Genomic DNA, 72,089 nt, shown 5'->3' with positions numbered 1-72,089 from the left:
ACCGCAGCACGAAATTAAAGTTTTCCCGGATGGTGTTTTTTCGGTTAAAAAAGCGCCTTTCGTGGCTGCAATGGAGCTGATTGAATTACCAAAAGCTATTTATTTCAAATCAAAGTAACCTATATTTGGTCTTTATGCCCTCTTTAAACATTATCTGGTGGCCTCTTTTGCAAAGATGGGCCTACAGAATTAACGTGGTGTGTTTTGAACGTAGAAGCGCTGAAATCTGTTCACTTCCACGCAGAATTGAAGACCTACACCCAGATATTTTACCAGAACATCCATCCCGGAGGAACATTTTTTTTAATTTGTCAGAAATGTTTATCACAGTGTAAGGGGGTATATAAGATTAAGTTGTAACATTTTAGTAGATTTAGAAACATGATTTATACATAGCCCTGATAAAAGTCATGTTTCCAATGCAGCCATTGCGATGGTGAGTAACGGCTGCTCGCAAATAAACGCTTTGTTCAGCCTTGCAAATTTTGTATTGCGACAGCCAACACGCGGCAAATACTGCAGCGGCATTCCTCCTAATGTAGAATCCCTCGACGAAGGGACTGCAGGAGGCTCCTCTGCAACTCGAAAGTATACCTGTCACCGTTTTCCAAACATTTCCGCTCAACAGACCAAAGTATGTGCTTCTTCGCCAGAAACATTACGCCAGCAAGTGTAGTTGGTGTACTCCCGTACAACGACAAAGTTTACTATCGATCCAGTGAATTTAAATGAGTGCGTTATCATTAACCCGGTTGGGGCCTGATGACGGCGCATTAGCGCGGCGAGTGGTTGATGGCAGGCAAGGAGCGAAACACAACCCCTCTAGATCTCTTTGGCTTGTCGGTGACCTGGTGTGGGGACGGAAAGAAAAGCGAACGTCGTGAAAGGGGAATTCGGGAAATAACGAAACGCGAGGAAGCGTAGGGGGCTTAATTAAAATCGACTAAAGCGTCGATTAAAACCGCTTAGTGTACACTCGAGGATACGCGAGACAATGGCGCGTCCTCTTAGTGTAAAAAGGGGTCTATCACCATCGACGAGAACAAGCTGCACAGCTAAGGCGCCTATAGGTAGAGCGCAAGCGTAAGCTACTTTGCTCACTCATTTATGTACTTGGGGCAAAAAGTAGCAACAGGGAACGAAGGATTCGAAGTGGATGCAGGCGTGATGAGCCTCGAATTTGATAGACGTGAGTACTTCTCGTGTATTAACGCGCGCTGGGCCTTGTGTACAGTCTCTGTTTGTTGACTTGCAGCCCTTGATGAAGTGCAGCGCTATGGGCCAAGCAGATGCTGATAAGACCGGGTGGCCATGGAAAGCTCGGCGATCTTGGGAGCAATCAACCACACGCTTCACGGATGAGAGATGGGTAGGTCCCCTATTATAGGAAGAACAGTGTTTTGGGAACCACAATTACGGCACTTTACATGATACACCTAGAAAATGTGACTTTTTTCGAAGCTTCCAGTACAGGCTTAAATTATAATCACAGGGATAAGAAAAAGTGATTGTGTGAACTTGGATTATTTAGGACATTCGTGGGCAGCGATTATCCTTTCACTTTGGTCTACCTGAGAACAGCTATATTCAACTAAACATGAAACCATGTTCACGAGACTTCAACAACTACGTAAAAGTTTACGAAGCTTCATTTTGAGCGCGGAGTAAAACGTAGCGATCAGATGCCCCTCAGCTTTATTCTTTCGCAGTATTCGCCTTTTTCGGAGAGTGCATCATCGTCTAGTCATGTCTATGTAATTCTTGACGCGCATTTGCCGTAAGCCGCTAGGTGCAATCTCAGTAGGAACGAACGACTGACCACAGTGCTAAGATCTTTATAGGCCATGAGAACAGTTTTATGACACAGGATAGCCTTACTGGGCGACCGTACTATCCGGCCTGGCAACTGGAAGCAAGAAGTTTGCTGTTAAAAATATAGGCTTGAAAGTGGCCATAAACAAAAAGTACAAGTCTGTTTTATTAAAAAGATTTGGTGTTTTACAGTGCCCTCAGCGCTTGTCTTAGGGAAAAAGGTGCTATATTCACGGAGAAATTAAAAAAAAAATTAAGCCGAAAGTTTCCTTCTACTGCTGCATTTTTCATGACGTCAGCGTTGGCGATTTGCGGGTACGTAAATAAAAAATAGTTAGTGTGCTGACTGAGTCTGCCGCTTTCTGCAAAATGCGTTTTTTGTTACCTTGGTTACTGTCCGCCTGCATAGGTGGCGCAGTGATGCCACTCAAGAACCGCTGTCCGCGAAAGGTTTGCTTCTGAACGGATTTGTAGCTAAAGTAGTTTTGTACGGTTGATAGTAATTGCTTCTTCAAACATTGGGCACGACTTGACAAACGGAGTCACATAAAGGGCAGTGTCGCTTACACCAGTTTGGCCAGTGTCGTGTGAGACGAGCCCGACGTGCCCGACGCCTGTACAGTGTCTGCCGGCATAGTGCGCGCCGTATACGCAGTGCTTCTATTTACGTGTTCGTTCGTAGGTTACATTGTTTGCCCTACCATTCTAGCTTCTATAAAATAAATATGCACTATAGCAGCGTTTTTGGGACTCCGAAAATTCGGACTCGCTGGATATTCCGGACTTTCTTGGGGAACCGCTAGTTGTCCCATAGGATTAATGCACTATATGAACAACGGATATTTCGGACAAAATAAAGAAAGCCAAAAGTTCCATTCTTTGGACAAGCGTTCTCGCGACAGAGCCACGGTGCGACACCAGGACGACGCCATTTTGAATCTTACCCACCTGGCTAGCTTCGGATTGGATGGGAATTGGCTTGACTCCCACCGGGGTAGCCAACTTTGATCTTTCGCGACATTTCGAGAGTTTGCTGCAGTGGACAGCAGCCTAGTGTCCTGCGCGGAGCTAACGGAGGACGATATCGCGCGTAAGGCGACCGCGCTGCCGCAAAGCGATTTTGACTTCTGAATACACTCCAGAGCGCCCGCAACCGTCAACGTAAGGCATTGCCAACGCTTTGGTCCATTGTTTACGAAGAAAACGTGGTGCTTGCAGAGATGTAAACAGATGTTCTCAGACAAAGGAGGAATTTAGGGGCAAGGGACCATTCTAGAGCTGTTAAGTGCTATTTAAATGAAATAAATTTCGTTTTTGCGAGTCGCGGGTTTTTCTAACTGCTGTTTTATTCGGACTATATTTTTGTTCCCCTCCAGGTCCGAAAAATTGATCGGCTACTGTAAATTCAAGCCCAAATAGCTCGTTCTGCAAGCTTATAATCCCTGTTTATTTGCGTTGGAATTTGTCGGCCCCAGGCAACCATAACAAGCGGCCCAGATTACGTCATAAGTTTACTCCGGCCGACTAGCGGATCAGTCGCATTCCTCTTTCCTGTTTTCTCGTTATATCGCTTTTTTGAGTGACGTTTACGCTAACAGTGTTATTCTAATTGAGGCAACCTTTTGAATTAACTAAACTTACATTTTGTCGTCATAAACACTTTAGTATATACAGTAATACCTCGTTAACTCGAACTCGCATATCTCGAAAAATCGGCTAAGTAGAAATTTGCCGCGGCACCGAAACATTTCATATACGCCCCATGTATTTGTTGCCCTTTATTTCGAAGTATTTTTGAGCCAAACTGCGGATATCTCGAAATCTTGACTGAGAGTAGAACGAAAATTTCGCCGCCGCGCACCGTTTCACAAGATTCACGCGGTGCTGCCGCGCCGAAGTCCCTGAATTTTTTTCTCGTTTAGCCACGCCTTCTACAAAGCCGATTTTTTCCCCGAACTTGATGTCTGAGCCTAGAGGCATATCAACATCGTGGCACGTTTTGTGACGGTAGAGACATGCCCAGAGGTACAGTGTACTAGAAGATAGAGGTGTGTCGTGCGGGGAAAAACCCAATGGAGAGCGCGGGTCCCTTTTGCGATGAAAAAATTTGCATGGAGCGCAGGCGAAATAAGGTTGAATGCAGCAGCGGTGAAGATCGGCTCATGCAATGCGTCAAGCAGATAGAGGACTCCTTAGGCGCGAGTGCGACCGCAAAGCAGACCAGCCTTACGTAGTTCTATTCTGATAAGTAAAATTGCAGTGCCACAAAGCCCAATCGGTGAACGTCTCTTGTATGTCTTTTTATGTTTCAAACCTTTCTGAAAAAGCAAGATTTGAAGCTGCTGTTGAAGACCTGGTAAGTAGTAGCGCAATTGTTGCAAAAAACTCGATATTTCATGGAATTCGCGCAAATTTTCTTATCTCGAAAATCCGCTTATCTCGAAATATTTCGTGGTTTTTACTACTTCGAGTTAACGAGGTATTACTGTACTTCATGCTGTAGACAGTGATACATGAGCTTCGAATTCAACCCCATATCTGCAGCATCTGCTGTGAGGGCAAGTATTTTACGTAAACTGTGAACGCATGCCCCCAACTCTGTTATGATTAATCCAAACTGAGCATTGAACAGGGTATTTAAAAACATGACCTGGCAGAAACTAGGAAGGTTAGCGGCAGGCGTCGTATGAAGGTAAGCCTGGATTTAAACTCAGAAGTTGTGAAACGACAAAAAAAGTAACAGGTTAAAGATAAAATACGCAGTAGGAAATAAAGCATCGCATGGTGTCGTTCCAAAGGGGAATTCTTCCGGTAAATGTTGGCAGTAAAGACGAAAAAGCGATGGCGAAAATCCCCAGAGCGACAAAGAAGAACCATAAATTGACGGTATCGGAGCGTCCACCTTAGGTTTCCACGCGCAACCTTGTTTATGGCGGCCCTGCACGCAAACCTCGGAGCCGTGGGCGCTCAATGGGGACCACAGCAGCCACGAAGGCTCCTGTTACTTCTCGCGGTGCGCGCTTCCGGGTGGGAATTACCACGCCACCGCCAAGTATATGCACCATATGAAAATTAAGCGTGCCGAGCAGTTGGGAAAGATAACATAGGTATATTAGTACATCTTCGCTTCATACTCAAGTATTGAATTAGACACGACCCTCGAATGTTCTGAACCCCAAGTTTTCTTCGTATATTCTCCTTTAGGCAAGATTATTATTGCGAGGTTACGCCTTTTCAATGCTTGTTTCCGTCACAGTACTGCATATTATTAGAAGCCAGCTTCATCGGTTTCAAGTATACCCTGTGAGGTTCCTCCTGACGTCTCGGGCATCTTTATCGCTTCTTTTACCTTGGAGACTTTGATGCTATTAGACGTTAACGTCGTCGATTTCAAGTCACCCGTCAGCGGTAGCTAATCACTGGCAACAATCTTCAGAAAGAAAGTGTGTCAAAAAAGGTACACGATTAGAAATGTGGGCACCTTCCTCGTGCTCGGTTGTCGATATCGAGACGTGAGCAGCGAAAGTCGCAAGTTAGGGCGCCAAAAGCAGTAGGTTTTTATGCCCGGCTCTGCTGCTCAAGCGTATCAGTTTAAGAATTCCGAGAATACTTCGTCTCTTTCTTTAAGTACTGATTACTGTTACCTTCAGTTTTGGTTTGAATTAACTTGAACCAGAGAGGGCTTCTAGGAAGAATATAAAATTCATTGGGGACGATAAGTGCCCTGCATAATGATTATCAGCTTGTAGCATTCGCTGAGCGCAAAATAGTCTAAACTGGCAACTATATACTTAAGGGACGGTTTAGTACCATATACTGCACGTACAAGCTCTGCATTCGATCCTTGCTCCCAAGTTCCGATGAGAAGCGCCTCCCCGGCAGTTGCCGCACTGCCTTTTTCGACGCTGCAAACACGTAAAAACCGAAGAATTGCTAAGATAAGGTTTCTGGGCCTACTTCCGTAAAACTACCGGAAAATAATTTCTAGGGTCAATGTCCACGTAACTGGGCAAACTTGCCAGGGGGTAATTCGTACACGCGTCGTATCAGGTAGGAAGGCGCCTCGTAACCCGCAAGCAGTCGCACCAGGTATTAGCTATGCGTACGAGTAACATATCGACAAAAGCGGGATGCAAAATGCGCGAACAGGCACACTGAAATGGGTGCAACGACATAGCGCAACGCTCCTATAACGCCAGGCCATTCGATAACCGCCACCGATCCCTCCCTTTCACCGCGTAATCGAAACAGCAAAAGTCAGAGTAGTAGAAAAGGGCCGAACATCGACCCAATTTGCGCTCAATCTGTACGCTCGACCGAGACCTCGACCCTCGGGCCTAAATGAGCAGCGATGGCTAACGAGGAGCAAGATCACATTCTGGGCCTGACCAGGTTGTGTTAGGGAGAAGGGGAAGGCGGGTGAGAGAAGCGGACAAACAACCAATCACGCCGGGCTTGGTCTAACCAAGCCACAAATACCGGGTTCACCTAAGTTAACGGCGTACCTATCGGGTCGACGGACCAGTGCGATGGCGAAAGCCGGCATGCATTCTCTCTGTAATGTGTACGTGCAAGGCAGTGGCAAAACCGCCTAAATAACAGCCACACGCCTGCACAAACGCACTGCCTGCGCTGTATTTTGATGAAAAACTCGATAAGCAGCAACCGGCATAAGATCAGTATCCGCCAACCTATGCGTGGATCACCTTCACTTCGACACAAATACCTCGACTATGAATTGCTGCACCTGCGACGTAGTAACACTACACATAGTTAGTCCCAGTAGTCCCAGTAGTAACACTACAACGAGCAACGGACGTGCTTTGACGGGGTTGTCGCCGCATGGTGCTATCTATTAAATTAGAAAGTGCGCTATGCTTAACTTTAGAGCGCATTTACTTGATCGTGCATCCCTTATACCTTTACTACCTTGTTTTAAAACGAAGGTTTTAGCCTCTTACTGATGCCGTCTGTAGCCCACTCAAAGCGCACTGCAAAAAAGCGAACTTTCTTTGACGGTGGCGGTGATGGCGGGTGAAGTGAAGAAAAAAAATGTGGTTGATCCCTCTTCCATAGGAACCGGTAAAACACGAAAGTGAAATGTGCCTTCACATGAGCAGTCGAATGTTTATTGTGCATCGATATGACCTTCCACGTGGCTATTTATATTTTCTCGGTATGGCACCGTTAGACGCATCAACCTTAGCCACTGCATTGCACGCGTCCGAGCATTGCGTTAACTGCCGGCGCTCATTAGCGTCATGATGCACTACTGGCTTCGCCTCTTTTAGATGGCGGCACCACCTGAAAGGAAGGCTATAAGGGGCGTTTGTCGTCCTATTCACGCGTCGGTTCATAGCGCTGTCGGGAGCGCGTTTCGTACCTCCCGTTGCGGCGAAAGAGTTCATGGCTCGAATCCCGGCGCCGCCGAGTGCGCCGCGTCAATTGAAGTTTTTCTGGCGATGTCATTTCCGTGACGGATATGACGTCAGTTAGATCTTAGTGGACCCTGGCATAAAACCCTTTCATGTTAAAATACAAGGGCTTCTAGTGGTTGGAACCGAACCTGGGTCTCTCGCGTTATAAAGCCGATGTCTATTCGATTGCGCCACTCCGGCACGGTCGAAGCAGTTTGGATTTGGAAAGGGGTGCATTGATGTGAAAAAGTGTACAGAAAAAAAAAATGGCATCATCGCCACTCCGTGAATGATGGCGAGGGTGTGGAGTACGGGGACTCGAAATGACATCTAAGTTGCGCCCCGACCGTCATTCGGTTTGAGCTGAGTTGCACCTTGATTATTCCATAAAACTGCAACTCATGGCTCAAATCGAATTTCGCTTGATTTTTTCTTGGTGGTGGTGTGCGCACGGATGAACGAGGACGGACATTGGGAGGTCCTAATGTACTCCGCACCGTTACAGGCGAGGGAGTAAGCCGTTGAACTCTCCGCTACTAGCTCACGATCGTAGCCCAATGGGTAAGACGACCAACACTAACTCTGTCTGGTCTACCAGATAGGCTCGAATCCTGCCGGCGCCTGTGTGATTTTATGCGATTGTAAATGCTATGCGCACGGACGCGGACGGACATTGTGCGGTCCTAAGGTGCTCCGCACCTAAAATCTTCCACCCCTCGGTCTAACGAGAACGACGGTTAAACGCTAGGAAAGCCATAGAATGCCTGTATTAGTAATGAGCGGACCCACATCTCACCACGTTAGCATACAAATGAGATGGGGATTGCGTTACGACCATAATAATCATCATAAATAAATATGGTCCGCTCGCTTCTGGGTTGGCTAGTTTGGTGTTGGACTTGATTTTGGAAAGCTTCGCGTCCCGCTGTAGTTGTCGTTTCTACAGAGGGTTAGTTGATTTTAGCCTAGAAGCATATATTTGCAGCAAGAGCAACAAATGCTTTTGATAGTTTCATCTTGGCTCATAGTTTTACTTTGTGACAATATTAGTCGACCCTCTCATCCACGTGCAACAAAACCACAGTGTTCTACAACGTGGACTTAATCAAAAGCCGTACATGACCGACGCATCGAGAAAACGAAGCTTGCGGGACGCTCCGCTATCAAGCCTTCATCCTTTACTAAGTTTGGACCCGCACAGAACAGGAAGAAACGGGCGAACTTTAACGGCGAAGCGACGTTGACGACCACGTGCAGGCCTTAGCGAAAAACACAGGGTTTAAACTAATAGGGCTAACAACACAACAGGACGAGTAATTGCGAACTTCGCAAGGACACACAGGCAAAAAGGGCCGGTAATGTCCGTTCACTGAGTACAAGAACGGAAAATCAAAGACGTAGCTTCTGTAGCGCAACATGCACAAAGGTGTGCAGTCCGTTTTTTTAAATAAATCGGCGCTTTCAGCCTCTTACTGATGTCGTCTGTAGTCTACCCAAAACGCACTGCATAAAAGCCAACATTTTATGCATTTTATGACGATGACAACTATTTTGGGTTACAGACAGACAGACAATGAACTTTATTGAAGGTCGGGAGGAGCACCGCCGCCGTTCAGGGGGCAGCGCTGCGGGCCGCTCCCACGTGGGGACGGGGAGGCCGAGCCTCACCGCCGCGTCGTGGGCCCTCTGGACGGCCCTTAGCTGGTGTAGTAGATCGGGGCTCTCCAAGTCGGAACGCCACTCTTCCTCGGCTATGCGTTAACGGCCCCGAAGGGAGGGACACCGCCAGAGCATATGATCAAAATTGCTACGTTCGCCACAATCTGGGCAGTCCGGTTCAAAAGTATCCGTGTAGAAGCTGAGAGTGGATAGACTAGGATAAGACCTGGTCTGCAACATTCTGAGCGTGGCTGCCTGCGGCCTGGAGAGTTTCTTGTGCGGAAGAGGAAATCTTCGCCTGCCCAGCTTATAGTGCTGAATAATCTCGTTGAACGTGAATAAAGTGTCTCTGAAGACCTCCCAACCAATCCCCGAGGAATCGCCTCCGTCCGACCCGGCGCGGTGGGTTATTATGCGCGCGCGGGTGTGGGCTACCTCAGTGAGGTTAGTTAAACAGGACAAGTGTGACCCTAGGTGAGCGGGAAACCAGGTGATAGTGTGTGAGGAAATGACCTTATTTCCTAGGATGCGAGCTACCTCGGCCGAAACGGTACCTGATGCAAAGGCCCTAACGGCTGCGGGGGAATCGGTGTAAATTCGATGCCGGCTGTCGTCAAGTAAAGCAAGAGCCACCGCGGATTGCTCGGCTCTAGCCGGGGTCGTGTTCCTGAAAGACGCAGAATTGAGAACTGTGCCACTGTGATCTACCATAACTGCCGAGAAGTTTGCCGATCGGCCGTACTGCGCGGCGTCCATAAAGCACACGGAGTGCGGGTCGTCGCGAACTTGTTTTAGTAGGGCCTCGCCTCTGGCCCTTCGCCTGCCTGCATTGTGCTGCGGGTGCACGTTGCGGGGAAACGGGGAGATAGTTATAGCAGCTCTCTGCTCCTTAGTAAGGCCAACCTTGCGCTCCTCCTCTAGGGATGGATTACAGCCCAGAACCGCCAGAATCTCCCTGCCAGCGGGTGAAGGCGACAACCTGGCAGTCTGAGCCATGTGCTGCGCTTCGATGATTTCCTCTAAAGTATTGTGCACTCCGAGCTGCATGAGCATCTCTGTGCTGGCATTCATCGGGATACCCAGCACGCGCTTGATGCTTTTACGAATTAGTAAATTGAGCTTAGCCTTTTCGTGATTCTGTCAGCAGTGCATAACCGCCACGTACGTGATGTGGCTCATCAAGAATGCATGAAAGAGCCTCAAGAGATTGCCCTCCTTGATACCTCCTTGACTCTTGTAAACCCGAGTAATTAACCGTATCATGATATCAGTCTTAGCGGTGATTTTGGCGATGGTGTGCCTGTTACAACCGTTCGACTCGATGAGCATGCCGAGAATCTGGATAACCTCAACTCTGGGAATTGGGTGTCCCTCGCTCGTGCGGAGCGCAAGGTTCACCTCTGACAGTGGGACCCAGCCCTTGGGCTTAACCCCTTTCCTACTAGGTCTGTACAGTAGAAGCTGCGACTTGCTCGAGGAGAGTCGAAGCCCCGTCCCTGCAAGGAAAGCCTCTGTGCGATGTAGCGCTTCCGGAAGTGCCTCCTCTACCCTACCCTCGCAGCCTCCGACGCCCCATACGGTAATGTCGACAGCGTAGAGTGTGTGGTTGATGCCCTTGACCTCCGAGAGTCTCGGAGACAATTTACACATGCCAACGGTAAACAGGAGCGGGGATAGCACCGAACCCTGCGGCGTCCCCCTCGTGCCCAGCTCGATGAGCTCTGACGTGAGATCCCCAATCTTTAGAGTGGCCTTTCTATGTCTAAGAAACGAGCTGATAAACGCGTGAAAGTTCTGGCCAAGGCCCAGCTACGAGATGTAATCGAGTATGTGCGCGTGCGAGACGGTATCGAATGCTTTCTCTAGATCTAAGCCTAGGATGGCTCTAACGTCTCTCGTGTCCCTATCAATGATCTGATACTTGATCAGCTTCATGGCGTCCTGAGTCAAAAGGGACGGTCGAAGGCCGATCATGTTATACAGAAAGAGACCAAGGTCTTCGATGTGCTTGGAGATGCGGTTGTTAATAACATGCTCCGCCACTTTGCCTATGCACGATTTGAGCGAGATCGGTCTGAGATTAGTCATGTCTGGAGCGTGCCCCGGCTTCGGGATCAGGACGACCGACGCCAGCTGCCACTACTCCGGAACCGCGCCCCGTTCCCAGATGCGATTTATCTCCTCGGTAAGGAATGTAATCAACTCGTCATCAAGTTGCGAAGAAGTCTGTTTGAAATTCCGTCCGGACCCGGAGCAGAACGTCCGTTGAGAGCCGCGAGGGCCTCCCTTACCGCGGGGACGGTAAAGGGCTCATCCAGAGCGGCCATTGGAGGACCTTTGTAAGGTGGGTAGTCCGCATCATCCGAAGTGTCTATAGGTAGATATCTCTTGGCTAGCGACTCTAGTATTTCCGAATCGGAATTGGCCTGGCGGGCTGCGTGTAGTATGTTATCAATAGCGCGCCTCTGATTAGACCGGGAATTGGATTCACTTGGCAACTGCTTGAGCAGGTTTCATTTTCCACCTGATCACATCTGCCCGTCAACCGAATTACACACCTCGTCCCATTGCTGCTTGGAGAGTGTCTGACAGTGTAGCTCTATTGTGCGATTTAGTTCCTTTCGATTTAATCCTTTTTCGGAGTTTGCGGTTCAGCCGCTGGCCCTTCCATCTATCGGCGAGGGCTCTTTTCGCCACCAAAAGGTTTGCCAATCGGCTGTCCATCCTATCCACATTTAGGTCGGTGACAACGGACTTGGTGGCGGACGCTACATCCTCCTTAAGCTGCGCTACCCAACTATCTAGGGACGTAGGGGTTTCGGTTTCCCTCTCTTGCCTGATTTTACGAAAAAGATCCCAATCCGTCATCCTAAACTCCTTCGGTGGCCTCCTGCGTACCACTAACGACGTGGCCAGAACACAGTGAACGCTGCCAAAGTCCTTATTGAGATTGCACCACACAGTGGTCCCAACGTTCGCCACGAACGTAAGGTCCGGCGTGGTGTCCCTGGAGCACGAGTTTCCCGTCCTAGTTGGAAAGGACGGGTCAGTAATCAGGGTGAGACCGTAGTCGGACGGCGCCGGCCAGAGGTCCGGCCCCTTGGCAGTGACGCGGTGATATCCCCACGCGTGATGCGGAGCGTTGAAGTCTCCAGCAACTACAAGCGGAGATCCTGCCGCCTTTCTAACCGCCTTGGAAAGGAGAGAAGTAAAACGCTGCCTCATGTCTCGCGGAGAGCTGTAAATGGTAAGTATGAAAAGGCTATCCCTGAGCTGGCCACTCGGAATGATCTCGATTAGAGAGTGCTCCGTTTTACTGTGATCTATGAAAAGATTGCGAATGATGAAAGTGAACTTTTTCGAGACGAGAGTACAAATGCCTCTCTTGCCTTCTCCGTATACCGTATAAGATTCAAATTCAGAAAGTGAGACCGACTGAGCCAATCTCTCTTGGAGTAAAATGACGTGCGGCTTATTAGGATGGGATCTGACGAACTGCTGTAGGACTGTCCTTTTACGTTGGGAGCCGCAACAGTTCCGCTGCCAAATGACTATCTCGCTATCGTGTCCCGCCATGGTTGGGATCCTCGATTACCCTGTCGTGCGAAATCCTGCACGCAGGCCGCCCTGATCGTGATCATGACCGGCCGTCGTGCAGGGCCGCCATGACTGTAGAGCTACCTGTCGATGGAGGTGCGTCTGGCACGAAGGAACGATGCAGGTTAGCTGCTATCCTCACATCAGATTCGACCGATTCGACTCTCGCGTTCAGGGCAGAGACCGCTTCACTGAGGGCTTCGAGCGTGGTCCTCAATTCGGACTGGAATTCTCTTAAATCGGCTCTAAGCTCGTCTAAACCATCGTCTCGTATGGGTTTAGACATCTTTTTGGCGGGTTTCCCGATAACGGGCGCCTCGGGTTCCATTGGCGTTGCCACCTCCTCGGTTTCGGGTGGTAAAGGCCGTTGAGCCGGTATGGCCTTTCCTGCCCTTTTCATCTCGGCTATTTCAGCCTTCAGTTGCTCGAAAGCGTTCCTCAGCAAAGCGTTCTCGCGTTCTAGCTGTACAATCCTAGTCACGCTATGCTCTGCCAGTGTTGACGAAACCCCCATTACCATTGGTGTAAGTCCCTTGACTCGATCTACCCACGTGGTCTGTTCAGCCTCGGGTGGCTCCTGGATGCGCACGGCTGGTGGCCCCTTGGATCGGGAACGTCTTCTGGATCGCGAACGTTCCGTGGAGCGGGAGTGTCCGGTTTTGGAGCAAGAACGTGGCGCCTCTAAGCGTCCCCTAGAGGGTGACCTGCTCCGGTCACGTTTTCTGTCTGGCGACAGAGGCGACTTGGCTCGCTGGCGCTCCCTTCTTCTTCTACGAACGACGTACGGCAGTTGAAACCGCTGCTTACACTGCTTCTCCGCCGTGGGATGACGGCCCCCACATAGGGCGCATGTTGGCGTACAAACGTGGTCCTCGGGCGGGGATGCGATGCCACACCCCCTGGAGGTCGTCTTTTCGGGCGTCGGACAAACGTCGGGCCGGTGCCCCAACCTGCCACAGGCGTATCAAACGTCCGTTTGTCTGCGGTAGAGCGTGCAGCGAAGCATGGTTTGTCCACACATGACGTAATTTGGTACCTTTAGGCCATCAAAAAGGACGACGACCGTAGTGGTGTCTTTGATACGCTTGACTTCCAGGGCCCTGGGATTCTTAGGCTGCACAATCATATCTTTGAGCTGTCCTGCGTCGAAGTCCAGGTCGATGCCCCTGACGACCCCCTTGCACGTGTTGTCCGGCGCTGCCAAGTAGGAGCTGACCTCGTAGTTTGCCACTCCAACCGTGATTGACTCCACTCTTGAGTATGCCCGTGCGTTCTTCTGCGTCGGCGTACTCGCGACAAAAATGTTTTGCATGACGTTGGAACAGACGATATCGTCAGCGATCTCGGCAGGAGCGAGCTGCGCCGCTAACGCGAGAGCTTGGGCCACCTTGATTTGACTCACGTTCTTGACGTTTAAGCCTCCCCTGGGCCTAACGATGATTCTGTAGTCTTCCCTCGACAGGTGGGGGAGCCTCGACGCTGCGACGATACGCTTCTTGACTTCGGCGGGAGTGCGGGCCCCGCCGGTGCCTCTGCCACGTTGTGCTGAACTTGTCTTCCCACCCGGCGCGGGCGACCCTTGCATCTTGCGCTATGAAAACGCCGTATTCCACCCGGACTCCAGGCACTCTTCGGAAGTGATATCCTCCCCCTCCATGGTCACTTGCATGGGCATCTTGAGAATAACAGACACACTAGCGCGGGGAGACGCTCGCCCGCCGCGCCTTCGACGTAGAAGTAGGCCTAGCCGGTTAGGCCTGGCGGTCCAGCGTCATGGTCCGGTCGAGAAGTCTTGAAAAATCAACTAAGGAGCCACTCACCGACGAATATTTGGTATCGGCGTGGTATCGGGTTAAGCGAAAAAAAATTAAAACGCTTTCCTGCGACGCTTCGCGACAGCTACGTTAGGCCCCTTCCGCTAAAGGTCGATGTGCCGCAGAGGAGGAGGTGACACAGGTGTGCTTCAGCGCGACGTAAGTAGGCCTAACGTCATGTCCTGAGGTGAGCGTCGACAGCCGTTACCCACAGCTCGACGTGCGATGAGAATGACGTTGCTCTGCATGCGGTAAGGCTGTTGGCCGCAGAACATTAGGCCTCAAGTCGCCTTTTCAGGTGTAGGAGGACGTTAGATCTAACGTCACATTTTGAGGTTTGACACCTTGACCGGCACCGGCTCGAAAAAGTGTTCACTGTACAAGAAGCAGCAGGTACCGATTCATGTCGTAGACCCCACACCCACGCGTTACGCTTACGGAGTGAATACGCGGTAGGTTCATCTAAAAAGTGTTTCATATCTCCCGAATAGACATACTCGCAATGCAGGATTGGCCAACGTTTTTACCAAAGGAGCGGTATAAGCTTGTGTTCCAGCCGCACCGGGTACCGCTCAAAAATTGGCGCAGCTAAATGGAGAGGAGGAAAATGCTAGGCCAAGAAGTGTGAGGGGAAGTGACGAGGAGGGAAGGAGCAGACAAGCAGTTGCGGCGCACTCCCACGGCCATTGCTCGCTCCTACAAGCGCCGGGGCCGGCTCGGGGAAGCCGTCGATGCGTCACGAGCCCATGTGACCACCGCGGCCATCCTTGCCCCTCTCCCGTCAGACGACATGGCTCGCCCGGGTGAGCTTCCACCGGCTTCCGCCCCCCTCCCAGTGGCGCCACGAGCCACCGTGCATCGGCGTTCGCCTCAAGCACCACCGTCGCTGCCTTCCCTGCTGATCCGGCTGACGCGCAAGATGGCGGCACCCAGGACAACAAACAGCCGAGTGGGCCCTTCCCCATGGAGACCGCGACCTGCGGCGGCTCTTCAGGCGACTCCTCGGCATCGGAACTTTCCCCCGGACATCGTGAAGGCCAGTGGACCATCCAGCAGAGCAAGGCAGTACGACGGAAGGCCAGGAAATTGGCCGCTCGGCGCCCGATTGCGCAGCCGGCCGCCGGCACCTGCCTATTCCGTCCCACAGACCGAGCCGCCTCCTTCCTCACGACATCGAGGGAGGTCATTGCCCGTGAACTCGCCGCCTACCCCGGGGTGTCCCAGGTTAGAGTGAACACCCGGCTGAACGTGGTCGCGGTTGACGCTGAGACGGACGAGTGTTTGGCTGCCCTCCTGGCCACTCAGAGTGTGGCTGGGATTGCTGTCCGAGCCGGCCGCCCCGCCAGTCGAGGCACGAGCCGCGGTCTCGTTTTTGGTGTTGACCGTCAACTCACCGTCGAGGAGATCCAGGCCAACATCGACTGTGAGGTGGCGGTGAGGGGTGTGGCACGGAAGGCTGATGGGGCTGTGCTGATCACGTTTGCGGCCCCTTGCCCCCCTCGTTTGTGGCTGTGTACGAGCTGCTGCTGCCTGTACGTGGTTGTCGGCCGCGGCCCACGCAATGTGCGCGCTGTGGTCGACTGGACCATGTGACAGCCTGCTGCAAGGACAAACAGAGGTGTGCTCGCTGCGGTGGGGGCCACGCCGCGCAGCAGTGCCCTGCCTCTACCCCACGTTGCACCAACTGCAGTGGCCCGCACCCCGTCACCGACCCCCGCTGCCCCCGCTGGCAGCACGAACGCAAGGTGGTCACAGCCATGGCACGCGCACCACAGCCAGTACCCCGAGCGGAGGCCGCAGCGTCAGTCCGCACTGAACAGCCACCAAGCTACGCGGAGATGGCCAGGCGACGTTCTAGCCAGCAGCAGGCCAGCCGCCAGCTGCAGCAGTGTCCTGCCACCCAGGGACGCCAGCAGCAGCAGCAGCCTCCAGCTACCCAGGGACGCCAACAGCAGCCACGCAAGCCAGCCGGGCGCCCACCTGCCCAGCCGTCCGCACAAACAGGGGTGGAGCAGCTGCCTGCAGCTTCAACCGCAACTGGTCAGGACCAGTTGGTGCCCATCCTTCTTGCCCTGGTGCACAGCCTGGTGGGTCACCTGCCTACTGAGGACCCCGCACACCTGGCGGCCACTGCTGCCCTGGCACACCTGCGCCCCCCCGCCCCCAAGCATGGCTAACAGACCCTGTAGGACCGGCCAGCGGCCACGCATCTTGCAGTGGAAGTGCAACCACTTGGGGCTTCGCCACGCGGAATTGGCAGAGCAGCTGCTGCGGGAGCACTTCGATGTACTGGCGCTGCAGGAGACCAACGTCTGTGGCAGCACCCTGCGGCTTCCGGGGTACGTGTGCCACGCCAGCGCAACCAGCTGCAGCCTGCGCTCTTGCACCAGCCATCCGTGCCAAGACGCCAGCCACCCACCAGGCAAGTCCCAGGCAGCTGTCTACGTTAGGGCTGTGCTCAACAGTGCTCCAGTGAACCTGGACTCGATCGTGGATGGCCCCATGGAATGTGCCGCTGTCACAGTGCGCATGGGGTCCACGGACACCACTGTGGCCAGCGTCTATGTCCGTCCAACGCGGCCCTGGGATGCCACAGTAGTGGGACGGCTGCGGGCCCACCTGGGCCCGGACGTTGTCGTGTGCGGAGATTTTAACGCGCACAACTCAGCCTGGGGCAGCCCCCGCACCACCCGCAGGGGACGGGAGTTACTCGATGCTACCACAGCCTGCGGACTGCTCGTAGCCAACACAGGCAGCCCCACCTTCACCCGCCCTGGTCCCTTGGGCACGGTCCAGCTGTCTCACATTGACGTCACACTGGTGTCCCAGCGGTGTGCCTACACCTGGGAAACCGCCACGAGCACCTGGGGATCTGACCACTACCCCATCCTGGTCACACCCAGGGCGATCGCAGGCGGGCAGACACCAGGGTCTACGCCGTTACCAACTGGACTGCCTACCGCAAGGAGATGGCAGAGCGTCTGGAGGACCCAGAGCCCGATTTCCTGGCAGCTGTCGTGCAGAGCGCCAACAAGGCGACATTGCTAGGGGAGGTACCCCTCTACACGGCACTACCGGACCTGGAGCTCCTGAGACTGCGGGCCAGGCGCAACCAGCTGCAACGGCGGGCCATCCGGAGCAGGCGTCCGGAAGACTGGACGGCGTACCGACGGGTGGATGCACAGTGCAGGAGGAGAGCCAAGCAGCGGCGGAGGCAGAGCTGGGAGTCGCTCTGCTCCTCCATGGACTCACGTAGAGATCCGGCCAAAGCTTGGAGAGTCTTCCGGGCCCTTCTCCAGCCTTCCGTCACCAACCGGCACCCCCTGCTGGCCTCCGCCATTTCCTTGCGCATCACTGAGGAGGCGTTGGCAGAGCGGCTAGCCGACCAGTTCACCCCGGCTCTACCCGCCGCTGAAGTCCAGGTGCACGTGTTTCCGGTGGCTCCCCAGGACCCGCAAGTGGTGGCCGTTTGCAGTGGTGACATCACACTCTGGGAACTGCGGGCCGCCCTGGATCGATGCCCCAAGCGGCGAAGCGCCCCTGGTATTGACGGGGTGACATACCAAATGCTCCGGAACCTGGACATCACCCAGCTGCAGCCGCTGCTACAGCTCTTCAACCAGGTGTGGAGGGAGGGCAGCCTTCCACCTACTTGGCGGGTGGCCCTAGTCAGGCCGATGCTGAAGGTTGGTAAGCCGCCCACCGAGCCTGCATCGTACCGGCCGGTCTCCCTGACGTCCGTGGCGGGAAAGCTGATGGAGACCACGATGCTGGCCCGCCTCCAGTGGATTGCTGATCGTCGGGGCGTCTTCAAGGAGCAGCAAAGTGGCTTCAGGCGCCACCGCTGCACGGCTGACACCCTGGCAGATGTGGTGTCTATGCTGGAGGAGGCACGCCACGACAAGGAGGTGGCCTTCTTGCTCCTGCTGGACATGAAGTCGGCCTTCGACTCCGTCCCTCACACGGCCATCCTGGACGTCCTGGACAGCATGGGCGTTTCGGGGCACCTCCGAAGATACGTGAGGGCGTTCCTGACTAACCGGACCCTACGAGTCAGGGTGGGCCGAGCAACGAGCAGCCCAAGAGATGTCAGCTCGGGGGTTCCCCAGGGGAGTGTGCTCAGCCCATTCCTTTTCAACCTCGTCCTGGCTCCACTCCCGGACTGCATCCCAGCTGGGCTTGCATTTCCAGTGGGGATGGCAGTCTATGCTGACGACATCGCCATCTGGGCGCACGGACCAACGAGGCTACTCTCCAAGGTGGAGGCGTGTCTCCAGGGGGTGCTGTGGGCAGTCGCCGCCTTCCTGACAAGCCGTGGCCTGCAGCTGTCCGAGACGAAAACGCAGGCCATGATCTTCCACTCGAGGGGCTACAGAGCACGCAGGACGACACCGCCGCTCACCTTGAACGGTCAGACTCTTCCGTGGTGCACTAGCGCCAAGTATCTGGGGCTCCTGGTCGACTGCCAGTTGTCCTGGCTACCTGCGGTGAAGGCGCTTCGGAAACGCACAACGAGGGTCCACCAGGGCGTGCGGAGGTTACTGGCGCATGGACAGGGCTGCACACACACCGTGGCCCTGAAGGTGTTCCACGGGATGGCATCGTCTGCCGTCCTCTATGCTCTGCCTTTAGTGGAACTCAAGCCGCGCTGGTGGGAGGAGCTGGAGGTGGATCAGCGCCGGGCTATCCGCCTCTGCTTGGGCCTTCCGAGCACATCTCTGGTGGCGGCGACCTACACGGAGGCAGGCTTCTGGCCCATCCAGATGGGGGCCCTGCAGGTGGGTCTCCACCACATCCACCACCTGCAGGGCACACCTGACGGCGTGGCACTCCTTGAGCGCTACCGCAGCCGGCCCAACTCTCGGATGGGCATGCTACTCAGTACGTACGAGAGCCACATCGCGCTGCCGCAGCGGCCACGCCTGGAGCCACCACCCCCAGGCACGGGGCAGGCTCTACGCATTGTCACCACATTGCCGGGGGTCCGTAGTAAGAGGTCGACTCCACCCTAGGCCGTCCACCAAGAGGTGGCTGCCCTGCTGCAGGGCGACGCTGCCGGACATCTGCAAGTGTAAACGGATGGATCTGTACAACAGCCGATGGGCAGAGCCGGAGCCGCCTGCACGGCCCTAGAACTCGGCACCAGCCAGGTGTGCAGCCTGCCCTTCCCTGCCTCATCCACCCACGCAGAGCTGGCTGGACTCCACTTGTCTGCAGATCTTCTTCTCAAGCAGGGCACCCAGGCCCGGGGGGCCATCATCCTGACTGACTCACGGTCTGCCCTCCTCCGTCTGCGTGCCGCCGACCAGCCAGCCAGCTCTAGCGGTTACGTTGAGCGGTCGCTGGCGGCCAAGCTTCATGCGGTGGAAGCGCAGGGGTGTCCACTGCGACTTCACTGGCTGCCATCGCACGTGAACATCACGGGCAACGAGGTTGCAGATGCCTTGGCCAAAGGTGCTGCTCGCCAGGCAGGGGTTCCAGCCTCCCGGGATGTGGTGTCATTTGACGCTGCAAGGACTATCCTGGCACGAGTGGTGGAGGCCATGCATCCAGATGCCCGAGTAGTCAGTGGCCAGGCCCCACGGGTCTTGCCCGGACGCATTAGCAGAGACGCCCGGTCGCTCCTTCTTCGCCTGCGGCTCAATTGCTGCAACGTGGGAGCGCGCTTGCACCACCAAGGCTGCCGAGCATCCCCCACCTGCGCTGACTGCCCAGAGCCCGAGACGCTACAGCACTTGCTGTGCTCTTGCCCGCAGCACGACACCGCAAGGGCACAACTTCGGGCCGAACTCCAGCGACTCGGTGCCCCAAGCCACAAGCTAGAAGACTTCCTGTTCCCCACGGGACCGGACGCCATCCGACGGGAGGTCTTCCAGCACCTAGTCAACTTCCTGGTTACAACAGGACTAGCGCTGCGTTTGTAGGCATCGAGTCATGGACTAAACGAACGCGATATAGACTATCTCCCACTCTCCTACCGCTCTTCTCTTACCCCTTCTCTCTTCCTATCCTTTGAAGCCCCAATCCCCTTCCCTGGACTGGGTCGTATGAGGGTGAACTTCCCGTTGAGTTCAACAATATCCCCAGGCCTTTTCTCTTCCCTCCTTTGTTAATAAATCACCACCACCACCCACTCGGGGATTGGCTGCGCCTAGTAATGACGTGTGCTCTGAAGGGCATTTGCTTACCTAGTTGCGAGAGATGGTGTACGCTCGACGGCGTCCGACCTACCGATAAGATGGGCAGATCTAAGGAAAATCAAGTTAAATATAGTGAAGGCCACCAGCTCCGCCGTTTCCTCAATCCTCGCGTCTCAATCACGAAAGTGGCCGAATTTTTTTAAGCTTTTTGCATGCTGAGGCGTGCATTACGAACTAAATTGCTCAGTCAAAAATCATGCACCCCTCCGTCCAATGACGACGATGGTTGAACGTGAAGATTTATTGTAAGGGATTTCTTGGTTGTCGTCTGAGTTTGGGCTTTAAATCGAAGACAGTTTAGACTTATGATCGCAGTGGCTTTGGCATGGACCTTTCACCATAGCACGAATTTCGTTTTACGAAAGCTTTGCGTTCAACCATCGTCGGCGCCGCCCAAAGTGGTGCATTATTTTTTTTATTTCTTGCTTGATTTCTGTTCACGTTGCTCCGGAGCAGGCAATCAATTAAAACGCAGGGGCAAAGAATTAAAACCCCTGCTCACCGATTGCATACTACTGGCTAAGAAAAACGAAGCAGCCTAGGCTAAGCGGAAGCGGCTTTCCCATGGCAACCACTGACGACGACAAAGTACGGAGCAGCTTTTCAAGGAGTCAAAGCACGAGGACTCAGCTGGTACACCATTCGGACTGAATGCATATGCCAGGCGTGTGTTCAAACAGTTGTGCTCAGAAAGCTCTCCTTTGCGCGGTAGGCAATAGCGTCTTTAGCTTGTAATCGCCGACGGTGATTCAAAGCAATGAGTGACTGAGGAAAGCTCCAAACCTTCCCGCATATTTGTAAACTTCGTCCAGCTCTAGCAAGGTTTCATTCACGTCTGGATCTAATCTGGCGATATCCAACTCGTGGAGCATGTGTAAAAACAGTTTTTCTCACCACGTCGTTCTTTTTTTTTGTTAACTTCTTTTAGTACTGATAATTGTTGCTGGGGTACTTAAGTTTCCTGCGACTGCATAGGCCAAATTTTCTGCACTGGTCATTGCTCTCCGTTTTGCTGCCTTTGGCCTTCACCTCAGCATAGACATGCTTGCAACGAAGCACCCTTTAGAGGCACGCACCCAGTTTTATTTTCAAGGTCCAGCTTTTCCCTCTTGGCTCCACGCAAACGTTTTATCAAGAAGAAATTCATTCTAAAGTTTTAGGCAAAAGCTCATAGAGTCTGTAACGGAAACAGCTCCTCCGGCAGCCGTCCATACCACACAGCAGTCCATACCACGAGATATTCTAGAGCGCGGGCTTAAACTTGGGAGTAACGAGAGGTGGCTCGTTCGGAAGTGTTCCTTAGCCCGAGGCGTTCCGCACTACCATATTAAACTTGGCAGATGTAGAGAGTGTAAGAAAGTAGCTGCCAGAGGCAATAGACAAGTAGGTAAATTCACCATCGTCGTCAAAGAAATCAACTCTCCCATTACACGGCGGCAGGACCGCGCAGCGGTGCAACGAGCGGGAGTAAGATCGAAGCCATTCGAACGTGGTCAGGCAGATGGCAAATCTAAGCGTCTCGAGCGGCAAGGTTACAAAGCCCTCCAACAACGCGAGGCGACAGCACAGAGGTCGTCTCACGCGTTCAACTGGGCATTCATTCTTTCGCATTCACTACCAGTAAGAAGTGTTTAGGCGTCCTCAGGATTTTAAAATTCGCCTACGAGCTTGAAAGCACTAAAAATGCAATGACTAACGGTCAACGACAGATTTTGTAGCGTGAGCTACACTGGCCGAGCTTGAGCAGTTTTGCGTGGCTCCTGGAGAGCCGTGCTGCGCATGCGCGAGGAGCAGTGACGTCACACGGCGCACAGAACGTTGCTCGCTGCCCGGCGTCTCTCACACACCCCATGCGTCCAGCGTCTTCGCCGACCTCCGTTCCGCACGTGGCGGCCCGGCTCACTTGATGATCATGCGAGGGGTGGCCGGGTGTAGAACCGATGGCTCGTGCGTCGCAGCAACACCGGCGTGCGCCTGTGGATCCAGCTTAGCTCTGAGGCGATTGGAGCTGCTTGATAAATATACATTTTTTTTTCAGCAATACGGAGCAGAAGACGTTTTTAACGTGTGATGGGGTCCCTATTAAAGGTCCATTCACAAACCGAGGTTATGAATAAAGTCAGTAAGAAGCAGCTCTGACAATTACCCGTATGTTCTTCGGCCGGAATTGAAACATCGTTTTAAACAATAGGTATACGCGGCAAGCACACAAGAACACCATCGTTTCTTTGTTCAGCGCATGAGAGTACAGAGCCTAATGCCTGTTTCAGGGTAAAATAAGTCGCAGACAAACTGCGAAATACGAAAATGCCAACCTTATTAAGTCTCGGTTATTGGGGCTAAAATAGTGGCGTACTTCCGGCGTAGTTACGAAACCCATTATCTGCACTTGATCATTATAAATGAGCTACGCTGTAACTTGGCTCCTTCATAATTGTCCTGGGTCAGCGGACCATTAATAACAGCAGGAAAAGCACTTTCAGCATTTGTTCATCCCGGCTTGTGTGTTTGTCTTCGCGTTTTTTTTTTCGCTATGGTAAAAAGAAAAACTGCTCCGAGAAGCCGAATTTATTTTTTTAGGTATGTGAATTAAAACTTTCTTTCCCGGACAAACCAAAAAGGTCAGCGGCCATTTTTCAGGTCTTTTACGTTTTTTGCACTTCGTGATCTTTTGAATTCGTCTATACGAAAGAACCCAAAAGAAAAGCAGCAGAGCTTTTGCATGTTGCTTTCTTTTAATGCGTAGCATCCTTTGCCGAGTACCCCCACAGCAAGGAGCGTGTAACGCCCTCCATTGTCACAAAAAATGCAGATTTCGCGAAAATTCTAGATTTAACCGTTAGAATAACGTAAATGGGGATAATTGGTCGAACGAAATTTTAAAAAAACTAAAAAATAGGAAAAATGTAAAAAATTACGGAAAATGTCAAAACGTATACCGCATGGCATTTCCACAGTAATGTAGATTTCGCGAAAGTTTCACCTGTAATCGTTATAACTGTGTAAATGGAGATAATCTGTCGAACGAAATTTCGAAAAAATAGAAAAATAAGAAAAATATAAAGTATTTAGGAGAAATGGCGACCCGTGTAACGCCCTGCATTTCCACAATAATGCAGATTTAGCGAAAGTTCCAAATGTAATCGTTAGAATAACGTAAATTTAGGTAATTGGTTGAACAAAATTTTGAATAACTAAAACATAACAAAAATATAAACATAGCACGGAAAATGGCGAACCGTATAACGCATGGCATTACCACAACATTGAAGTTTTTTACGAGTTTCACCCGTAATCGTTAGAATACCGTAATTGTAGATAATTGGTGGGACAGGATTTAGGAAAACCAAAAATTTGGCTGGAAAAATCTCACACTCAAGACAGGTGGCATCAGAATGTTACGCATTCGTAGATAATTCTCTGAATTTCTGCAGAATTTTTGCATGCCCAGCTTGCTTGCCCTGCCATTCGTAGAGGGAAGCGCACACGTACCGGTGCCGAAACTTTATATCCTGCTAAATGCGGTATCAGGGGCAGTACGGACGAAGTCCCTTCCTGTCAGCAGGCTTTCCGCTCTTTTCATTCGGAAACATGAGCATGCCGGAAAACATGCGAAATATTCATTTATACTGTGTTATTTGCACTTGCGCCAACCTATGACAGATTCCACTGCTTTATATTTTTTCACCGTGCTTGGTGTTTTTGTTTCTCGCCTTTTCTTTTCTCTCCGTAATGCTTGTGTGCTTGAGGGCAAAATAGATGAAATAAACAATATCCCTGACAACCACCAGGAAGTTATTTTTCTGGAGCGCTAAAAAACACATTGATACGTTATTTCGTGTATCCGGACGGACGCAAACATGAGGCCGGAAGGGAATAAAACCCATGTCTGCTGAATCCGGTTGTTGCTTGGCTTTTTGAACTGTGGGAGAGCCAACCTCTGCTGCAAAAAGCGTTGCTGGAACTGAAGTCTTAGCGATCCCTCTGCCGAAAGTTCTTTTTGGCCTGTGCCTCATTTATTTTTCCCCATACGGCGTACTGGGCTCACGACGGCATCTTGAAATCAGAAAATGCGCAGTGGTTTGAGTGGTGGGAAACTTAAACGCGAGACAAAAGGCCACAAAAAAATAATGATGGTTCTCTTCAAAGCATAAGCATGTTGGACGAATTTGATGGCTATGCGTCTTTAATCACGCCGGCTTAAATGGACGATCACCACAACATAAGTCTTTGTTTTATTTCAAACAAATCATCTTTGATAACTCAGCAGCACGACGCCTTAGCCATGGACGCGGCCGGGGAGGATACCCGTTCAATATATTCACGCAGACATGCAGAAGCTCGTGTTTTTTTTTTTTCTTGTACGCTTTTTTTTTAATTGTGCTGCAGCAGTGTCTGTCACAACGAAGTTGCCCTGCAGTTATTGTTCTCTATACCACCACCTCTATACCTAGACGTGGTCTTGCGGGAGAACAATAACTGCAGGGCAAAAAAATTGTGCAGTGGGGTGAAAAAGGGATTCAGAAGAGAAATGAAACTCTTCTGACAGGTAAGAGGATAGGACAAAATAACCAGATAAATATCCGGTCCCAAGCGCCTTATCGTGGCGTTGCCTGCCGTATTTGCCGCGAAGCGTTCACGGTGACGGCGCTCCTTGCATCCATAATCTCCTGCTATTGTGTAATAAAGTGAATTTGTGTGCGTGCCAACCCCGATGTAGGCGTGAAGCGCATCGTTAGAGTATTTACTGCACGCTTTTGTCGCTTAATTTTTCACAACTGTTTAATCGCCATCGAGCCCCGCTAGCAGCAAGGCTTGGGCCACTATTGAGCTCGCAGCACTAACAATGAATGTCGGATGCAGAAAAAATGAGTGATCCAGGTATTCTTCCCATTGCATATAATGAAAGGACACATGAAGATAATACGCTAAGATAACGGCAGGATGTTTGTGAACAGAACGAAGAGGAGATTTAACACGCACTTTCAGTTCAACTTTACAAACTACGAAGGCAGTCGAGATAAACACGCTTAGTGAGAATAATTTTTATCCGCCAGGAATACTACGTCAGTTCATCAGAAAAGAACGCGTAAATATACAAGCAATACAAGCAAAGGACATCCGAGTTAAACGCCACGCCGTGAGTCTGAATTTCTGTGAGTCTGCAAGATAAGTTACTGCGCAACTAGATGTTTCATTTCAGGTAGCTGAGAAAGAAAGATATTTTAAGCGTGTGCTCGTCATAATTGTTTCAACGACTACCCCATTGAACTCAGACTTCAGCAGCCCAATGAGAATAGACTCTAATCCACAAACTGGACTGTACTGGAAATGACTTTACTCCAATAAAACCTGCAGTGGGCTGGAGTTAGTTACGACCCCCACCCCGACGTGGCGCGCTGTCGCATTTTCTTTGCGACCTACTGAGCACTAGCCCCTTTGCGGAGCCCGCCCCTTTTGTGCGCAATAAAGACCTGTTGGGCAAAGACATGCTTCTTCCGTCTTGCTGGTTCACTCGATGGCTCTTTGGAGTTCCATCGAGTATTCTTCGAAACTCGCGCTGTCTGGGTAGGAGGCTCAGTGCCACATTACGTGTCACCGGGTGACCGGCCCTTTCTTACATACGCTGCATTGGACGTTTGGGTATTCGTCGGGGTACATGTGGTGTAGCAAACAAGCTGAACAATTTTCTCCTGGATAATTATTTGTTGAAGTAGATGTATATTCGCACGTCCATAAGCAGTCTACGGTATTACGTAGTTTATGAACCTGTAGACTTAACAGTTTAGGGCAGTAAATCGAGCCAAAGATATATCGAAATGTGAGACCGGTAGGAATCAGGTTGACAGAGAGAGAGAGAGAGAGAGAGAGAGAGAGAGAGAGAGAGAGAGAGAGAGAGAGAGAGAGAGAGAGAGAGAAAATGGTCTTTAATGTTACTGGTGACGTTAGCCTGGCAAATGCACCTGGCTTGCTATACCAGATGCATAAGTTAATAAATTTGATGGAGCAATAATGATGACTATGATGACGATGATGCAACGCTTATGAAGCCTTATTTGGAAAATCTGGTCGAGTCCTGCACTATGCAGGAAAGTCAATAGAGCTTTTGTTGCTCGGGATGCTCTTTCAGAGTTAGACCAGGGGCCTAACATGTCACTTGGTGTTAGTCTTCCATAAAGCGGCTTGCACATTTTGCACTGCGCACATCTTGCACCGCGCACATTTGCATACTACGTGGTTTAAGTCCTCTTGCACGTCACAAAGAATGCAGAGGGAGAAACAGCCTGTTGCTGCATGTATCGAAAATGACTTGTGTAAGCGACATTCAGCTGCGCGCGGTGAAGAACCTCTTCGCCGTGCTTGGTCAGTCCGTGAGGCATTTTAAAGTTACCGTGCGAACCTAGCGAGTGAAGCGGCGCGTAATTTTGCTGCGAAGCAGCCCACGTTGGTCGCTGAAAACTCCTGGCAACTTTTGACGCAAGAGCGGAAGCGTCTTGTCTGGAAAATGGTGTACGTAACACTGGCCAGTGTAGATCATGCGCGATCGATGTCAGGAGGCGAAATACGAGACTTTTGGAAGACCAAAAAAGAACATCTTCTCGGTGAGCATTGCGCACAAACAAAGACGGCAGGTTTAGCTTCCGCCTCTTCCGAAAGACGTTCCCTACATCCTTGGTCTGCTTACGTAATTTTCGCATTTTCTCCTTCTCTCTCACGTTGTTCCCCACTGTGACGTAGTATTTAATGTTTCTTATTGTCCTCTCTTTCCCCTTCTTTTGAGCGCCCAGGTGTTTCCTTGCTTGTTTCTTCCGTATAGCAAACCCCTCTTCGAAGGTGAGGGGAAGAGCTGCCCTCAGACGCCTTTTTTCATTACATAACAGCTATTCAAGCAGTGAATGAAGGCAATATTTGTATTGTTACGTGGCTGAAGGACAGAAGTTATGTACATGGTAGATGATGACCGATATATTTACTTTATTTACTAGTCAGCCATCAAGGAGCTCGCACCGGCTACGCCTACACCCAGCTTTCTCTTCGTCAATACTTGGAACTGGAGAGGTTTGTTTCACTCACCACTTCGTTGTTACCTCGTGACAATATCGGATAAATGAGTTAGCCTTAAAGTTGTATATATCTTTTTACACACGCAGACGCGTACATGCGCGCACGCGCACTCACGCACGCACGCACGCACGCTCCCACGCAAGGCTTGCCGCTTTGCCTAGGCGATGTGCCGTCCCCAAGCTCTAACGAAGCTCAGTTCTCTCATATTCGGGTATTCGCGTTAGGGTCAAAAACCTCACTATTTATTCACGAAGAGGCTCGTACGATGTCCCGGGGGAACGTACCCCTTTTGTACTCGGAAGAGACTAATCATGTATGCAGACACGTCATGAAGCGCAGGATGGGAAACGTATGTCGCACTACTCAACGTATGAAAGAGTACACGCCTGGTGACAATGCGGAACTCGCGTACTTTGTTAGAGAGATTCCGGCATTTATACTTAATCGGAGTTATTTATTCTAGAACTTATTGGAACCCCGGTTTCGCAGTACATAATAAATGCGCCCTTATATATGCGCCGACGAAATAGTGGCGACACGCCTAGACGTCCGTTTAACAGCTGTAAGCAAATGAGGCCTGCGGCGCCCACATCTGCTGAAACGAGACAGTGTGCGTAGAGATCACGGCTCGCTCTTCCGTTCGAAGGATGAAAGCCTGTTATGCGTGGAAACTTGACAGGTCAAAAGGGGAACAGCGCGGCTGCAGAGCTCTCATGAGAGACACGCAACCGGTACATGCACTGCGCTGTGCCCCACACAAGGGTACGTGCCCGTCTGCACCAATTATGCCTCCTACGCCTGCCGAAAGGAGACGCCTGGGCAGCCTTCGCGAGCTTCGACAGCGTCGAATAAACCCAAGGCAGCACGTACGCCAGGCGTGTGTGCATCTAAAAGGTTTGGATGTGGGGTTGATATCAAGAGCTTCTTTGACTTGGATAGCGGTTGGGAACAGCGGGAAATGCGACGAATTATATCGGTTTGCATAGTGTTTGTTGGCGTTTGCAACAATAGCTTTTAAGCAATGACACGCCCACTCTACAAAGCAAAAACTGTTTTGCATCCTGCCCTAGTCAGCCCGGCTTATAACCAACTTTGGTTTCTACGCTGGCGTAGCGGCTGAGAAATTCTGCTCCTACACACGCAACAGCTCGCTGCTACGGGCTCAAGTTGCGTCACTCTTCTGCTTTTAAAGAATAAGTGTAAACAATTGTGGCTGATTCTTCTGTCATAGGAATCGGTAAAACACGAAAGTGAAATGTGCAGCGAAATCTGCATTTGAGCATGATTTTCGGGTCGGCGGCTGTCTTGTGGGTGTGCTTGGCGAGTGACGTCCTGCTGGCGCGTTGCTTCGGCAAAGGTGCAGTGGGGTCATTTCCATGACGGATATGACGTCAGTGAAATCTTGGTGTATCCCGGGATAAAACACTTTCGTGTTAAAATATAAAACCCGAAAACGAACAGCCCTAAGTATAACGTACTCATTTGTTCTAAAGGCAGCTTTCCCGCAAGAGCCCCCTATGTGCTGGGGCGCACCCTTTACAGGCCCCTTGCGTCGTTGCATTGGCGTCACTTCTGTGATGGATATGACGTCAGTGATATCTTGGTGTATCCAAAAATAAAACACTTTCGTTTTAAAATTGAGAGTCGTTTTGCCGGTGAATGGAAAGAACTGTGATAACTGCAAATGCGTCTGTGGTTTCCTGGCCCACCCTGGTTGCACTGTAAAGACGGTTGGAGGGGGGGGGGGTTGATGGCAAATTATTTTGATTAATGATGGTGCTGCTGCTGATTATGATTATATTACGATAAGCAATAGTAATATACTAGTAATATTAGTACTAAATATAATCAATCAACCAATGACGTTTATATATTGTGCACAGAAACTGCCATAAGGCCTTTGTGCTGGTACAAATATAGATACAAGTACAAAGTGACAGCAGGTTAACGAACATACCCGAATACAAGACGCGACAATGCAAACTCAGAAAAGGCACCTATGCACGACGACCGAAGAATTAGGATTGATGCACGGAATACCACACACGGGGAGTTCTACAAACAAAACTATGCAAGGAAGGCACGTGAATCTAGACTTCAAGAATGTGACTAATTTAAGCTGCACATAAAAAGCAGTAAGGGTAATTTTAATAAAAAATCAATCGATCGCAGAGGCACAGGTGACGGGCCGTCTCGCGCACGAAAAACTGTAGTTGGAGATACAATACTATATTATTACTTCATTTTTTTAGTACCGTTTCGATAGGCAAACTACGAAGGATAGAACATTCGGTGATACGCTTACAAGAATTAGTGAGAGAACTTGGAGGCGCAGAGGCGAAAATTAATACAGGGTGTCCCAGCTATCATGCACCAAGGTTTAAAAAAAGAGAAATTGCGTAACTCGAAGAAAACCTAGTGGATAATGTTTGCAGTACTGTGAACAAGCGGATAGTAATTTTTTCGTTAATGAGACCTAATTAATTAATTGTAATTAATTATCTAACTCGAGAAATACTGCCCTAATCACTAAAGTGTCAATGAGGCACTTGTAGGTAACCACGAGGGGCATCTAACTGCGCTATTTTCAGCGACGAACTAATTGCATACTCATTTATTCTGACTGATAAAGGAAACCCGCGAAATATGAAAAATACCACGTGACGACGCTTACGCGCGCATTGTAAAGCAGCGTCCCCAAACAAAGCTGATTGAAAGCAACTGCTTTGCGTGTTACCCGCCCGAAGAGACAGCGCATCACCTTGATAATAGCATGCATGGAAGGAGCAGCAGCAGCAAGATTCGCTGGACGCGTGTGCAGATAAGGAACAAACTCGGTCGCGATTTCTTCTTTCTTTCTTTTGTCTATTTCATTCTGGCTAACTCAGAGGCAGCCTGTTTGAGGGCGTTGCTTTACGGTGCGCGCGGAGGCGCCGTCACGTGGTATTTTTCATATTTCGCGGGTTTCCTTTATCAGTCAGAATAAATGTGTACGCAATTAGTCCATCGCTGAAAATAGCGCAGTTAGATGCCCCTCGTGGTTACCTACAAGTGCCTCATTGACACTTTAGTGATTAGGAGAGTATTTCTCGAGTTAGATAATTAATTACAATTAGTTAATTAAGTCTCATTAAAGAAAAAATATAGCCCGCTTCTTCACAGTACTGCAAACATTATGCACCTGGTTTCTTTCGAGTTACGCCTTTACTCTTTTTTTAATTCTTGGTGCATGATAGCTGGGACACCCTGTATATATATATATATATATATATATATATATATATATATATATATATATATATATATATATCAGGGTGTCGAACCGGAACCGAACCGAACCGAAAACCGGAGCTGAACCGGTATTTTTGCCGGAACTGAACCCGAACCCGAACCGTTATTTTTTGAGCACGCTGAACCCGAACCGGAACTGAACCGAAAAAAGCAATAACGGTTACCGGTTCATGCCGAAACGGTTCGACCCTCTGTTGTTGACATTGCATAGTCAATGCAATTCAGGCCTTTTTTTCTTTCACGTACCATCAACTTCGTACCTGCTCGCGCACTTTCCCCTCCAGACAATTGAACACTATCACGCTTTATGTAACAACAAGGGAAATGAATGAGCACCAATGTAGCAATGGTCTGTTGCTGCTGGAAGCGCGAGCGTAGTGGAAGCTGACCAAACGAAATGTCATTCTCCGCAGCTTGCAGGGGATATAAAACGACTTTGCCCTTCCCTAGCTGCAACTTTAGTGGAGCAATCAGGCTGCAGGAGTGCTCCAGTGCGCAGCAGCGAAAGCCCGATGTGTGCAAACTTTTTCCATTTCATAATTTGTTTAAAAGGTCCGACACCTGCAAATTGTAATATTTGACAAGTGTGACCGCAGGAGCTGCTCAGTGGCTAAACCGCTTGCTGCTGACCACAAGTGGCTTCGATGTCCCTTACTCACGACCGTTTTTGAGGGCAGTACAGTGGACAAGCTCCGTTTTTTACAAGTACAAATAACAACAGATATGTCAGGGAAAACTGTTAAGGTGCGCACTTAATCTCTTGGCAAGAAACTGCAGTCCTCGACCTTGTCTTGGAAGCAGAAACAGTAATAAAGCAGATGACACGTGCAGAAAGGAAGGCCGGTACCTCACACTGTCCCATTCGCCGAGCAATAATCTTTTCTGCTTGTTCTGCAGTTTTGTCTCTTTCAGATCTGCTTTTTTTTCGAAGGTGCACTTGTACTGACTGCCCAACTCGCTACATTACTTCTACTGCTACTCGTTCCGGAGGGGAGTACTGATTTCATTTGATTGTGGGGTTTAACGCGCCGACCCAGCACAGGCGATGAGGCGCGCCGTAGTGGAGGGCTTCGGATTAATTTTGACCGCCTGGGGCTCTTTAACGTGCGCCGAAATTTCGTACACACGGGCGTTTTTGCTTTTCGCCTCCATCAGAAAAGCGGCCACCTCGGCCGGGAATCGAACCCGCGACCTCGCGCTCAGCAGCGCCTTAGCCACTGAGCCACCGCGGCGGGTCACAAGGGGAGTACTGCTGTGGACGAATTAAAGAGCGTCTACCCAAAAAAGTTCTTCTCATGCTCCGCGCGTCAAATTTCCCTTTCATTTTGTAACAGCATAATCTGTTATAAGATTACGCAATGTAGCACACGGAACGATGGCCGGGGGTCAGGCGGTACGATGACATACTGATTGTAATGCACACACCCAGTATAGCTTTCGCAAAAGGAATTGCAGTGGTCAGAGCAATAATGCAGTGACTGAGCGTTAACTAAAGTACTTTTAACAAAAGTGTGGCTAACACATTCGATAAGGTGACAGCTAACAAATTATTCAGGGTGACCAAATGATCTAATTCGTTGGTAGTATTTATGTGCATGTAGTAGGATTTTTCTGTTTTGTTACAAATATAAAAAAATGTGCGCCATTGGTATGAAGCGCTGATATTTGAACACGCCAGTACGCAGACCTAAATTTAAGGCTTCAAGGTTAGCGTGATGGGCGATTCCATAGCGACGATTGCGATTTTAACAAAAAATGAAAGGGCAGAAAATATATCCCACCGTCATATCTCTTGGCGGTGGCTTTATGAATAGTCGCTAGGACAACATAAAGTCTGGACGAGAAAGTAGGTGGTAAATCGTCACCACTTCATCTGTTTTTCTAACATCTCGTGATTAGTTAAAGTTTGCTTTGTAATTGCGCCACTGCCCTTGGGGAACAGCAGCATTTTGAATTTTTGTTTGTGTTTTGATTTTACGGTCGCTTTAAACTACTAAATGTTTTTTTTTTCTAATTTCAGTGACAATTCAACTAATCGAACCGGTTCGCGAACCGGTTCAAGCTCCCGAACCGGTTCGCGAACCGGTTCGGCACGTGATTTTGTCGAACCGGAACTGAACCGGAACGAAATTATTTCACCCGAACCCGAACCGTAACCGAACCGGTATTTTTTTCGGTTCGACACCCTGATATATATATATATATATATATATATATATATATATATATATATATATATATATATATATATATATATATATATATATATATATATATATTGTAACGTGGCGGCAGAGCCAATGACTCGAACGATGTTGAAGGATGAGGAACGATCTATTTACAGAATTTACAATGCGGCCATAACAGGGCGCGCTGCGAGCCAGCCACTTATTCGTCGGCCTCGTCGTCTTCTGTGATGAGCCACGACGGGGCATTGGCCGCCTAGGTGTCCCGTGACATTACCCCCCCGGTCGAGGGCGACCGTCCCGGTCGAAGCTGCAGCGCGGTGACGATAGGGACGCAGAGGAGCAATTTGGGAACACGCATGCCAGACAGCATGCCCCACAAAGCTTCGTTGTCGTCGCAGATGCTTGTTTGTGACGCCACATGCGGCTGCTGTCTTCATCGCCTTTGATGGCGTAAAACGCCCCTTTCCTCGGAGGCGACCGTCCCGGTCGAGGCCGCAGCAGCATGATGAGCTCGGTGAAGGTGAACGATGTGATGAGAATGTACAGTGAAGCTCTTGCCACCACGGATGTAAGAGATGGGTTTGGTGAGCTCCGGCGCACAGCAGCGACGCGCCCACAAAGGAATGACGAACCGGTGAGGGCTTGCAACCACGTCGGACCACAGGGCTCGGGATACGTCGTCGTCGTCGTCAGGTCAAACGTCGTCGTCAGATCGGCTCGTCACGGGCTGGGGACACGGGGCGGGGGGACGTCGTCGAGTTCTTGTAGCGGTGGGGCTGGGGCTGCCCGACGCGGTTCACACACCCTCGATGATTCCAGTGATGCCAATGAGGAGCGAAGCTCGGCCCAGGACGGGGATGACGACCCGCACTCTCCACCAAATGTAACGTGGCGGCAGAGCCAATGACTCGAACGATGTTGAAGGATGAGGAACGATCTATTTACAGAATTTACGATGCGGCCATAACAGTGCGCGCTGCGAGCCAGCCACTTATTCGTCGGCCTCGTCGTCTTCTGTGATGAGCCACGACGGGGCATTGGCCGCCTAGGTGTCCCGTGACAATATATATATATATATATATATATATATATATATATATATATATATATATATATATATATATATATATATATATATATATATATATATATATATATATATATATATATATATATATATATATATATATATATATATATATATATATATATATATATATATATATATTGTGTAGCGTTGATTGTGGACGCGAATGATGTAATCATCATAGGCGCTCGTGCAAGGACAATTCCCCGTTGGGGATATTCGGCTTGGTGCACGCCAACGACGAGAAGGCAGAAGTATCGCTGGGCGCACGGGCCGATCGAGTATCGCGTCGGACACAGCTTGCTTGGCACGAAGAACCTTGGCTTCTCCGCAGGTCTAACTGCTCGTTAGTGGTCCAATAAACCACGCTTCAATATATATATATATTTTAGCCTACATGCATATTTCGCACAAGTTATGGGCTGAACTGACGCGAAAAATATCAGCACAGGTGCTTTCTACAAGTTGATTTGACATTAGATTTGTCTTAGTCATGACTACCTTTACTCCTAGGGCAACTACTTCTGAGTACAGTTCCCGAAGCATTCAATGCAGGTCATATTCCGCATCTTCAGGTTACAAGGCCCATTTTAGGGCCCTCTAACGGGTTTTAGTGATGCTTCCTTCCTTTCCTTTGTTACGAAGGCAGGCATACTGCGAAACCCATGGAAGCACTGCTACAATTCTACCGCGTTGAAAAAGCCTCACCCGTAGATGGCGACATATGATGTTCGTCCAGCTGTAAAAAAAGCAATAGAAACAGGAAGTCAACACAAGAATCGAAAGGGGGCAAACGCTAGAGAAGTAACGATGCGGTGACATAGGGCCCACCACTGGAGATATACGGGTGGCCATAAACACTCGATATCGGAAAGTCGTGGCTCTTTTACTTCCTTTGTGGCGTGCTGTGAACACGACGCATGGACAAAAACACATTCTAAAGCGTTAAGAAAAACAGGCCATCGTTGATTTTGCTCGGCTCTCCGCGAGTCTAGGCGGGACTTTTCACCGCAATTTCCCCTCCTGGCTGCACTCGTGGCCAAGGAAGTGAAAGCAGCTGAGTTCTCAAAAACCTGGCATTTTGTTCCACATACGCTGCGCCCTTAATCTAAAGGCTGGTTTGAAAGAAAGAAAACTTCTGTTGAAAACGCACCATGCAGGGCAAGAAATCCGGCCTCTTGCGGTTTCTAGTTCATTTATGGCCAGATTTCTGTGCCTTTCGCTCGAGAACTCGAGTGTACCACGCTTGGGCGTACTTCCCATATTAAAATCTGACGTGCCTTGAAGCTCAAAATCAGATGTTCAGGTGCAAGTACACGCATCAACGTCCAATCGGCAGCTTCAGTCGTAATCGTCATCCCCATCAGCAGCAGCAGCTGCAGCCTGTTAATGTCCAGTGCAGGACGAAGTACTCTCCCATAAACCTCCAACTGCTCATGTCCTACGCTGCCCAAGTCCACTCTTTGGCTCCGAATTTTTTATCTCGTCCCTCGACCGAGTTAATGATCTTCAGATATTTTCCTCCTTTTCAGTAGCCGCTCAACTAGCCTGGTTATACACCAGTTGTTTGTCTCTTCGTCGCATTGTATGTCGAGCCCAACTGCACTTTATTCACCTTATTTGGGCTATCACGTCTCCCGCCCGAGTTTGCTACCTTATTCGAGACGCTCGTTTTATGTCCCTATAGGCGTTACTGCTATCAGCGTTTCAGCATAAATTGAACTATACCATTGTTTTAGTCCTAATCGGGATCCTGTATTTATGAACAGCGAAGCTGTTGATACTGGCCGCAATTCCCGCGATGCAAAAGACTCCCCGAGCGCATCCGCCTAAGGAGATTGGCCGAGAAGAATTTGTTTGGAAAGGTCACCGGTGCCACCTCATCCTCTAGAAGCCAACATGGATAATTGTATACATGGCTACGACTGTGCCACTCCTTCCCGAGATGACATGCAGATCCCGCCAACGGTGCTTCGAGTCGACGACGAAGAGCTGGTGGAAGTCTACAATGCTGAAGATGACTTTGCATCCGCCACTCAGCGCGAAAAAGACGACGACCTCTTCGAAGCAAATGACGACGATTACTAGCACCGCAAATATGCGAATAAACAATGATACCGAAACTGAAAGATGTTTCCGGCAATGCTCACCTACAACAGCTTGGCTACTTAAGCATTGCGCGTGAGTGAAAAATTCCCTGAATATTTTTTTGAGAGCGCTGGTTGAATGCACAGGAGCTCATACTATTTCTGCGCCGGCTTTCTGGTAGTATTCCTAAATACTAACCTGAAGCATTGTAACCCAAGAGTAAATACTGGCTACTCAGTAAAACTGCTTTAGGAATTATAAATAACCGAAAAAAGGGGAGGAATAAAAGTTTAAGGGGAGGAGCACAAGCATTAGGGAAATGTGGCCTTCTTTTCGGGACTTAGTTTCCGACACATGTACCTATTCGTTGTCGTTTCAAACCGTAGCCATTGTTGTAGTGCAGACAGCGTAGGTGGTGGAGATATGTAAAAACAAGCCGGAAAAACATGAGCACTAAAATATGCAAAAAGGGGGCATAGGTAGCGATTACTTATTCAGGACATAGGCACGTGTAAAGTAACGGTGGATGTGATACCAACTCCTGCGGGCATACCCGATATTAGGAACTTTAAAGCATGATAAGCACCTATTCCAAAACCCAGGGAACCAGTAGCTATAAATCTTTTCCGATAACATCAACTGGAGGGCTGGGATCGGGGCAGAACGTTTAATTAATCTCTAATCCCACCTATCGGTGGCTCAGTCTGTTTTGATGGAAGGTCCTAATGTAACAGAATGGCTTCGCAGAGCGAAATAATTTGTTTACCTGTTTTTTATGCCTGCCCGACGTAATTCACAACGTTCTGCTATTGTGCAAGCGTTCGCACTTTACCGGAAAGTTTCCTTGGGGAATTCGGGAAACGGCTGTTACAGGACGCCTGAGAAAAATCCAGCAAATATGGCTTTAATCGACGCTTCAATGACCAAACATTGCTGGACACGGATGTTGTATAACAGAAATAAGGCACACAAAAAGGACTGCAAAATCTTATACCAAGTATGTGGGATGTCGAAGATTGTAACAAGACAAAGAGAAGCAGAGCTACTGTATTTTTCAGTTTTTAAAATACTTGATATAGTGATGGCGTCTCACAAGACGCCACTTGAAATTCTAGAAGGGAGCGATTGAAATTGAACCAACTTTAGTTTCTCAATTTATTCGGCGCAGTTACCTCATCAGAACAGCAACACCTTGCACTCAAGTTCTCGTTAGCACTTGTTACTTCCAGGTAACTCTATTACCACGAACGTATAGCTTTGTGTAGTCACCATATCCCTCACCTGAGCTTTACTCGCCTAACTAACAACACTGAAGCATTCTATAATCAAATTATGCAGCCCTTCTTCCCATCATTAACAACACGAACTAGAACATTTCTGACAGCGTGCTTTCGGACAAGCAAAACTCAGAAACGACGCAGTGACACAGCCTCCTGCAACTACCTCGATGAACGGAGGGTAAAGTTTGAAAGCGTGGAAGGGGCACGTCTGGCTGTGTCAAAAAAAGAACAGCGCGAAGCACACATGGGGAGGACTCCCTCAATGCGGTAAACAGTTCGCCGACGTGCGACCAACGTCGCGAGCAGGAGCCGGAGATAACGGCAAATCACCCTCGCAACAGCAACTAACGTCTATCACGCGAACTATCGGCCCCCGACGCGGCGAAACATAACTTCGAAGGTTGCCGGGACATAGTGTCCAGAACAGTACAACAAAAAATTAAAAGTAGAAAGCAAACAGGAATGAAACAACCCACAACAAAAGCTCTCGCCAGCAAAGCGCTTGTCGCATGTCGACGAAGGGAGACAACACCGAGAAACAAATGCGCTCCCGCTCTTCTTTACATGGATGCATGAATGATACGATGGAAGGAATAGGAAAAAGAGGACAGAGGCCGAAAAGGAGGCGTTGCACGCGCAGCAACCGGAGCACCGCGCGCATTCTCAACTCTTTCCGCTCCCATAACGACCATAAATAGGAAGGGAATGGAGTGCCAAAAGAACGACAACGACTCCGTTTTTCTCTTTCACCCTTTAGAGATTCACGCTGCTGATTTCATCGCGTTCGCATCTCTTTTGAGCCATATCCGCTGTTTAATGCAGTGTTGGCACCAGCGACGACGTTGCTTCCGCCTCCTCACACGCAGCTTCAGATTGCTGCGTCGTTGCTGCTGCTACCGATGCTTGAAAACTTCCGCGTGCTGCGGGAACGTTCGGAACCTTTTGAATGTTCGTTAGAACCCTGGAAGCAGCGAGGTGAAGGGAGAAAGAATTATTACAGTGCGCAGCGCTGCATGAGCGGTTTCGATTTTCTCCTGCTTGTGCCCGGAGTTGTGGGCGGATCTCGTTGGAAACCAAGGACGATGCTTAATACTGGGTGAAAGGCCTATCACGAATACGCTTATTTGCTTATTTGTTCCTTCGCATTTTCTGTATGCGTGAGCGGGAACCGTGGCTTTTGCTCTAAAGAAGTGTCAATAACGGGAGAATAAGCCTTTCAGCGGCCGCCAACTGCCACAGGATTGTTCTGTTTCCTCCACCCAAGTATATGACGTACTAGTATATGGCGTACCATATACTAGCATGATTTGCGTGTGTATTAAAGTTTCACTTAAAAATCACCGACATTCAACCCAACTGGATGCGACTTACAGGGACAGCTGTTGGCGTACCACCATATCACGTATTTTATGGTTCTCGATAAACCTATTTTCTGTGGGGTACCTGTTACAGGTCCAAATGCAAGTCGTAACACCCTTGGTCGATATCGTGTGAATTTTATAATGGTCCATTTTATAAGGATCAACGTGATTGCGGCAACCGATGCTTAGACCTCCGCTTTTGGCGATCGCCAGGCCGGACTAGAAGCTGGTGTAATAATAGGCCGGTGAGCACTTTATGACACGGAAGCCGATGTACATGGTGAGTCTGACATATGGTGAGCTAGTGTGTACTTTGTCGTTAGTAGGCGCACGTCCGTCTCGAGAGTCAGCTTGACAGTTTCGGCTGAAACAAACTCCAAACGTGGACAGCCCATGGCCACTAACGAAAAGTAGTTGGGGGAACAAGGATGCACACGCCGGCGAGAGAAAGAGAAAGAAATGTTTTTATTTGTCGAGTAAAGGCCGGTGTAGAGGTCTCGACGCCGGCGATAAAGAACAGCTTTCTTAGTGGAACGAATAACATTCTGTCAAAACAAAATAATAAATTTCCCCATAGACTGGTCGGTCAACCGAAAAGCTTTGATTATATATCTGGACACACAGCGCGTGCGCCAAACCGGACTTTCATTGTGTCAAAAGGGTTACGGGAGAATCCCGAAAAGGCAACTGATCTAGATAAGACAATACACGCATCGATCATGAAAAAGGAGTGCAATAGTGTACCTTTATCTTATAAACCAAGTATCGGCATACATTTAGATTGTTCGTAGATGTGTTTATTTAGTGCGCAAAAAGTTATCGCATGGGTTCGATCTTCATTTGCGATTTCGATATTTGAAGGTTTGAGGATTGATTGGACGCACTTTCAGTGAAGGTTTTGGTGCAGTTTTAGCTTTCGCGCTTCCCTCGTCCTTCTTTAGGAAGGGAAGGTGAAGATTTTGTGCACTCCTCCCACAGCGATTAAGCGAATTAGGCGATAGCGAGCGCTCCGTGGCTGGCGGCGGCATTAGGATCTTGCGTGCGCTAACCAATGGGGGCAATCACTCTCGCGCATAGCGTACTTCCTGAGCGAACACCTCGCAGTTATATACGTCGTGACGTCCTTTAATGCTGCGGACGCTGTATTTTATTTTATTTTCACAGCGAAAACTACACACATAAGTCACAAAGTTTAGTGTGCCCCGGTTTTATGCACTGTAAAAACAATCCGTAATTTTACGGACAAATTACGGACCAGATGGCCGTAATAAAACAGAGCCGTGTTCCGTTTGATGCCGAACAGAGAAAACATCCGTAATTTAACGGAAGTGCGCTCCGTCCCTCAGTATACGGATGCTCTCTCCGTTACACGTCAAACGGAATGTTTTTCTGCTTTGCAAAATACGGGCGTTTCCTCTGTATGATGCGGAACAGAAACAGGTCAGTTTATTAATAACTGCAAGAAATGTATTGTCGTGTCGATCGTCGGGAATCGATCGAGAAGCGAAAACTTCGCCTCGACAACATTCGTGCCGTAATGAATGCGGCTCTGTTTCGTTAGTTTCTAAAGTGTAATAAACTTAGTGAGGACCATGAGGCCCACACCGCTCAGCACGAGCGCTGTATCGTATACGACACTCCGGCGACGTCGCTGCCCCGGGCCTGAAAACTGCACATGCGTGTGTGACCGGCACACTTGTAGAAAATATAAGGTCATTTGGGTGCTGAAGCAGAGTTACGGAAGGTAATTTAGTTCTTAAGGAATCAATATCGTCCGAAGTATTTAGCCTAAAGCTTAAAACCAAAGCACAGCAAGCACTATTCATGCAGTGCGAAATCGCAGTCGCAGCCAGTCACACACATTTTTGCGAGCGCTTTCTCAAAACAGCGGAGTTGATGGCGATCAACTATTGTGGGGGCTTCGCGGAACCTTACTGCGGAAGCGCTATTTAAGAAATCGCACTTCATCAGCCAGAAAATCTGTAAGGCAGCTGTAAGGCAGGGTGGGCATCCATGTATGCAGATTGTTCGGCGCAATGGTAGCGTTCGGTGGTGCAGTCCAATAAAATTCCCCCGCATTTCCCCGAGGGGGAGAATGTGAAAGTGCGAATGTACGGTTGTCGGCCCGCTTGCGGCGCTTGCGCTCGGCCCCCGCAGCCCACCGCCTCGCCGCCTTCTCTTCCATCTCTTCCATCGGTTTTGTAGTATCACGTGTACACCACGCAGTTATGAAGCCGCTATAACGCCGCTGAGTCGCCAACGCACGCCGCTGACGACGTAGTTTGAATGCTTTAAAGATATAAGGCGCGTTACTAACAATGATATCAGCGTCGCGTCCGTGGCTTCGTCGGCAGAGCGTCGCGCTGCGGCCGCAAAGTCCTCAGATCGAAGCCTGCTTGTAAATGGCACGGTACAACCCCCCCCCCCCCCCCCCCCACATTCTATTTTTTTCCTGTTGCATCTCTTAGTCATAGTCATTTTCATAGTTTTGTTCGCACAGAGCGTTTGTCAACCCGGTCCGGTGGTGTGCATGGCTAGACAGAAAGGTGGATGTGTTTCTTAGTCACGTTCTCTTTTGCAGTATTGCTGTACCCGTTGACAACTGCATACAGATTTCTGGTGAATGGCGCCGTAGAGTCCCCACACCTCTTTTTTTCTGTCGTATCTCTTGAAAGTAATTTCTGTGTACAATCTCTTTTATTTATTTATTTATTTACTTATTCACAGAATACTGCAGGCCCATTTAAGGGCCTCAGCAGGAGGGGCAAGAATATAATACTGCACACAGCTGTAAATCAGCAAGAACAAAAAAAAGATACATCAGATGCAAAAGATACAAAAAGATACATCATGGGTCATGGTTCAATACGATCAAGTGTTGGATCAATATGATCATGGATCAATACGATTTTGAGAGTGTTGCTGCGCTTACTGCCCACCGTGTTAGCCTTGCTTCAAAATTTCGGTGCTTTTGACATCTTTTTGTTTCTTAGTCAATATTGTGTGTGTGTTAGGTTTTGATTCATGCCCTCTCCCTCTGCTTCTTCAATCTGTTACCTATATCCCCCCTACATACACACCAGCAGGCGTTTTTATGTCTGCCCAAGGGTTGAACTGGTACTCGGACTATTTGGTCGACTGTGTTCAGCCAACCATTCAATAACCCTAAATTGGACTGGGCGATCTAAACACACAGCTCTTCAACCCTGTTGCAAAGTGAACTGACAGCATTATTAGGTGACATTTAAATATGACACGTAAAAACACAGTGATTTCTACTAATAGTATCTTCGATAAACTGCACCAGTCACACCGGGGCGCACCGGTGCGCCTCTTCATCCTTGATCAACTGCGCCGGTGTGCACCATCTGTCCTCCATAAACCGGGCCACACCGTCGCGGGGCAGTTTTTGGCTGCCCCGCCACACACTGAGGGAGTCGACGGGGCTCCGGGGTGCAATCACAAGATACATTGCGAACAACGCTGGAGAAGCGGCTTCCTCCACCGTCTGCTGCAGCGACGGTGGTGATGCCGCATCGGTGCAGTTGTGTGAAGGTGGACAGAGCTGTATGTTGTTGCTGACAAGGATGACTTACGAAATCATTGGGCAATGATGGAGTAAAAGTAAAAAGTTTATTGGCATAGCTTGCGACGGGCTCCGCACGGAGGCAACAACGGCCAGAGATTGTAAATGAAGACATGAACTTCGTGTACTGCAAAGAAGGCTGCATGAATTGCCAGCCAGTTGGAGATTTGCATCCGCTTCGTTCGATTGAATTTTCATGAACAGTCACTGCGGTGCCTAGACCATCAAGGGGAAGGGTGGACAGAAACAGGCACTCGTATCATGGCTTTAACGAAGATGAGAATCAGCTTGTATGTAGCTGTTTAGTTGAAGCGGTGAAAGTGCATTGTTGCGCATGTGTGACGGATATGGGTTTAATGTACACATAATCATTGCCCTTCAATAAATATCACTTTCTAGTAGCGCTGTGTCACATTATGCTGCTGTATTGTCACTTGTGAACATTTTTATGCGTTGCTTTCTTAGCTTAAGAGATGGTGCTTGGGTAGAATTGCTCAGTTTGTCCTCAATCAACGCTCCATGCCGGGTGCACATTGTCACCTGGCACTGTGCGTTGCACCGGTTTTGGGGGCAACCCCGGTGCGTGCTTATTGAGGACGTTATATGTTGACAACCGACCAAAACTAAAAAGCACCATTTATCATTTTCAGTGAAATTGACACCCCTTGTTCCTTCAGGGAATGTTTGTAAGGATCTTACTGGAAGATGCACAAGTTGAGCACAAACAAGGGTTCATCCAGAATTTCGCTTTTGGGGGATTGTCCAAATTCTCCTCATGGGGTGATGGGGAGATTTTGAGTGGGGAGGGGGCATTGAAGAAATCCCTGTTTAAACTTTACAATGCTCCAATAGGAATTAGAGTATTTGAAAACAGCTGCTGATGGGACATGCTTAATCCATAAAAGCACATAACAAGCTGGGGCTTCAGCATTTTTTTTTTTTTCAGTGAAACGTACCATGTACAGCCAAACTGTTCACTGTGAAGTATTTGTTTCTGTATAACAGCACGTTGCGCCGTATCCTCCAAAACAGTGCATGATCGACAGACGCTAGACGTACACATTTGTGCCCTAGCTGCCTGTCCACACTGTATTTTTCCTTTTTTAAGTAACAGTCAGACGCCCTACCAAACAACGATGTCAAGACATGCTTTGGCTCACACCAAGGCAAGCACAGTTTATTGCTGCAGCCTTGGTTGCTTTTCTTTAGCGACAAACTCAATCGGCTGTGCAGATGTATTTTAGGGCGTGTAGGCAGGGATTCTATCTTCTATTTTCACACGGGCCGCTGGGAGCGGCCTGTAATATTCTTTTCGCTCGTCGCTACCGCACACTGTACCTGTTTGCTGTACCCATCACGGTTTTCGCGTCGTTCGTCGCTTCGGTTGCTTTCTCATGTTGCGCCTTGAGCTATGCCCACGTACTCTAACTACTTCAGAGGTTTTCGCTGCTGTCAGCAGTCGTTTTACACAACAGGTTTGCTGTCATTAATTGTCGTATTAGCGTGATGTGGCTTGTCTGCAAGATCGGTGCGTGACAAACAAGCGTTACCAAACTAGCGGCGTATTTCACTTCATTCGTGGCTACCCTCGCTTGCATGGAAGAGATCGGGAATGATCTGAGATAGCTTTGTTGGGTCAAATAAGGGAGCTTTGGCTATATGGCTTGTAACACTAGCGTAGTTGGCCTTGTCAGCAAGATCGGTGCGAGAGAGAAATGTCTAAACTACGGTCAAAACAAGAAACAAGCAACAATATCTATTGACACTTTGGTAATTATACTACATTTTTAGCCCACCAAAGCCTCTTGCTAGGATAGTGCAGTGGTAGAATGCTCGGCTATCATTTTGATAGTCGCAAGTTCAAATCTCGGGAAAGATTTTCTTTTTTTTTTGTCCGTGAGGAATTTAATAGCTTTTTTTTTTACAAGGGAAAGCGCTTGTTTCCTGCTTCCAATCACGTCAACGTTGGCGATTTGTTCCGTCTCTTTCTCTAAAAAAGGAAAAGAAACCGCTGAGAATTGACCGGAATAAAGGCCGTCAAAACTATCGAAACTACTTTAACATCAATGTAAATGTGTCAGAGTTTTTCATTACTATGTACTTCTGCGTATGAAAACCTCAATTTGAAGATATAAACTTGTTATAGCTTTCAGAAACGAAAAGATTATTGCCAATATTCTCGTACTAACACGACTTTCGTCAAACTGAGAGGTGCTGCTATTGCAGCCTGGCAACTATGTCTCACATTGTGTGTGTGTTTGTGAGGATCCCGCGTTTGTGCTGTGCTGTTTGCATCAGTTTTATCTGCAGATTTCCAGCTGAAATCAAACTTATAGAAGTTTTATTGCGCGATGTCAGTCCTTCCAACCTACGCATGTGTTGAAAACATGGGCACTGGAAGAACGATCATCGCCGCCCGCCTCAGAAGACTGCGCGTCAAAAGTGGATGGCATTGCTTCCGAACAAAGTGTATTGGTGTTCGCAAAGTGAAGACGACAGTGAAGAAGGATTTTACGTAGGAAACATCGTTCCTGCTAGGGTAAGTAGGCATGTTTTATAAATCTGTACTTGTTTGGAACGGGTTCTGGTGTTTATGGGTCAGCGGTTCACTAAACCCCCATCTCATTTTCTCTTAAATCCTAGGGGACTTGCGTACTTTCTGGGCGACCTGGATTTACCTGTCCACGGTTTCCGCGGCAGTCAGCATCAAATTACGCGTAAGCTAGACCTTAACTACGACGCTCGCGCTGTAGTAGAGGGCTGCTAATTATTTGACATGATCACATCACGCGAGGTTCTTTAACACCTATGCGTTTTTGCGTTATGTGTCTACCAAAATCTGCCTTCGCGACTGCAGATCCCGTCGAAATTTCGCGTGAGCGGCACAACGCTGTGATCAGTACACATTCGTGAATGCCTGCGGTATACGATGAAGTAACGTGGACAGGAGATGCCCTGGAAGTAGTGTACATGCGAAAAAGCGGGCACTTGATTCCGTAGGAGCAGCTCGCGGGAACTGTGGGGCTCGATATCAGAGGCATCTGCATTGTTGTAAATTAGTGATGAAAGTTAAGCAAGGTGTCAACATCCTAATATCCCGAAATTGAAGACCATACAGAGACTAACAAGGAAACTGTAGGCCCGCACTCTCAACTCGATTTATATTGGAGAATCGAACTTGCAAAGACAAGCTAGGCAATGCAATAGAGGATCCTCAACAAGCACACACTAGTCCCTATTGAAAGCTATGGACCCAGATAAGCTGCTAGCATGCGTTCAATGCAAATTAGCGTAGCGGTAAGCTTTGGATATATCATGAATACCCCAATCGCATTACTGGCGTGTCTAATAAACACATCGTTAATGTGACCTAAATTTCACTTTGGATGTTGCTGGAATGTTCTTATTATTGCCTTGATGGTGAATGTCCTTAAGCGATTACAAATCCACTTGATGTAAGCATTTGATCTTTGCGTGGCCTTCTCTTGTATTTCAACGACTGTCTGTGCACTCACAGATTGTGTACCTTCAGGTGCTGCCGCTGGCTGTCCTGGGTCGGCTGCCTGTCAGTCCAGTTCCCAAGGCTTTGCCAGGGCCTCCCCTGGCCAACCACCTGCTGGACCTAAGCTGCGGCCGGCCTTCCCTTGGTGCTCTGTATGCTTCGCCACCAGGAAAAGCCATTCCTTTGTCTGTCACCTGGCACCAAGTCACTCGGCACACCCCTTCAAACGCACGTCATTTCCTCGGCCCCAGGCACTGCTGCCATTCAGCGCACCCATCGATTATGTACTTGCAGGTTAGTTATTGCACGTTGTGCAAACTTCCATTGTCATGATGTATACCTGTTAGCAGTGTTCTAGCCTCTGGTTATTGGAAACATTTTCGTGAAGCAGTGCTGTGCATTTTAAGCATGTTATTGGTTAGTGGGGATATTCAAGAGAATCTGGAGGCGCAGGAAGAGAAACCGAACTTTGTTTTAAAGGGTTCATTCGCATGGAATCAAGCCAGGCAATCCTTTTAAAATGTTTCTATACATATGCAGCGGGTGTGGAGAGGGCCTATCCGTAATCCACATACTCATTCAATGCAAGGCACTTGACATAACACAATGCAAACACTTCCAACAACTATACACATGACATATTCCACTTCTTCTTAGGAGACAAGCCCATGTTTTCACTCAAACGTGTTTTCGAGTTTCTTACCGACGTAAAATTTTTACATCTCATTTCTTATCATGCATCTTGACAACCTGGCCCTTTACACCAGTCATCTTAATTATGTTGTGTCTTACTTTGTTTATTTTTACTGAAATGTTTTACTTTTACTTTCATGTCGCTCTCATAACACGACTTTTGTTTGGCGCTCTTTGCCCTTAGTTTGCCTTGCGCCATTAAAACCTAAACACCATCATCATCATAAAATCTTTCTATAAGGCTTGAAGAACTAACCATACAAACTGACGTGGAACTACTTTCTATTTTAGGTAAGCTTAAAATTCCACCTACTTCAGATCCTACTGGTATTATTTACAGTGTACTGAAAAGTACAATCCACACTGTAGAATTCTGATGGCGCTATTTTCAGTCTCTCAACAGGCGCTATTCTCAGTGATGGGTGGATAGCCGAGGTAGTACAAACCTTTCCATCTGGGTACCGTGCTTCACCATTAAACTACAGGCCAATTTTCCTAACAAGCACCATATACAAGGTTGTGGAACATTTCATTCTCTCTCAAGTCACTAAGTACTTATAAAATTACATCATCATATTTGAATATCAGCATGGGGTTAAGAATAACTCACAAGGGTTACTCTCGTAAAACGCAACTTTCTGGGATTCTTCAGGGTCTACATTCATCCATTGACGCAGGTTTACACACTCCTGCAGTTTATCTCAATTTTTCTAAGGCATTTGATCGCATTACACACCGCAGACTACTTCTCAGACTTCACCGTAATGTCCTCATTTGGATCACGGATTTTCTTCCTTGTTGAATTAAAGGGGCCCTAAACAGGGTTCCAAATGTAGCGATTTTACGTGCTGTGCGCTGAAGGAACAGCATCCCGCAAAAAATGGTTTAAAAGTGTTAAGTATTAGCTAAGTTATTGTTCAATAAAAAGGGTTGGCAATAAGGCCTGGAGCTTTCACCCTGTCCTCGCACCTCTTAATCGGTGTGAATGCTATGACATCACTGACATGCACAAGACCACTTAGAGACCTTACAGTTTCGAGGTACACACAGCCATTGACTCTGCTTGTCACGCTTTTCTTTTTTAGCAGGCGACGTGTATGCTCTGCCCACTGCTGGCTGCGCTGAGCTGAGTGGGGCAGTAAGCAGGCGGGCCGCTCGCACTGCCGTGGTTGCGTCGGTATGTCAGTTGTAGAATGGGGGAAATGAGTGTTTGACGGCCAGATAGGGGGGTCCCAAACACAACATGTTCGCTGGTGACTGTAATTGAAGATTTCCACCTACGATTGGCGGTTCGCTAGCATTTCTTGCAGCTGGCGCTGTTGCAGCGAGCAGGTCCCTCTAACTTGCGCAGAAAAGGCTTAGCATCGCCGCAGTTATTCAGTCACCACTTTACGAAGCTGAGCTGATGACGATTACCAGCGCAATCTTTCACTGCACTATTTCCCCCTTTCATGCATTTGTAAACTGATTTCAAGCAATAGTCCCCCTCTGGCGGGCAGGGACAAGTTTTAACTGCTGCGGTTCATGCCATATCGCGTATACACTGCACAGCGGGGTCCTTGTCGACCGTGCAGGCAGATGCTTGCCACGCTCACACTTGTAGCGGCGATTCCACCTGCAGAGACTCTCCGTGTTTTTCGGTGTTATTCATACTTTGCAAACAATGCACTATATCCACAAACTCAGCTAAGCTCGTGTAACGGATGGCGACGATCGACATTTGTTTTTCCAAAGATAGCTGTGCTGTAGTGCCGTTCGACGGAACTGCCGAACCATGCACCCGCATTTCCACCGCAGCTGGGAACGCTGATTAACTGCAGATTTTAGGAAACCCGCCAAAAGCAACGCTGTAGTGTTCAGCACCAGCTTTGCCATGAAGGTTGCGTCAGAGTTGCAAAGTTACGTCAGAGTGTGTGAGAATGGCGACAAGGATTGACAGGTAAACAAGGAAAGAAGCGAAGACCTTTCTTGCACTTTTGTGCAGCATTCGCTTTACGCAGAGGTATTATATTTGGTATACGTTGTCGTGAACATGTTGTCTAGCAATTTTGTATTTGAAACCACTACCTTCGGAAGCCTATTTAATGCCCCTTCAAGTTAACGTCTGCTAATACCTCTACTTATTTTGCCCCCATTAATTTGGTGTCGTCCAAGGCAGTGTGCTTGGTCCTCTACGTTTTAAATCTATTTTTATCATCTACCATGTTGCATATCTTCCCGTGCACATCTCGTCGCAGACGGTGTTGCAGTTTATCACACAATATCTTTCGACAACCACCATCAATGCTTTCAAACTGATTAAAGCACTTCTCTGGGCTAGTTGTTCATATCACGCTTGGGTTAGATTAATGCGCTGCTTAGGCTTACGATACAAGGATGGAGACAAAGAAACACACAACGCAAATGGGTAAGTGCAAACAAGCAACTATTTGTTCTTTGGAACACCTCCAACAGCTTTACAGAAAAGAGAAGAAACAAACACTAAAAAAAGGGTGGGGGGGGGGGGGGGGGGGGGGGGGGGGGGGGGGGAGGGGGGGAGATTTAAGGCGAGAAATGAAACAACGAATCTTAAAAAGCTGACTCTCATGCCAATGGGTTTCACAAGAAGTTCCATTTCTAGTTCCGTTTACACGTTGACGCGGAAATCTTAGTTCTGATTGCCGAGTTTTTTTATGTTATCTGAACACGAAACCAACCAACTTACAGGCTACTGTTCCGTTGAAGCAGCAAGTCCGTTTAAGCGATTTCCATTTATCGAGATTATACTGTATATCAAGGAGCTCTGGGTGCAGCTTTTTGCTTTACTGGAAGCTGCACTAACATGTAAACGTCTGGTTGCAGAATTCAAGATAGTGGCTCAGCTTTTAAATTTTATGTCAGTACTCTTATAATAGTGGCGAAGGATAGGGCAGATTGCATTAAATGGTTGGCATTAAGGGTTGTACAACCTGGGCACCGCCGTAATATTGCCATATATATGAACGTGTTTCATCTTTACAACAAACAAGTGAGAGCCAGTACTTTGTGCGTCTTTGCGAAGTCTTTGTCAACTTTTCACGTTGTCATCATATTTATGTGTCTACCAATTTGCCCAATGGCATGTTTTTTTTTTTTTTTTCAACACCACTTTAAGCAGTGGTGACCATTCAGACATGGACACCGCTTAGTTGACACGGGTATTGTAAACCTCATTGCTAGGGTAGTGGTTGTTTGAAGGTGGCATATATCTGGATGCCACCCGTCAGCCACTAGCAGTCAGCAAAGCAGTGGGTGCCATCGTCCTCCTTAGTCTACTTGCAGGCTCCTAGCTATTGCAGTTATAGGTAATGCAAGCTATAAGAGGCATAATAACAGCTTGGTTTAATATGAACTGCACAATAACAGGTTTTTCAATGTACTTGTTTCCATGAAATGTTGTAGTGCTCCTCAATTTTGTGGGTTTTGGCATTCTAGGTCGACTTCGTATAGTGAAGTGTCAAGTGCACTACAAAAACCCTCTGCCCCATAGTAGCATTAAATGGCTTATGCCGGTTGCGACCCTTATTAGTGAGACTTTGCCAAGTTTAGTATTTTATTGTAGGAAATAAGGGACCTCTGAAGATATCTTATTTTTGGCATAAACCACTGCTTCACTGAATATTATAGCAATATTGCGGACAATGGCTTTAGTGAATCTTGCAAATATTTCTCGAACATCAAATAACCAAACTAATACTGTTTTACATTTGTGCTCATAAATATCCTGATGAACTATTGCAGGAGGCATCTTTAAGAAGAAATGCTTCGTAGTGTGTGAGCAGATAGAGCTGTTCGGAGAAGGTATGGACTTCACGGAAGCGATGTGCGTGGAATTTCTTCTCTACTATGTATTCAACATGGTGTACCCAGGAAGCGTAGCCACAACACTGGAATTCATTCAGAGGTGAGTTTGATCATGCTTAACCTACTCTTTAGACAGGTGTCCTCATTCCAGGATGCCTTTAGCTCGGGCTGCATCGACACCCCTTCCAATTAAGCGTACCTGATCTTCGAGGGGTGAGCTGGCCAAGGCTCTCTCCCGAAGCTTTGTGGAAAGGTGGGTGGCGGAGTCTAGGGTAGAGTTGGTGCCACCACCCACTAAGTGTTCAAGCAAACGCCGCCTGTATAATCATTGATTCATTGCATAACGCGTGAGCGAAAAATGGCCAAACAGCCACTCTCCTGCTGCTCTCTCCTACCCTTTCCCACTCCGTAGCCTTCCTGCGTGCTTTCATGTCCGTCGGCCAGCGCCGCTACTAGGAAACTGTGCAAAATAGTTGGCTGTTTGTTTAGCGTTCCTCAGGCAGCGCTCCTACGCTTTGTTGTTTTTCACCATGACTGTCTGTCTTGGTCTGTTGCTGATAAAACCGCGCCACGGGCGCAAAATCACTTGTACTGCCGCAGGCTGGTGCCGGCTTTGCGCGAGTACCTACGTGGATCACCGGCCCCGAAATTTTCTGAGTGGGGCATCCCCGCTCTCTCCCCTCTGCATTTTGGCGTTGTTTTGTCACCGCTGTTCGCACTCCGCATCAGTACGCAGTTTTAAAATTGAGGACTGTACTGTAGAAGTGCCCAGACAGTGTGACCGGGCCCTCAGCTGCTTATCGTTTTGTTTTCTATAACCTTCTGAAATTTACAAGCATGTGATATTCTTGGAAAGTAATGGTAAAAGTGAGTGCCTGAATAAAAAATGTGTATGCAATTTTTCTTGCCTACATCCTCCTGAGAGAAAAATATCAGTAAAATATTGGCTGTACCCTCGGAAAATATCGTTTTTCTGCTCGCTATTTGTCCACCCAAAAATTAATATGTTCTTACACTACTTCAGTTCCGCCTTTTTCAGTTATCTTTGGAAAAATACAGCAAGTATGAAGCGAGCGACGCGTTGAACGAGATCCCCAGTGCGGCCCAGAATTAGCGCCATATCGCAGCTAACATGTGAGCGAAATGGCTTTTGAAACCCAACATGCAAGCTGACAGACACACGTCGTAGAAGTGGGGGCAGTGTTCGCGACTCGTGAGCAGTGACATAAAACGGGATGTCCGCCAGCGCGTGCCACATAGTGGATTAGTGCCTGAACTAAGCGTCCCTACCCTGCCCATTGAAAAGCACGCGACGCGTTAGGCAATGTTTATACAGGCGGCGTTGGTTCAAGGGTCAGAGGCTCACCCAGAAGCAGCAAAGTGGAGACAGTTGTGTGCAGTCAGACCGGAGCAGTCTGGTCAGGGTGTTGGAAGGTGTTAAAAGGGCCATGAAGACAAAATACGAGTTTGTTTTATTTGAGGGAGTTTTATAGTACCCCTGGCACTTGTCCAGCAGCAAACAAGGATTTGTTCACTGAGAAATTAAACAATTTAAGCCAACATTTTGATTCTCCCGCTAAATTGTGTTTTGGGACGTCAGCAAATGAAGGGCACAAATAAATTGTAATAAAGAGCGGTACGTTTGTAGTGAGGTGGGTGGCTGCGTGGGGCTGAGACATAATCTGGTTTGTATACTGAGGTCATAGCTGTCGAGAAGGACAAGGTTTACTTTTCTGCTCAAAGAACAAGGCGCATTTAAAAGCATTAGTATGAAATACGCATGCAGCTCAACTCAACTCCTCAACAGCTATGAACTCAGTATACAAACCAGATTTATGTCTCAGCCCCACGCAGCCACCCACCTCACTACAAACGTACCCCTCTATTATAAAAATTTATTTGTGAAATAATGCTGCAAGCATTATTTCACTTGTCAAATATTTGTGGTTAAAAGGGGTATGCGCCTGTGTAGCATGTGCTACAAGGTGATGGTTTTGTGTTTGCTCTTTACTAGAATGGGGAGTATGACCAATCCACGAAAAGCAGATTGGTCATGCTACTTTTGTTTAAACCATGACGCTTTCAAAAGCGTATTTGTAATGTTAGCTCTTAAATGCTACAGGCACAGAAGGACACGACCTGCCCATTTTTTTTTTTTTGCATTCAGAATCATTGCAATTCATAGGAATAGGGCTGAAATAAAAATTGTTCACTTGTTTATCTTACAGACAACTTTTCAACATAAATCCTCTGAGCGGCACCAAATGTGACGGAAAGCGCAAGTCACGAACCAGCGTGAATGTAAAGGTTATGAAGCTAGCGCAGGCCCTCCGAATGATCCTCTGAAGTGGTAAGTAGAAAACCTGCACATTAGGTCATTTTGGGACACTCATTTGTAGTGCTGCCTGGGCACCATGCTTAAAGGGACAGACAACTGATTTGTGTCGCGTATATGTTGTCTAGCTCATATGAAAGCCAGCGTTTTATATTGCCCAGTAACCACAAGCAATTTCTAAACAAATTGGGGGAAATACTTTTAATTTGGCAGCAAACTTCCTGAAATGGGAAGGGTGGCGGTTCGTAGTGTCGAAACTTGACACTACAATATGATATGTGTCCCTGTCACGTGACCTGCAAACCTAGCAGCTACTGTAACTGCTGAAACGTTTATTGAAGTATTGAAAACCTTTCAATACAAGTATTTGTACAAGGTTAAATTGTATATGTATTTCTAAACATGCCGCCCACCGTCACTGGGGTGCTCTCAGTGTGGCTTGAACCACCATGCCCAGAATCAACGGAAGCGTTCAGTAAACAGACCTAGTGAAGGAGCTTTGACGATTCTGCCTGAGTCAGGGGCGTTCGTTCTGCCAAAATATTTGATTTCAGTTTCCAAATACGGCAATGGCAGCTTTAAAAAAAAAAAATGTTGCGCCCAGGGAGAATCGAACTTCCCACCCTTACAATGTGAAGCCAAATTCTACCTATCGTCTATCCCAACAGATGGCGCATTCGTGCAAAAAAGACCGTTGCATTAAAAACAGACATAAAGGAACAGGAAAGCCTGCGATTCAAACTTTTTTAGCTGGGGACAAGTTTTTAAATAGCGTTTTTCATCTCGCATACAGACAAAAGTATGTTGCCGAGCTACCCTATGTCGTGGTTGCCAGAATTATTTTTGGGAGGGACACATACGGCTCGTAGATCTAAAAATTTCGATTTAGGAAGTTCTGCGCCGTTATTAGCACAACCGTTTCTCGTCAAGGTGCTCTAAGTGATGCCCTTTCATTTGGGATAGAGAATATATACTCGACAAAATTCGGTTGTCTGTCCCTTTAAGCTGTGTATCCCGTCTGAGCCACATCTGCAGATATGTTCTCAGCATGCCCCACAAGCAATACAAGGAGTTTTGCTCATTTCAAATTTTTTGTAGCGCAAAAATTCTCTAGAAAATGTTCAAGCAGTGTCCGATAGCAGGAGGGGCTATTATTGCGCGCTAGTAATAATGGTTCATCTATCTGAAGTGAAATTTAATGCAAAAAGTCAGGTGGCTAAACATACCAACGTTACTCAAATTACGATCGTTGTGAATGTGCACCTTGGGGAATTGAAATGTTTCGCACCAGCCTCCTGCACGGAGCCTCACGGTACCGACGGAGGCCTGGTCCGGCTGCACCCATGGCCACTACGCCAAACCGACACCTCTCTATTCAACAGCTGGTGGGGTGCGACGTCGGTCACCTCGCTTTGTGAAACTTTTGCCGTGGCTCTACACTTGTGCAGAGAGCCGAGTCTGAGATTACAAAAATTCTCCCGCATTTCCCCGAGGGGGAGAATGTGAAAGTGCGAATGCACGGTTGTCGGCCCGCTTGCGGCGCTTGCGCTCGGCCCCCGCAGCCCACCGCCTCGCCGCCTTCTCTTCCATCTCTTCCATCGGGTTTGTAGTATCACGTGTACACCACGCAGTTATCAAGCCGCTATAACGCCTCTGAGTCGCCAACGCACGCCGCTGACGACGTAGTTTGAATGCGTTAAAGATATAAGGCGCGTCACTAACACTGATATCAGCGCCGTGTCCGTGGCTTGGTCGGTAGAGCGTCGCGCTGCGGCCGCAAAGTCCTCGGATCGAAACCTGGCGCCGGATGCTGTTTCTTTTTTAAATATGGAGGAGCACTGCGGACGCCGCCGCCGCCGCCGACGACGCCGGCGGTGGATGGTTTGGGGTCGCTTATAAAGTGCATTCGCACTTAAAAATAATAATCTCAGCATTCCCACGATAATAAAAATGCCTTACGCTTGCTTAGTTTTTCAATTCGATATTTTCAACGGAACTCCAGGCTATCTATGCATAGAATTTAAAAATGGTTTGTAAAAAGGTAGTGCAGTTCGTACCTTGTGATACTCTATTACAAAAAAACTTTGTTGAAAGGTGGTTTCAGTTTTATGTACGTTCAGAACCGATTCGAAAGTGCACTGCTCCCCCCCCCTAATTTCCCAAAAATTTGATTTTTTTTTAGGCTCCTAAGGTGACATAATAAATGTTGTGCTTCTGGTCCAAATCAAGGTTCTTCTGCTGCAAAATTGAGATTTCACTGCTTCAAAAACTGCTCCCAAATGTGATTCAGTTGTCTCACCCCTGGGAATTGATTAATGCATTATGGGGTTTAACTGACGAGGGTATGTTTAACCTCTGTGTGCACCACTTTGCGCCACTGTTCTTCAACCTAACCGGAGTCATGTTTTTCGGTAGCATCCTTGTTCTTGATGGAAAAGCAGGCCATCTGCTTGGACAGGCCCGTACTTATGGCGATGTCGGCCTGCTTTTTGCCATGTTCGACAGCGTTAATAATGCGTAGTTATTCCAACAGTGAAAGGGACTACCCTGCCGCTGGTTGCACGAAAAAAGTCCTCCGACACTGGCTTGGCCTGGCTGCACCCACGACCCATTCTATGCCGGCATTGTTGTTAGACAGTTCTATGCCGACATTGTTGCTAGACAGTTTTTTCACTGAAATAAACTAACAAAAGGCATATTGGGGCTGGCACCTTGAAAGTCTGCTATTTTTTGCCCAAAAATGTAGTCTGTTGTAACCGACAGTGTGCTATGTAGCCTGGTCCATTATGAGCGAAGTGAACTCCACTTAAAATGCATGGGCACCAAACAAACTCAAATGGTCTGTTGTAACTGGAAGTTCGTTGTTGCCGGATCCACTGTAACGAGTGTAGACTATCCAGGTCGGTTGAATCATTAGGCGCCACTCATGGTTGCTGTGTCAACTACAAAGGATGGCACACTGCAGTGTGTTTCCACGCCACCCCAGCCTTCAAAGTGTTGATGTTCGAATGTTGATCTTGACCTTCAAAATGTTGATCTTGACCTTGACCTTCATGGTTAGTATTGACTATGTTCACAGACACGTTCAACAGATAAATGCGCTGGTAGCCCACAAAATTAGGCCCTGTGGACTTGTCAGTCATTTGTCATAGGCAGATTCAGCAGTTGACAAGGAGATTGGTGTGAGGGAGAACTTGTAGAACCTGTCTTTGGAATGAGCTTTTTTCTTAAGTTTGTGTAAATTGGCAGCACTAACTTCGGACATGGCCTACACATTCTAGATTTAAATGCGATGTGCTAATTACACCTTTACAACTGCGAAAAAATTAGTGGACTTCGTACGTGTTAGGCTCTGAGAAATAGTGCTGCATACCTTCGCACATATTTTTGAATTCCCAGGTGTTCACGACTCAAATAAGTGATGCCTGGGGCTTTAATATCTTGTTTTCTTCTTTTTAGGCTGCCATGAGCAACTTTGGAAAGACTCCAACAACATGACAGCTAACCTTGAGCAAGTTTGGAAAGACTCCAACAACATGACAGCTAAAACTCTCTATTAATGCTCCTGCCTTCGCAACACCTAAGAAGTGCTTGGTGTTCTTGGATTTCTTACACAGCAGAATCTTGACATTGCATAGATATTGTAAATTTCACCCAAAATAAACATTTCGACAACTACCAGCTGTATTCATTATTGCATATGCCAAGAACTACATATTGAAAAAATAAAACTCATTGCCAATCTATCAATATTACGGAGAGATTAGTTTTGCACTAGGGAATGCCAGTAATATTACGGTCTAGCCATAGTGGGCAGCACGGTGGGTCTGTTACATTACGGAGTGGAGGTTGTATCAATTACGGGGAGGCAGGTTTTCTGAAACGGAGTGTTTGTTTTATTACGGTCGTGCTGTACCACCAAATACGGTGGGTCCATTATATTACGGAGTGACGGTTCTATCAATTACGGGGAGGCAGGTTTCCTGAAACGGAGTGCTTGTTTTATTACGGTCTTGCTGTACTACCAAATACGGTGTGCCCATTATATTACGGAGTCAAGGTTCTGTCAATTACGGAAAGACGTGCTTTTTAAAACGGAGTGTGTTTTGTTACGGCCTTTCCGTACTACGGAATGTCCGTTCTTAAAATTCTTTCCGTTGTCTAAATAACGGAATTGTGTCCGGCAACATTTTACCAGCAGCTTTCTCCGTAAAATTGGCCATTTTTTTTTACAGTGTGCTTGTTCACGCGGATACCCTCATTTACCGCCTCTTCATGCACAATTTTGTAAGCACTCTCCTGCCTGCCCCCGTGCAGCCACTCTTCGGTCCTCTTCAGCCGCCCTGATATTCACCTCAAAAGTTAAACGAGATTCTGCGCTCACGCCGTGGAACGATAACGGCCTCACACAAGCTTTCGCGAAGATTGCCAAAAGGCTGTCACTCGGGGAACATTCTCTGGCGCTACGCGGCAGTATATCGTGCATTGTATTCTTTGTATGCGATTGTACAATTGCAGTCACCTGTCCCAACACACAAAGAATTTCTGTTAACTTCTCTGTAAGCAGCTGTACTGCTAACAAATTATCTTTCGAAAATAATGCAAGGCAGAAAAAATAAGACTATCTGGTTCCCAGCCTTTTCGCATACCGCTCGAGCTACGTGCGCTTTTATTGTGGGAGACAAATTGGCCTCGCTGTGGAAAAGGCAGGTTCCTCTCGAAGGTGGAAATATCGAAGGCGGAATAATGGAGCCGTCAACTCGCTGTGCCTTTTAATTTGATAAGACCGGAGAAAGGAGCTGAAGCTGCTTTAGAGAGTAATCAATACAAATAAACGGCCCGAGCACTCATTCGAGCGCACTGCCAGGTGAGCCCACATTACAATGGGAACTCGTACATCGGGAAAAGAGCGGCGGCTTCTTACTTCTCCCAGAGCGTGCACAGCTAAGCGAGCAGCCGGTCGCATGCATAATAGATGGAAGAACCCATAAGGCTCAGCTTCACTCAGGTCTCGGCAGCCAGACTGGGACAAAAAATGCGCACTGCCACAGCCGCATCGGAGAAGATGAGGAGAACAGGCAATATTTGCAGCGGAAAGTCGAGAGAGTGGTGGTAGTGAGGACGGAGGGGGGACGAAGAAAATTGAGGGAGGGAATAAAAAAAGTGAAATAAAATCACAGCAAGTATGGCTGTAACGTCCCAAATTCACATTTCAAGACCAGCCAGCCGCTCTACCAAATGTTGGTGTGTTCTTCTTTGTCGCTCGATGGTTCTAACAAAAAAAAAAGAAAAAAAAAGAAAGCGCAGCTTGCACCAGTGGTGCAAGGCTGGAGAAACAGCACAGCTATTGGCCCGACCTCTCCCTTCGTCGGAGACCCGGATGTTGCAGCTCACATTGATTTCCGAACTTGCCGCTGAAATTTCTCCACGGGTGGCAGGCCCGGATCGCTTTGTACGTAGGCTTTCACATCTCTCCCAAAGTGGACTGCGTTAGCACTCGCTAGAACACACGGACACCGGCTTCGCAAACTCGGCGTCTGTTCTCCCCACTTCAGGCGTGAACGCACGTGAACTGGCGAGGAGAACGGCACGCCAGCGATCACGCCACAAAACGTTGAGCTGCAGACTGTTCTCAAAGGTTGAGCTGGACGACGCCGGGCACTGCTCACGAGGGGCACGCTCACGTGCACTCGGTATTTTTAAAGACGATAGTCTTTCTTGGGCTACTTAAACCCAGAAATTTTGGTCAGTCTGTCTGTCTGTCTCTCTGTCTGTCTGTGACTCCATTCAGCCACCCGGCCAAAGAAAAGTAAATATTGCGCAATAGTCTGATATACTCACAGCCAAATGTGAGCGTCTAAACCCGGTTTATATGTTCATACTTGTCAACTTTGTTGAACAAAAACACGACATTACGCAAATATAAGACAGGAAATTTGCACACAAGTGATCTTTACAGTGTTCCTTTATTAAAAAAATTCATGGATGCTTGGTTTTTCAATAGCAAATGATACATCTACATCTACATTCTACATCTACTGCAGAAACCCGCCGCCTGCTGTTGCCCGCGCCACCTCCTGGCGGCAAATGAAAAATCACGCGGCAACAGCAACGAAAGGTTCCACTAGCTAGGTTCCGCGTTCAGTTTGGAGCGCACGTGGAGCACGGCCACGCGGTTCTATTACCTTGATGTCGGCCGCCTCGATTCACGCGCGTCTCTGCCGTACTGCAGCGCTGACATCGAGGAACAGGGCCTGTAGCAGTGGAACGCGGTAAATTCAAATCGCCTTGAGCAAACCTTTAGCGCAATTACCTTAGGGTGAGCGCAACGGTACAGAAACAGCATGAAAGGTGAGCGGGATAGCAAAGGGGGGCATTTCTTTGGCAAATGTCTGCAAATACTATCGTCTTTTGACGACATTTGCAACGAAAGGAGCAGATACGCGGCCAATTTTTTTTCTTGGTATTTTTTGCGAGCTCCTCACGTGGCGCAAGCAGACGCGCAAGCCCAGACTACGTCTGGCGCTTTTCAGGAGGCGCACGCTCACGTGCGCTCGGCTGGGCTGAGGTTTTTGGCAACGCCCCAAGGCAGAACTGAAAGATTAAACAGCTTTGCTGTTGAAAGAACCAGGACTACCAGGGCAATGGAGTGGTTACTGAGATACTTGATTGGAAGTAGGACAAGACCGATAACCCGATGGAAGGATGAAATAAGATAATTAATTGGCAAAGAATTGATTCGAGGATCGCAAAACCGAACGGTAAACGTCTAAGGGAGAGGCCTATCCTGGAGTTTTTTACAAGTATGATGATGATGATGATGATGATGGTGGTGGTGTTGGTGGTGGTCGTGGTCGTGGAAGAGGTGGGGATGATGATGATGATGCACGCTCATAAACAGGCTTTATTTTCTTCATGTCGCCACGCTTAAAAACGCCATCTCGATATTGTTACGTGGCGGCAGGACGAATGAAAGGAACAATGGTTGAATGTAAAGCGATATATTTACATGATGGCGTCCATCACAGAACCAAGCAAAGCCACGCACCACGCACACAACTTTGTCCTCGTCGTCTTCTCTTCGTGACATGGCCCCCTCGTCGATGCGACGACCGTCCCGGTCGAGGGCGCAGTGGATAGGCGACTACGCGAAATGAAAAATGAGATGATTATAAGCAGTGAGGAATTCCATGCCACCATGGATGAAGGGGATGAGCTCGATGCACCACGACCCAAGAACAGTGATGCCCGTCAATGCAGCTGAAACGCCGAAGGCCCTTGGAGATGCGTCGGTGTACTGGGCGGGGGAGCGGAATCGTCGTCTGTTCTGGTCACGGTGGGTTACTTCTCGGCTGGTCGCGGCGGCTCGTCGGCTGGGAACACGGGACTGGGGACTTGGTGATGTTGGAAATAGTAGCGAGGAGGAAGAAGAAGAGACCGTGCGCTCGAACGGAGCGTGCACTACTATCATTATCATTGTACATTGTGTTCCATCCTGTCCCATTAAAGCGGCGGCTCCCGTTCGGACCGAGCCGGGACCCGAACGGGAGCCGCCGCTTCTTTTCAGGAATGCTCATAGAAGCATGGCATGCCTCGTTCGTGTGCTTTGGCGATCTGCAAAAAAAGCGCACGTTTCGTTTGAGCATCACATCTTGGTAGGCGTGTAGAACGGACGTTGACGTTGATTGCCCGTTACGTTGGAAGGGGTCACTCGATTCGGTAGGAGTCGCCACTGGAGCACATTGCTCTCTTGCCTCGAGTTCGATTTGCGTGTACCGCAAGAGTTGCTCCAGTTGCCGGCAAGCCGTTTCGTTTTCATCCCCAGACGAAGATGATGTCATGCCCGTTGATATTTTCTTGAGGCGGACGTGCCTGTGAAACGCCACGACGATTTCTTCCGGCAGAACCTCAAGCAAAATGTCGTACAGCATCGCGGCGAAGCTGCTCGTTGGAACGTCCAGAAGGTTGAGGCAGCGGACGTTCAGCTGGACGCAGTCGTAAAGTCTGCGCAGCTCCCTCTCCTCCGAGAGAGACGTCACGTGCTGCAGCTCGCGGAGGTTTCTAAAATGCCGCTGTACGATCCGGCGCCTGTCCCCGAACCTGTCCTGGAGCTGCTGGATTGCACTCTCATAGCACGCCTCCGTTGTTGGCAGTGCGGCGATGGCAGCTGCTGCGTCACCTTCCAGGTAGTTTCGGAGGTAGTGAAACTTTTCGGTGGTGGTTAAAGCCTGGTTGGTGTGGACTGCGCCGTTGAATTACTCTCAAAACGACGTCCACTGACACACGTACCCATAAAAAGACTAGATGGTAAGCGTTGGGAGACGAGGTCCAGTGATCTGGGATGGAACCGTCGTTGGGGCATGTGGCGTGTTAATCGCAGCCGAGGGGGCAGGTTGCGCCGTGCTGCTGACACTGAGTTCCTCGAGCCGGTACGTAAGGCGAGTCAGAGCCTCGAGTGTCTGGTCGTTGTAACGGGCTGCCGACTCGTACTCCCTTTCCAGCTCCTCGACAGGAACCGCGTCCTCGACCTGGGCGTCGATCTTGTTAAGCTCCTCGCGGCTAGCCATGACCTTGTCCAACACCTTCCGGAGCGCGAGCCGGTCGGAGCAGCCGCTTTCGATGAGTGCTGTCGCCTCTTTCGAAATTTTCTTCGCTTGGGCTCGCCTTGCAGCGCGTTTCGCCTTCAGCCAGTCCATCGTTCAGCGAAAAAGTCCGGCTTACTCGCTTGATAGGCAGCCCGGTCCGCGCGTTGTCTCCCTGGGTGCGGTTCCGAGAAGGACGAAGCTTGGCCGACCGTTTCTAGAAGAAACTCGTCGTCGCCGTCGCTCGTTGCCCACGTCGGTGGGAGCCGCTCGTTTTCCCTTGGGATTCGGCACCAAATGTTGCGGATCGGACACCTCGTTGCGGGTGCGCCGCCAGGAAACGAAGCCGTGGGACCCCTGATCGAACGACCGTTTTAATGGCGATGACTTGGTCACAATGATAATGATAGTAATGCACGCTCCGCTCGAGCGCTGGGTCTCTTCTTCTTCGTCGCCCGCTAGTCTCCAACATCCACCGGGGCCTCAAGTGTGGCGGGATCCAGTTCTAGAAGACGCGGCTTCTGTACATGCGGATCGGCTTGCGTCTTCAAGTGATCTTGTATAGTAGCCGGGAGCATGAATGAACTAGCTGTAGATCCGAAAGGAACTCTCGTCATCCGCCAAACCTCTACGGCATTTTCGTCAAAAGGAACAGCAGGTGTTTCCTTAAACCACAAAAATCTGAACAGGTTCCGGTCCTCTTTTCGGATCTCTACCTGCAGGAACGCCTTCTCGATGTCTGCTGTCATCGGTATTAAGTACCATCTGAAGCGAAGGAGAACTTGAAGTAGATCCGGGTTAAGGTTCGGGCCGGTTTCCAGACAGCCGTTCAACGATCTCTCTCCTTTGATGTAAGAAGACGCATCGAACACTACCCGTAGCTTCGTTGTGAGTGAGTCCTCGCGGATGACTTCTCTATGTGGCATGTAGTAGGTATGCCCGTCTACCAATTCCTTGTCAAGTACAACTTCAGCATGGCCGGAGACAATGCACTTACGAATCGCAGAATCATATCTCTCGAGCAGTCCTTAAACTATAAGAGGGTTTTCAGGCTTTATTCTTCAGCCGCACCAGCAGCAGCAGTACCACCGAGGCACCAAGTCGCGCTGTCCAGCAAGTCGAGACGGAAAGCCAACGAGAGGAGACTTCTTCGTCCCAGCGATGGCGATGGGACATCCACGAGTTGGTGCCTTTTCCGTGTGTGGCTTCTGTGTCACATACCCACGTATTTCGAATGACCAGTGCTGTCCACGCTCCTACATTATTTAAACGAGTATGGTGTTGGCGACGGTCTTCCTTACAATTGCCCCCGGGAACGAAAGAGCCATCGTGGCGACTCAGGGAGATGAAACTACGACGGGGTCAATGTAAGGCTTGAGGCGCTGAACATGGACTATATCTTTGCCGCGGCAACGCTGATCGGGCGACGGAGTGAGGGGCTCAACCACATAATTTACTGGGGACGTCCGCTTGACGATGCGGTAGGGACCCTGGTAGCGCGAAAGCAGTTTACTGCTCAAGCCTGGCGAAGACACTGGAACCCACAGCCAGACAAGCGACCCTGGTGAGTAGGTAGGAGCGGGAGTCGTTTCGTCGTGGTGCGACTTCTGACGCTGCTGACCTTCCGTAGCTAACGATCAGGCCAACTGACGACACTCTTCGGCGTGCTTGGCAACGTCGGAGATGGGTGTGCACTCTGACTCATCGGGCCGATAGTGAAGTATGGTGTCCAGTGTGCATGAAGGTTCACGGCCATACAAAAAAAAACGGAGAGAAGCCGGTCGTGGCCTGCGTGGCGGTGTTGTATGCGTAGGTCACGAATGGTAGTACTGCGTCCCAGTCGGAATGGTCCGCCGCGACGTACATAGCAAGCATGTCACTCAGAGTGCGGTTGAAACGTCCGGTGAGTCCATTGGTCTAAGGGTGATACGCCGTGGTGGTGCGATGAATTGTGCGGCAGGATTTAAGAAGGGCCACTATAACTTCAGACAGAAAAACCCTTCCTCGATCACTGAGGAGTTCACGGGGCGCCCCATGCCGTAAAATGAAGTGCCGAAGTAGGAAGGAGGCTACTTCGCGTGCGGTAGTATCAGGCAGGGCGGCAGTCTCGGCGTACCGGGTCAAGTAGTCGACAGCAACAACGACCCATCGGTTGCCATCTGCAGTGCGAGGAAGAGGTCCATAAAGGTCGATTCCTACACAGTCGAATGGTCTTGCTGGACAGGGTAAGGGCTGCAAAGGCCCAGTTCCTTGGCGGGGAGGACATTTTCGGCGTTGGCATCTAACACACGAACGGACGTATTGACGAACGAAGCGGTACATGCCTCGCCAGTAGTACCGCAAGCGCAAACGCTGGTATGTTTTGGGGACACCAGCATGGGCGTGTGTGGCTCTTCATGAAAATAGGCACATATTTCAGAGCGTAGGTGGGACCCGAACGGGAGCCGCCGCTTTAATGGGACAGGATGGAACACAATGTACAATGATAATGATAGTAGTGCACGCTCCGTTCGAGGGCACGGTCTCTTCTTCTTCCTCCTCGCTACTATTTCCAACATCACCAAGTCCCCAGTCCCGTGTTCCCAGCCGACGAGCCGCCGCGACCAACCGAGAAGTAACCCACCGTGACCAGAACAGACGACGATTCCGCTCCCCCGCCCAGTACACCGACGCATCTCCAAGGGCCTTCGGCGTTTCAGCTGCATTGACGTGCATCACTGTTCTTGGGTCGTGGTGCATCGAGCTCATCCCCTTCATCCATGGTGGCATGGAATTCCTCACTGCTTATAATCATCTCATTTTTCATTTCGCGTAGTCGCCTATCCACTGCGCCCTCGACCGGGACGGTCGACGCATCGACGAGGGGGCCATGTCACGAAGAGAAGACGACGAATGACCGGAACAATGGTTGAATGTAAAGCGATATATTTACATGATGGCGTCCATCACAGAACCAAGCAAAGCCACGTACCACGCACACAACTTTGTCCTCGTCGTCTTCTCTTCGTGACATGGCCCCCTCGTCGATGCGTCGACCGTCACGGTCGAGGGCGCAGTGGATAGGCGAGTACGCAAAATGAAAAATGAGATGATTATAAGCAGTGAGGAATTCCATGCCGCCATGGATGAAGGGGATGAGCTCGATGCACCACGACCCAAGAACAGTGATGCACGTCAATGCAGCTGAAACGCCGAAGGCCCTTGGAGATGCGTCGGTGTACTGGGCGGGGGAGCGGAATCGTCGTCTGTTCTGGTCACGGTGGGTTACTTCTCGGCTGGTCGCGGCGGCTCGTCGGCTGGGGACACGGGGCTGGGGACTTGGACGTGTCCATGAAGCTCCGGGGCTGGGGCTAGCCGACGCATCCAGGAACCCTCAGGAAAACGCATCAGGAGCAGAGGCGGGCAATGCTTGAGTGTCTGTATGGGGATGTACCCCGCACCTCCACCAAGATGTTACGTGGCGGCAGGACGAATGACAGGAACAATGGTTGAATGTAAAGCGATATATTTACATGATGGCGTCCATCACAGAACCAAGCAAAGCCACGCACCACGCACACAACTTTGTCCTTGTCGTCTTCTCTTCATGGCAATATAAATGCTAGTTTTAAACATAAAAGAAAAAAATCCCTCCGCGTGACCCTTTAATGCAGAGATCATGCGTATGTGTCTCTTTGATATACAACTAGTTTCGCTCTGCAGTTATCTCTGCTCCCCTTCCTAGGCCTGGTCCTTCTTTGCTTCCGGCAACCTATCAAGGGATTCCCGTACACAGCGACAACAAAGGGCTCTGGACGCGATCAGTAATGGACACACACCGCAAGAAAAGGCAGCATGACCCTGCGGCAATGCGCGGAAAGGAAGACAGTGGATGGCCAAAACAGGAACAACGGAGGACGATCGCGGCACCTCCTCTCAGAAGACAGGGGAATGGGGAGCCGTGCGGGTGGGCACGCAGAATCACCGCTGCTGAGCACAAATAGCCGCAGAAAGAAGTAACCAGCAGCCGCCATAAACAACTACGTTGCTTATTGAGCTCGGGAAAGGGCCATACTGGGACAGATGCGAGGCTCGGGCTCCTTGGATTGCATTGATTGCTTTAACAACGCGCAAAGACAAGACGCCGAGCGGTAAATAGACAGGACGAGCTCTGGCATCATACACAGTGGCCGGGCGGAAAGCTAAAGGTCAAACGCAACCCAGCCGAGAGAAAGCGGAAGTGTGTAAGCAGGGTGTACGCATTAAGAGGAAGCAGGGGTGGAATGTGGCGACACGGCTTGGGTCTCTTTTTAGACCTCACTGTTGGGACTGCAAGGTGCCGTCCTTCTAGGAAAGGCATCCGAAGGAGAGCAAGCGGGCTGTGATGTGATGCGGCTGTATTCAACGAGTGACGGGACGTCGACCAAACCGCGGCCGGAGGCATACGTGGGGACGATCGACTACGACACAGCGCCCGTGCGCCGCGACTGCTGCTAGGGCTATAACGAGTCTCTGCCGTGCGTCACGCTTCTTTCGTCCAAGCAGGGCGATTACACGGATGCCGTTTCTAGAAGTACCGCCGACCACGTTTTGGGAGAGCGCCAGGCTGGCATCCGTAGAATGAAGGAGGAGGCGTCATAACTATCATTCTCTAGCTACTTCCCATTAGCCAGCTGCTTCACACCAGCTCGAGGAGCGAGTGGGGTTGAATAAAACGAACCCCACAGCGTAGGTTGGCTTCTTTTAGTGGCTTGGCTTCTTTTCGGGGAATAACTTGTTGTATAAAGCAGTTACAAATTGCCTTTTGACTCTGGCAATAATTCTTTTAAATTGCTCGGGACACATGAGTCTGCTTACGGGCTTCGAAGGCGGAAGCCTGGTAATATTTAGTAACAACTTGCTTGTTTTCTACTACATCGGGTTTGCTTCGGTTCCCTTTCCTTCTGTTTTTGTCTTTTTTCCTGAATTACTTCGACGAGCTTCATTTTGCTACCCCCCGGTATGTATCTTCGCCTTCGTTCTTTCTCTTTTTTTTGTCTTTTGCCGTGAGTTACTTCGAACTAATTTTCTTCCAAGCCACGTTTGTGTCTCTTTCTTCGCTTTTGTGTCTTCGTCTTACAGCGGGAGGTAAGCATTATTCTACAATGACGGTTTTTAACACAATGAGGTCATTATGGCCTCCGCCGCAAAGGGGCCATGGAGACGTAATACAAGTTTGTTTTATACGAAATTCTTGATGTTTTATGGTACCCCCAACGTTTATTCGGCCCCGCACGATAATATATTCGCTGACAAATTACTGTATTTAAGTTAAAATTCGCGTTCTCCCACCAAATCGTGTGTTTCATGACGTCTGTGATGACGCAACGAGGCCAGTGTTTTCAAGCGAGAATTAGTGCGCTGTTCGCTCTTCAGCGTGCTGCGGAACGCCTTTTTTTACCGTCGGTCCTCCTAGATGGCACCACCATACTGCTCCAGGTCGCTGACCGTATTTGCACCTGACTTGCTTTCGTTACGGTAGGTAGTAATCGTTTCGTGCAACTTTGTGTATGTTCGACAAACATGGTCACGTTAGACAATGTCGCTTACGTCGATTGGCCTGTCTTGTGTGAGACAACTGCTTCGCAGCTATAAAACCACAGTGCTCGCAGTAGCAACAACAGTAGGCACTGGTACTTCTTTGTCTCCGTGCACTTCAGTAACTTTCGTTGTTTACGCAGTACCAACAACAATACGCAACGGTGCTTTTATGTTTACGTGCACTTTTGTAACTTTCATTGTTTACCCCACCGTTCTTACTGCTATAAAATGAATATTGTTCCGTTGAAAGAAGTGCAACAGGTGAAGTTGGGTGCAAAGACAAACAAAGATTTATTCAGGTGAACTTGCGCCTCTACAAAGAAAGTCACCAAAAAGACGTGGTTTCTTGCGCCAAATCAGCGTTCTAAAGCACGAGCCGTTCCACGAACTCTCCTACACGCGCCACGCAGAGGAACCTTTAGTCATCGTCGTCTTCGTGGCTCCGCCTCATAGCAGACGCACTTGTGACATTAGCCCCCTTCTCTAAAGGGCATCGTCCCGACGTTCAGCGTAGTAGCTACAGATAGAAAATGGTAGAGGGTGTGCATAGTCCCTGAGTGTGACGGCGTGGGACGTCGGATCATCTTGAATAGTAGGGTTTCATGCGCACCACGTGAGCGGTTTCAGGCTAAAGCTTACGACGTGCTGCGGGTACAGTGCTGACCGGGATAACTTCATACGTAACGTCGCTCAGCCGAAGCAGAAGTTTTTATGGTCTAAAGTATTGTCTAAGCAGCTTTCCTGAGACCCCACGGCGACGAACAGGACTCCACACCCACACACGGTCACCATGTTGTAAGTCCGCGTGCCTGTGGCGGATATTGCAGCGGTTGGCGTCATGGCGTTGCTGATTGCTTGTGCGCACGTGAGCAAGTTCACGTGCCTCTTCAGGTCGCCGTGTAAATTTTTCCGTGCTGACATGGTCGTCGCTGTCGGCATGCGGTAGCATAGCGTCTAACATAGTCGCCACTTCGCGACCGTAGAGTAACCTGAAGGGTGACATTCGGGTCGTCTCCTGTCGCGCCCTATTGTACCCGGAAGTGACGTAAGGCAGAATGGTATCCGAGGATGTATGCTCGACATTATTATACATGCAGAGCATGTCCGTGATCGTTTTGTTCATGCGCTCGGTCAAACCGTTGGTCTGCGGATGGTATGCGGTTGTGTTCCTTTGAGAAGTCCCGCTGAGCGTCATGACAGCTTCCATGAGCTGCGCCGTGAAGGCTGCTCCGCGGTTTGTGATTACAATCGATGGAGCGCCGTGTCCGAGCACGATGTTCTCGAGGAAGAAGTGGGCCACTTCTGCAGCTATAATTCGTTGTAAGGGCCTCGTCTGGGCGTAGCGGCTGAGATAGTCGGTTGTAACGACTACGAATTTGTTGCCGGAAGATGAAAGTGGGAAAGGTCCCAAAAGGTTCATTCCAACTTGTTCAAAAGGTTTTTCAGGAATCTGAACTGGTTGAAGCAAACCGGCTGGTCGTCCCGGCGACGTTTTCCGTCGCTGACAATTACAGCACGTCTGGGCATAATGTCTAATGGTGATAGAAAGCCTTGGCCAATAATATTTCTCCTGGATTCTGGCCAACGTGCGAGTGAAGCCCAGATAACCCGCGGTGCGTTCGTCATGACACGCTTGTAATATTTCATTGCGTAGCGTTGCGGGGACGACTAGACGGTGGGTATTACCAGTATGAGTGAAGTTCCTGTTGAAGAGCACATTGTTCCGCAACAAGTAGGATGACAACCCTCTGGTGAAGGCTTTCAGAACACTACTTGTCTGTCCCTCCAAAAAGTCGATGAGTGGTTGCAGTTGTCGGTCTTCGCGCTGCTTCTGGAACATGTTGGTCTTGTTCAGAGCTCCTAAAAACGGAATGTCGTATTCTTCGTCGTCTGCAGGCGTTACTGGAGCTCGGGAGAGGCTGTCCGCATCGTGGTGCTGTCGTCCAGATTTATAAACGACGGTTATGTCGAATTCTTGGAGCCTCAGGCTCCAGCGCGCAAGGCGCCATGAAGGGTTTCTAAGGCTCGTCAACCCGCATAGTCAATGATGGTGTCTTACGACTTGAAACGGCCGTTCATACAGGTAAGGCAGAAATTTCAACACCGCCCATATAGCCGCAAGGCATTCTTTTTCAGTTGCCGAGTACTTCGACTCCGCATGGGAGAGTGTCCTGCTTGCGAAAGCAAGAACCTTTCGGCACCATCTTGCTTTTGTACTAAGACTGCTCCTAACCCGATATTGCTTGCGTCCGTGTGGATGGTGGTGTCTGCGTCTTTGTCAAAATGGGATAAATCAGGTGGTGTTTGCATGCGCTGCTTCAGCTCATTAAATGCCGCTTGCCGTTCCTTGTTCCACACAAATGGGGTGTCATCTCGGGTTACGCAGGTTAAGGGGGCTGCGATGTGGGAAAACGTTGGAACAAATCGGCGGTAACATAAGCAGAGTCCCAAAAAGCGGCGTACGCCTTCTTTTTCTGTAGGTTTCGGGAAATCGGCGACAGCTACAATTTTGTCAGGGTCTGGCTGTATTCCTTCGGGGCTAACAATGTGGCCTAAAAAGTGGAGCTTCTCGTAATCGAAATGGCACTTCTCCGGCTTGAGTGTGAGTCCGGCAGAACTTAGTGCCTGGAGGAACAAGCAAAGACTTTCCAAGTGCCCTCGAAAGTGGCAGAAAAGACAACAACGTCATCGAGGTACACAAGGCACGTTTGCCATTTCAGGCCAGTCAAGACAGTGTTGATGAGCAGTTGAAAAGTAGCTGGAGCTGAGAGTAAACCAAAAGGGAGAACCTTAAATTCATAAAGTCCATCCGGTGTCACAAATGCAGTTTTCTCCCGGTCCAGCTCATCGACCTCTATCTGCCAGTAACCACTCCTGAGATCCACTGACGGAAAATACCGTGCGTGGCGCAGTCTCTCAAGGGAGTTGTCGATTCGCAGTAGCGGGTACACATCCTTCTTGGTGGCGTGGTTTAGCTTGCGGTAATCGACACAGAAGCGTAGACTACCATCTTTCTTCCGCACCAGAACAAAAGGAGAAGCCCAGGGGCTTTGCGAAGGCTGTATCACATTGTCCTCCAGCATTTGTTTTACCTGGTTCCGTATAGCGTCTCGTTCCTTGGGAGAGACACGATACGGGTTTTGGCGAACAGGTCTCCTATCCTCCATTGTAATTCTCCGGTGGTTCGTAAGCGGCGTTTGTCGTACGTTGGTTGCAGAAGAGAAGCAATCAATAAACTGTTGTTATAGCTCCAGCAGGCATTGTTGCTTCGTGGCTGGTAGACCAGAGCCTATGTCGAAGACGGAGGGTTCACCGCCACCTGGCGCTGTTTCGGCCTGTAAGGCTAGACATTCTGAGTTTTCCTCAATGTTCTCAAAACGTGCTATGGCGGTTCCTTTGGAGATTTGCTGGCGTTCGTTACTGACGTTTGTTAGAAGCACTTCGGTGCAATTATCATTTATGTGCAACACTCCTCGTGCGATTGAGATGCCACGGGTAAAAAGAAGGTCACTTATTGCTTCAACTATCCCTTCGCCACACCAGGAACCCTCGCACTTCACGGAAACCAAAGCGCATGACCTCGGTGCAATGTCTTCATCAACGATACGCAAGGTCGACGAGCATTGTTCGTAATCCAGGTCTCGAGCCGTGACGTGGGTAGAGAACGTGACTAGACGCTATGGGATATTTATAATGGCGTGATACTCCCGCAGAAAGTCCATTCCCAAGATAAGGTCTTTACAGCACTGGGGAAGGATGACGAAAGTGCCGACAAAGTTCGAAATATTTATACGGATTCTCGCAGTACACTTGCCTGTCGGCGTCATTACGCGCCGCCCCCGGATGGAATCTGTGGCGCAGTCCTTGGAGTTTTTACTTTTATGAGCTTCGCTGCGAGTACTTGGCTCATTATCGAAAAATCTGCGCCAGTGTCCACCAGAGCAGTTAGTTCCTGACCGTCGATTAAAACAGAAAGATTGGCGCTCACCACTTCATCGGCACATTCCGCCGTTCACCAATCGACCACCGGCGACATTGGAGGGTCTTCGGAGCTTCCATCGGCAGTGACCTTGCCTCCGGAGGTTGCCGGTTCCAGTTTCCCCGGTAAATGTCACGAGTGTGTCTGCTATGAGGCGGAGCCACGAAGACGACGATGACGAAAGGTTCCTGCGCGTGGCGCGTGGAGGAGAGTTCATGGAACGGCTCGTGCTTTACAACGCTGATTTGGCTGCTGAGGCTGTTGGAATGTCAGCTGTGAGTTGTTGAACTGCGTGGTTTGCGTTTCGCGAGCTCGACGCGCATGAGCGTTCCCGGGCATGAAGCCAAATTCAGGGGTTAGGCCCAAAAGGCGACGGTTGCTGAGATGGACATGCGTGTCGATAAGAGGATGCCTGCCGGGGCTGGATGAACGGCTGCCAGTAGGACTGCTAGACATAACCAGCACCTCCACCAGTGTTCCGTTGGAAGAAGTACAACAGGTGAAGTTGGGGGCAAAGACAAACGGAGATTTATTTAGGCGGACTTGTGCCTCTACAGAGAAAGCCACTAAAAAGACGGGGTCTCACGGGAAGCGCCGATCAGCCAAATCAGCATTCTAAAGCACGAGCCGTTCCACGAACGCTCCTACACGCGCCAAGCGGAGGAACCTTTTGTCGTGGTCGTCTTCGTGGCTCCGCCTCATAGCACACGCACTCGTGACAGTAGGTATTACAGTTAAGCGAAAATAGCTTATTCAACAAGCTTATAAGCCCTGCCTATCTGGCGTTCGTTTCTGCCGGCCTCAGCCAATCACACAGCTGTGCATATTACGTCATAGGTTCTAGTGCGGTAAATTAGCTAGTGAGTCGCATGGCCACTCCCTTGTCTCCGAATTATATAGCCTATTTAAGTGTAGTTTACGTTATAAGTGGCGTCAGTATGATTCCAACGAGGCAATCTTTCGAATGAAGCAAACGTGTTTATTTCTGCATGGCCCCTGCAATAACACGGACCTTTTTTTTTTCGGGTGACTGAACGGGAGATATGGGTTTTAAGTGAACAAAACACTCAAATCAAGGTTTTTTTTCTTTCAGTTTCTTTTAACGGGTATCGAATTAGGCGAAGTAAGGTCACTAACCACTAAATTAAATAAGGCTGTCTTCGGATACATT

General features: G+C 49.1%; 1 protein-coding gene across 4 annotated transcripts; it reads left to right on the top strand.

The window, feature by feature from the left end:
• Positions 1-44,365: 44,365 nt before the first annotated feature.
• LOC144144178 (uncharacterized) lies at positions 44,366-56,477 on the top strand. Of its 4 annotated transcripts, XR_013317184.1 has the most exons (6): positions 44,367-44,985; positions 45,090-45,163; positions 45,979-46,242; positions 50,401-50,563; positions 52,692-52,813; positions 56,258-56,477. XR_013317184.1 is itself a non-coding variant. In XM_077675544.1 (5 exons), exons 1-4 carry the CDS (start codon positions 45,040-45,042, stop codon positions 52,807-52,809), a joined length of 669 nt encoding a protein of 222 aa, XP_077531670.1. In that variant the 5' UTR covers positions 44,366-45,039; the 3' UTR covers positions 52,810-52,813; positions 56,258-56,477. The 4 variants fall into 4 exon arrangements, 1 of the variants encoding a protein (XP_077531670.1); XM_077675544.1 differs by having other exon boundaries at positions 44,366-45,163; XR_013317185.1 differs by lacking the exon at positions 45,090-45,163 and having other exon boundaries at positions 44,369-44,985; positions 45,964-46,242.
• Positions 56,478-72,089: the final 15,612 nt, after the last annotated feature.

The sequence above is a fragment of the Haemaphysalis longicornis genome, unplaced genomic scaffold (assembly GCF_048455015.1).
Source record: "Haemaphysalis longicornis isolate Haplotype H1 unplaced genomic scaffold, Haemaphysalis longicornis Haplotype H1 scaffold_64, whole genome shotgun sequence".
Classification (NCBI taxonomy): domain Eukaryota; kingdom Metazoa; phylum Arthropoda; class Arachnida; order Ixodida; family Ixodidae; genus Haemaphysalis; species Haemaphysalis longicornis.
The sequence above is the reverse complement of the archived record's forward strand: the minus strand, read 5'-3'. Positions and strand labels throughout refer to the sequence as shown.

Bases quoted from the DNA above. Each gene is read 5' to 3' on its own strand.
- LOC144144178 (XM_077675544.1), top strand. From the start codon at position 45,040: ATGGGTCAGCGGTTCACTAAACCCCCATCTCATTTTCTCTTAAATCCT. The intron at 46,243-50,400 runs GTTAGTTATTGC...GAACTATTGCAG, and splicing joins CATCGATTATGTACTTGCAG to GAGGCATCTTTAAGAAGAAA. The intron at 50,564-52,691 runs GTGAGTTTGATC...TTTATCTTACAG, and splicing joins ACACTGGAATTCATTCAGAG to ACAACTTTTCAACATAAATC.